Raw genomic sequence first — 69,706 nt, 5'->3', positions numbered from 1 at the left:
TGTTATGCTATGATTGAACATGAGTTTTTTACAGTATACAAATGTGGCCACAGATATCATTGAAAGAGTATTTGAATTCCGTTCTGCCTGATGTTTATGCTGCAGTACATTTCACAGTAGATGGAGGAAGGCCTGCGGGTTTGACAAAGGAGCCAAGGAATAAAAACCACTAAGTTACGAGCTCCTGTCCAGACTGAAGAGAGGTAATAATCATTGCGGCTGGGGTCAGCACCAGTTTATTGTACGCCATTAAGCAACATTACCCCCCTCTCCACCCTGTCGTCCCCCCAGTGTGTCTGTCTCTGGGGTCGGCATGTGTGTATTCTCACCCTTCTGGGCAGATATATCATGACATCATCACAAAGCACCCCACACTCGCTTGCACCCCTGCCCTCTGGCCTGTGAATCTGTATAGAACGTCTCTGTCAGTAATAATATTTGGGTTGGCCCTGGGAGCCTCGGCAGCGACACATGATAAGTGGATAAGAGGTTATTGAATTAGCAAAAGGACAGATTGATACCGCTCATCTCAAAAGAAAGAGGGAGAGTCGGGGGGGGGGGGGGGGTTAAGAAATAGTGGGAAAGGGAGAGGCGACTGGGAGTAAAAAAAAGAATGGGTGAGTGGGAGAGAAAGAAATTGAGGAGGAAAAGGGGGGAAGGGGAGGCAACAGTTTATCTATTCTGCACATTAATCGGAAATAACAATTTTACTAAGAGCATTGCTTCCCACTCTCCATCTCCCCCGCCTCCTCTCCTCCACTTCTCTCATCCTCCTCTTCTCCTCCTCTCCCTCCTGGCTCTTACATTTTATTACCGCCCAAGGGGATGGGTGGGGGGAGGGCAGACGGCTAGTGACTAGTTGCAAGGTGAGCGTGTGTGTGTGTGTGTGTGTGTGTGTGTGTGTGTGTGTGTGTGTGTGTGTGTGTGTGTGTGTATTGCGGGGGGTATCAAAAGCAATTTCTATCCTGTGAAGATGGAGGCACATAAAAACATTTCTCAATTTTTGTTTTCCTCAGAACATCCCTTGGCGTCCCTCTTTCTCTCTATATTTTTCTGTGTCTCTTCATTTTCCACACCTACTCCCTTCCCGTTATCATCTCTTGTCTCCGATATCTGCCCTCATGCAATAAATGCTTGGGCCTGACTGGAGTTCTTTTCTGCTTTGGAATTCCCCACAGCAGTGACATTTCTCTTCTTTATTCATGGTTGCCAGTGCTGTTGTAGTTTTATTAGGATGCGGTTTGCGTAGAGAGCAGAGAGATAAGTCGGGAACACAAAATTCCTCTCTGATGTATGGTGTCATGTTTTTAATAGCTTGCCTCCACTCTAAATTCGCATGCTGCCTGGGTGCCCAAGGCACACAACACTGGCCTGTGGAAGAGTGTGTGTGTGTGTGTGTGTGTGTGTGTGTGTGTGTGTGTGTGTGTGTGTGTGTGTGTGTGTGTGTGTGTGTGTGTGTGTGTGTGTGTGTGTGTGTGTGTGTGTGTGTGTGTGTGTGTGTGTGTGTGTGTGTTATGTACAGACCTTTGTCTGTACAGGTGTGAGATAGAGTGAAAGAAAATGAGTGTGAGAGTGTTTGAGGAAGATTGAAAGAGAACAGTATTACTGTACTGTATAATGTCTATGTCTTAGACTGTGCGGGGGGGGGGGGCGTATGTATCTATGTGTGTATCAATATAAAACGTATAAACTTATAAAACTTGTGTTTATGTTCCCTATTCTGCAACATGAGGGAGATGTGCTGAGTGAGGGGGTTGGAGGAGAAGTGTATTGTATGTGGAAGATTGGGCACTTTCTCAGGTGTGGAGGAGAAACAGTTTTCTCAGGTGTGGAGGAGAAACAGTTTTCTCAGCTGTGGAGGAGAAACAGTTTTATCAGGTGTGGAGGAGAAACAGGGTTCTCAGGTGTGGAGGAGAAACAGTTTTATCAGGTGTGGAGGAGAAACAGTTTTCTCAGGTGTGGAGGAGAAACAGTTTTCTCAGGTGTGGAGGAGAAACAGGGTTCTCAGGTGTGGAGGAGAAACAGTTTTCTCAGGTGTGGAGGAGAAACAGTTTTCTCAGGTGTGGAGGATAAACAGTTTTCTCAGGTGTGGAGGAGAAACAGGGTTCTCAGGTGTGGAGGAGAAACAGTTTTATCAGGTGTGGAGGAGAAACAGTTTTCTCAGGTGTGGAGGAGAAACAGGGTTCTCAGGTGTGGAGGAGAAACAGTTTTCTCAGGTGTGGAGGAGAAACAGTTTTCTCAGGTGTGGAGGAGACACAGTTTTCTCAGGTGTGGAGGAGAAACAGTTTTCTCAGGTGTGGAGGAGAAACAGTTTTCTCAGGTGTGGAGGAGAAACAGTTTTCTCAGGTGTGGAGGAGAAACAGTTTTATCAGGTGTGGAGGAGAAACAGTTTTATCAGGTGTGGAGGAGAAACAGGGTTCTCAGGTGTGGAGGAGAAACAGTTTTCTCAGGTGTGGAGGAGAAACAGTTTTCTCAGGTGTGGAGGAGAAACAGTTTTCTCAGGTGTGGAGGAGAAACAGGGTTCTCAGGTGTGGAGGAGAAACAGTTTTCTCAGGTGTGGAGGAGAAACAGTTTTATCAGGTGTGGAGGAGAAACAGTTTTATCAGGTGTGGAGGAGAAACAGGGTTCTCAGGTGTGGAGGATAAACAGTTTTCTCATGTGTGGAGGAGAAACAGTTTTATCAGGTGTGGAGGAGAAACCGTTTTCTCAGGTGTGGAGGAGAAACAGTTTTATCGGGTGTGGAGGGGAAACAGTTTTCTCAGGTGTGGAGGAGAAACAGTTTTCTCAGGTGTGGAGGAGAAACAGTTTTCTCAGGTGTGGAGGAGAAACAGTTTTCTCAGGTGTGGAGGAGAAACAGTTTTCGATGGAAAATCTAAAACTGCAGAGGAGAGGAGGAGGGTGGAGAGACGGGACTGGCAGAGACAGGTGTGTGTGTGTGTGTGTGTGTGTGTGTGTGTGTGTGTGTGTGTGTGTGTGTGTGTGTGTGTGTGTGTGTGTGTGTGTGTGTGTGTGTGTGTGTGTGTGTGTGTGTGTGTGTGTGTGATAGACAGATACATGATAGAGGAAGTGGGGCGAGATAGAGGGGAGGAGGGGGGCGAGTGCATTGAGCGGTCAAGCTATCTCCTGTTTACTGATTGGATCGACACGCTCACAATGAAGTTGCGATAGAGGAGGGGGAGATAGAGGGAGCTGGAGAGCGAGACGAGTGTGTGCACAGATTAACAGTGGTATTAATTCCGGCCCCTAATCTGCCTGTCTCTGTAATTGAGGTCGCACTCCAGGGGAGGCTGTGTTTGTAGCACAGAGGAGAGCAAACAGCCACACATATGAATGAAGCAGAGGAAGGAGGAGTCCTCCCCAGACATACAGTACAGAATGTATTTACAGGAAAACTGGAGGGAAAGTACTGCAATCCGTACTTACACTTTTGTTGCTTGGTCACATCAGATCAAATCAAATATATTTATATAGCCCTTCTTACATCAGCTGATATATCAAAGTGCTGTACAGAAACCCAGCCTAAAACCCCAAACAGCAAGCAATGCAGGTGTAGAAGCATGGTGGCTAGGAAAAACTCCCTAGAAAGGCCAAAACCTAGGAAGAAACCTAGAGAGGAACCAGGCTATGAGGGGTGGCCAGTCCTCTTCTGGCTGTGCCGGGTGGAGATTATAACAGAACATGGCCAAGATGTTCAAATGTTCATAAATGACCAGCATGGTCAAATAATAGTAATCACAGTGAACAGGTCAGGGTTCCATAGCCGCAGGCAGAACAGTTGAAACTGGAGCAGCAGCACGGCCAGGTGGACTGGGAACAGCAAGGAGTCATCATGCCAGGTAGTCCTGAGGCATGGTCCTAGGGCTCAGGTCCTCCGAGAGAGAGAAAGAAAGAGAGAATTAGAGAAAGCATACTTAAATTCACACAGGACATTGGATAAGACAGGAGAAATACTCCAGATATAACAGACTGACCCTAGATCCCCGACACATACTGTAAGCTACTGCAGCATAAATACTGGAGGCTGAGACAGGAGGGGTCAGAAGACACTGTGGCCCCATCCGATGATACCCCCGGACAGGGCCAAACAGGCAGGACATAACCCCATCCACTTTGCCAAAGCACAGCCCCCACACCACTAGACGGATATCTACAACCACCAACTTACCATCCTGAGACAAGGCCGAGTATAGCCCACAAAGATCTCCCCCACAGCACAACCCAAGGGGGGGCGCCAACCCAGACAGGAAGACCACGTCAGTGACTCAACCCACTCAAGTGACGCACCCCTCCTAGGGACGGCATGGAAGAGCACCAGTAAGCCAGTGACTCAGCCCCTGTAATGGAGAGTGGAGAGAGGGGAACCGGCCAGGCAGAGACAGCAAGGGCGGTTCGTTGCTCCAGTGCCTTTCCGTTCACCTTCACACTCCTGGGCCAGACTACACTCAATCGTAGGACCTACTGAAGAGATGAGTCTTCAATAAAGACTTACAGGTTGAGACCGAGTCTGTGTCTCTCACATGGGTAGGCAGATCATTCCATAAAGATGGAGCTCCATAGGAGAAAGCCCTGCCTCCAGCTGTTTGCTTAGAAATTCTAGGGACAATTAGGAGGCCTGCGTCTTGTGACCGTAGCGTACGTGTAGGTATGTACGGCAGGACCAAATCTGAAAGATAGGTAGGAGCAAGCCCATGCAATGCTTTGTAGGTTAGCAGTAAAACCTTGAAATCAGCCCTTGCCTTAACAGGAAGCCAGTGTAGAGAGGCTAGCACTGGAGTAATATGATCAAATGTTTTGGTTCTAGTCAGGATTCTAGCAGCCGTATTTAGCACCAACTGAAGTTTATGTAGTGCTTTATCCGGGTACCCGGAAAGTAGAGCATTGCAGTAGTCTAACCTAGAAGTAACAAAAGCATGGATACATTTTTCTGCATCATTTTTGGACAGAACATTTCTGATTTTTGCAATGTTACGTAGATGGAAAAAAGCTGTCCTTGAAACAGTCTTGATATGTTCGTCAAAAGAGAGATCAGGGTCCAGAGTAACGCCGAAATCCTTCACAGTTTTATTGGAGACGACTGTACAACCATCAAGATTAATTGTCAGATTCAACAGAAGATCTCTTTGTTTCTTGGGACCTAGAACAAGCATCTCTGTTTTGTCCGAGTTTAAAAGTAGAACGTTTGCAGCCAACCACTTCCTTACGTCTGAAACACAGGCTTCCAGCGAGGGCAATTTTGGGGCTTCACCATGTTTCTTCGAAATGTACAGCTGTGTGTCATCCAGATAACTCACCCTCACAGCCTACCCAAGCCTCACACACTGACTTGTTCCCTTTGTATTCTACCCCCCTTCGATTGTGTGCTTTACTCCCATACCATCTATCCCACTCCCGCTCAGTAATCCTGGCTCCTCCTACCCGCCCAGAACTTCTTCCCTCTCCAGTCACACTCCTCTACACCTCTCACCTTCATCTGCCTGAGATCAATATTTGAATAACTGGAGAGATGAAGGCCTCATCATAATCAATAAGAGCTGCGTATGGCAGGTTGGGGGCAGACAGAGAGAAATCATTCTGGACCACTCTGACACCTCATTTACTGCACTAATGAATAACCCATAAGACGAGCAGAAAGCACATCTCACAGACACCTATCCTCACACTGGACCACTGCTGGGGGGACTGAGGCCAGGCAGCCACTCTAACTGGACTGTTGCCCTGGCATAGAGGGCATTGAGGGCAAGGGCACTGGCTAACTGATTATGGAGACTTTGTGCAGGGACGGGAGACCCATACAAGTCAGGGGTACTTATGTACCAGGACAGGTGCACTCGCGTAGAGGGCACTGAGGTCAGGGGAACTGGTCCACTGGGTATGGAGTCTATGCAGCCAGGGAGCCCCATACAAGAAAGGGTTACTTATGTACCAGGCAGGTCAGATGGAGAGCCACTCTGTCAGTCATCCCCACCGGTCCATATATAGGGCTGACTGACTGTCAATATGACACACTAATGATGCATGGCTCTTGGAAGTCTGGTGCCTGCTAGTTGACTTTAATGCACTTTAACCGCTGGGCCAATTAGGATGTGATGTTTTGAATGTGTCTGCATGTCAGTTAATCAGGCAGGGAGGAGGCGTTGATTAGCGCCATGATCAATGCAAAGGCAATCAGAGCACAGAGACACACACACATGTTTGTTTTACTATCCTTGTGGGGACCAAACAACTGATTCTCTTACCCTAAACCTAACCCCAGTGGTGGAAAAAGTACCCAATTGTCATACTTGAGGAAAAGTAAAGATACCTTAATAGGGAAAGTCTTAATACACACCCCACTCAGAGAGAGAGAGACACAGCTGGATGTGAGCTCTCACATTTTTCAACATGTTTTTTCCAAAAGTATAGATTTGGAGTTAGATAAACTTGGATTCTTCAGCAGATACACATACAGGATGCTACCCTCCACTGCATGGCCTTCGCTCCAGATCAAAACTCCAAACCTGCAACCTAATTTTGACCAAAATTAAGAGGAGAGGTTACTGCTTCCAAGGCATTCTTTTCCCAAGTTATACGGAGGGTGCTCTAGCAAACAAACAGCAGAGACCTGAGGACACCATTCCAACCTGGAACTGAGTGAGTAGTGTTTGGTCTGATGCTATTTCGAAAGCCAAGAAGAAAAAGAAAATGAAAAATGAAAAAAATGAAAAATACAATGACATATTTTACTTTATGGGGACTGAATGCTGAGTTAAGGCTCCCAGGCTTGTAAGGACAGGCCAGATACAAATTCAATTAGCACTAATGTGTGAAGTAAAGACCTTTGGGCCCAATAAGTGGCAGGAGTCTTTGAAGCGTCCTCTGAAGCCCCCTCCTGCTGTTCAAAGACCAGTCACTGGCATTTCCTAAATCAAAATCAAATGTATTTATATAGCCCTTTTTACATCAGCTGATATATCAAAGTGCTGTACAGAAACCCAGCCTAAAACCCCAAACAGCAAGCAATGCAGGTGTAGAAGCACGGTGGCTAGGAAAAACTCCCTAGAAAGGCCAAAACCTAGGAAGACACCTAGAGAGGGACCAGGCTATGAGGGGTGGCCAGTCCTCTTCTGGCTGTGCCGGGTGGAGATTATAACAGAACATGGACAAGATGTTCAAATGTTCAAAAATGACCAGCATGGTCAAATCATAATAATCACAGTAGTTGTCGAGGGTGCAACAAGTCAGCACCTCAGGAGTAAATGTCAGTTGGCTTTTCATAGCCGATCAGCTTCTCCCAAGTAGGTGTGACGCCTACGCCCGTTGCCTGCTGCACTGCTGCTTGGATTCCACCTGGCAATCTGTTCACTGTCTGCCCTGTCCTGTCTCCCCCTGTCTGGTACAGGTACCTCCACCACACTCACCCCTCTCTCCTGAGATTTCGCTCGCCTCCAGCACACATGCATTGTGGGGCGAGTGACTCTGAACTTACAATGGCTAGTCCCAAGTTGTTATATATTTGATTTTTTCTTGTGCATTTTGCTATTTGCCTCATGACTCCTGCATACTTTGTTGATTACAAACTTTCTTTACCTGACCGTGGGACAGCCTATGTTTGTTCCCACACTCGGGACTCTGACTCTCTATTGGTTACACGGACTTTTGGCCTCCCATCCTATTCTAATCACCTCTCGCTGGCTTTGTATTCATGTTACCTGATGAAATTGCTGTTCAATATGATCTTGCTGCCATCTGACATTCAGATGTCATAAATCAGCACTGCAGAGCTCTCCCTGTCCTCTGCCGTGCCTTGATTGTATTACTGTTGATGATATCTGGAAATGTGCACCCTGGCCCATCTACTGTTGCTAGACCCAATTCTGACTTGTGCTCTTAAATCTGCTTCACTGATTTCTGCTCCCGTAAAAGCCTGGGTTTTCTGCACGTTAACACTAGAAGCTCATTACCTAAAATGGATCAATTGAAAGTGTGGGTTCACAGCTCCAATCCAGATGTGATGGTCATTACTGAGACGTGGTTAAGGAAGAGTGTTTTGAATACTGATGTTAACCTTTCTGGTTATAGTCTTTTTCGACAAGACAGATCTTCTTAAGTTGGGGGAGTGGCAATCTTTACCAAGGATCACCTTCAGTGCTCGGTTGTCTCCACCAAGTCTGTCCCCAAACAATTTGATTTGCTGGTTTTAAGCATTAAACTTTCAAATAGCTCTTTGTTGACTGTTGCTGGGTGCTATCGTCCTCCATCAGCACCGGCCTGTACCCTACCTGCCCTACGCTCTCTCCTGGCCCCTTACACTAAATCTGAATTTGTCCTGCTAGGTGACCTAAACTGGGACATGCTTAAATCACCTGACCAAGTCATAAAGCAACGGGACTCCCTAAATCTTTCTCAGATTATTACCAATCCCACAAGGAATGACTCCAAACACCCAGAAAAGGCTACTCTCCACGATGTTATCCTCACAAGTAATCCTGATAGGTATCAGTCTAGTGTTTTCTGTAATGACCTTGATCACTGTTTTACAGCCTGTGATCGTAATGGCTGCTCAGTGAAATTACCTGACCTGATTTGTCATATATGCTTGCTAAAAAACTTTAATGAGCAAGTCTTCATTCATGAACTGGCCTCTGTAAAATGGTAAAGAATCCGCTAGATCCCCTCTGTGTAACGTTCGTCGTATGGAAGAAGAGAGGAGGACCAAGGCGCAGCGTGAAAAGTATCCATTTTAATAGACAAACAAACAAACAAAATAACGATAAACGAGAATAACACGAAATGAAACAGTTCTGTCTGGTGCAGACACACAAAGACTGAAAATAACCACCCACAAACCCCAACACAAAACAGGCTACCTAAATATGGTTCCCAATCAGAGACATTGACTAATACCTGCCTCTGATTGAGAACCATATCAGGCCAAACACAGAAATAGAAAAACATAGATAAACAAACATAGACTGCCCACCCCAACTCACGCTCTGACCATACTAAATAAAGACAAAAACAAAGGAAATAAAGGTCAGAACGTGACACTCTGTCGAAGACGCTTGGACCTTCTTTTGATATTTCCAGTGGTATTGTTAACAAACACGCCCCCATAAAGAAAATGAGAATTAAAAACAGGTTCAGCCCCTGGTTCGACCAAGATCTTGCAGAGTTACTCCACCTCAAGAATTGCATTTGGCGAAAGGCTTGGCACACACATACTCAGGCTGACTGGCTATTGTTCAGGCAAATGAGAAATAAGTGCACTCAGGCTATCCGGAAGGCCAAAGTTAGTTACTTTAAGGAGCAGTTCTCTCTCTGTGGGTCTAACCCCAAGAATTTCTGGGAAATGGTTAAAGACCTGGAGAATAAACCCTCCTCCTCACAGCTGCTCATGTCCCTTAATGTTGATGATGCGGATGTTATTGACAAGAAGCACATGGCTGAGCTCTTAAATCACCACTTCATTAAGTCAGCATTCCTATTTGACTCAATCATGCCTCCTTACTCGTCCAACATTTCCTCATCTCCCACCCCTTCTAATGCGACTATCCCCGATGCTTCTCCCAGTTTTTCCCCTGCCTCGCTACAAAGTTTCTCCCTGCAGGCAGTCACTGAGTCCGAGGCGCTAAAGGAGCTCCTTAATCTTGACCCCAAAAAACAATCTGGGTCAGATGGTTTAAACCCTTTCTTCTTTAAGGTTGCTGCCCCTATCATCGCCAAGCCTATCTCCAACCTTTTTAACCTGTCTCTCCTTTCTGGGGAGGCCTCACATTGCTTGGAAGGCAGCCACAGTTCGTCCTTTATTTAAAGGGGGAGATCAAGCTGATCCTCTGTTATAGGCCTATTTCTATTTTGCCCTGTTTATCAAAAGTGTTGGAAAAAACGTACACTTAATAATCAACTGACTGGCTTTCTTGATGTCTATAGTAGTCTCTCGGGTATGCAATCTGGTTTCCACTCAGGTTATGGATGTGTCACTGCAACCTTAAAGGTCCTCAATGATGTCCCCATTTGTCACGAATCCCGCCGAAGATGGTGCCTCTTCCTGTTCGGGCGGCGCTCGGCGGTCGTCGTCGCCGGCCTACTAGCTGCCACCGATCCCTTTTTCTGTTTCATTTAGTTGTGTCTAATTTGTTGCACCTGTTTCGTGTTTAGGTTTGGTTGTGGGCTATTTAAACCCAGTTGGCCCGCCGTGTCACGCCCTGGCCTTAGTTATCTTTGTTTTCTTTATTATTTTAGTTAGGTCAGGGTGTGACATGGGGGATGTATGTGTTTTGTATTGTCTAGGTTTTTTTGTATGTTTATGGGGTAGTGTCTAGTCTAGGTGTATGTATGTCTATGGTTGCCTAGATTGGTTCTCAATTAGAGACAGCTGTCTCTGATTGGGAACCATATTTAGGAAGCCATATTCATTGGGTAGTTCGTGGGTTATTGTCTATGTCTATGTTGCATGTTAGCACATTGTTTATATAGCTTCACGTTCGTCGGTTTGTTGTTTTGTTTAGTTTGTAAAGTGTTCTTCGTTTCGTGTCATTAAACGAGAAGAATGTATTCTAACCACGCTGCGCTTTGGTCCTCCTCTCTTCCACCATACGACGATCATGACACGCCGGCTTTTGTGCGGGCTTGTTTTTCTGTTTGTGGTGTTCGTTTATTCTTGTGGTGTCTGTTCCTGCTCAGTTTCGTCCTGTTTGTTGGACTGGGACTTTACGCGCCCTTGTGTGTGTGGCGTGACCGTCTCTCTGGTTGTATTTGGAATATTAAAAATCCACATCTTTTGGAACTACCCTGCTCTCTGCGCCTGACTCCTGCACTCACCACTTATTGAAGCCTTGACACCATTTTCCTTGATTCTAAGCAATATTGTGCTGATATTTTTATTGACTTGGCCAAAGCTTTTGATACGGTAGACCATTCCATTCTTGTGGGCCAGCTAAGGAATATTGGCGTCTCTGAGGGGTCTTTGGCCTGGTTTGCTAACTACCTCTCTCAAAGAGTGCAGTGTATAAAGTCAGAAAATCTGCTGTCTCAACCACTGCCTGTCACCAAGGGAGTACCCCAAGGCTTGATCCTAGGCCCCACGCTCTTCTCAATTTACATCAACAACATAGCTCAGGCAGTAAGAAGCTCTCTCATCCATTTATATGCAGATCATACAGTCTTATACTCAGCTGGCCCCTCCCTGGATTTTGTGTTAAATGCTCTACCCTTAACCTTGTTCTGAACACCTCCAAAACAAAGGTCATGTGGTTTGGTAAGAAGAATGCCCCTCCTCCCACAGGTGTTATTACTACTTCCGAGGGTTTAGAGCTTGAGGTAGTCACCTCATACAAGTACTTGGGAGTATGGCTAGACGGTACACTGTCCTTCTCTCAGCACATATCAAAGTTGCAGGCTAAAGTTAAATCTAGATCTGGTTTACTATATTGTAATCGCTCCTCTTTCACCCCAGCTGCCAAACTAACCCTGATTCAAATGACCATCCTACCCATGCTAGATTACGGAGGCAGAATTTATAGATCAGAGGGTAAAGGTGCTCTCGAGCGGCTAGATGTTCTTTACCATTCGGCCATCGGATTTGCCACCAATGCTCCTTATAGGACACATCACATATACTCCTCTGTAAACTGGCCATCTCTGTATACTCGCCGCAAGACCCACTGGTTGACGCTTATTTATAAAACCCTCTTAGGCCTCACTCCTCCCTATCTCAGATATCTACCGCAGCCCTCATCCTCCACATACAACACCCGTTCTGCCAGTCACATTCTGTTAAAGGTCCCCAAAGCACACACATCCCAGGGTCGCTCATCTTTTCAGTTCGCTGCAGCCAGCGACTGGAACGAGCTGCAACAAACACTCAAACTGGACAGTTTTATCTCAATCTCTTCATTCAAAGACTCAATCATGGACACTCTTACTGACAGGTGTGGCTGCTTTGCGTGATGTATTGTTGTCTCTACCTTCGTGCCCTTTGTGCTGTTGTCTGTGCCCAATAATGTTTGTACCATGTTTTGGTCTGCTATCATGTTGTGTTGCTACCATGTTGTTGTCATGTTGTGTTGCTACCATGCTGTGTTGGCATGTGTTGCTGCCTTGCTATGTTGTTGTCTTACGTCTCTCTTTATGTAGTGTTGTGTTGTCTCTCTTGTTGTGATGTGTGTTTTGTCCTATCTTGTATTTTTTATTTTATTTTTAATCCCAGGGCCGCCGTCCTCGCAGGAGGTCTTTTGCCTTTTGGTGGGCCGTCATTGTAAATAAGAATTTGTTCTTAACTGACTTGCCTAGTTAAATAAAGGTTAAATGCATAAAAATAATAGGGAAAGTCTTAATTTTACCTTTATTTAACTAGGCAAGTCAGTTAAGAACAAATTCTTATTTACAATGAGGGCCTAGGAACAGTGGGTTAACTACCTTGTTCAGAGGCAGAGCTACAGATTTTTACTTTTTCAGCTCGGGGATTCAATCTAGCTGTAACGGATTTCCTCCTCCTCTTCATCCGAAGAGGAGGAGCAGGGATTCGACCAAAACGCAGCGTTGTGAAATGACATATTATATTTATTAAAGTAAGACGGAAAAACACGAAAACACTTTAACAAACTACAAAACAACAAACAACGTAGACTGACCTGAACATAAGAACTTACATGACACGAAGAACGCATGAAACAGGAACAGACGACATAAACCGAACGAACAAACGAAACAGTCCCGTGTGGTGCAAACAAACACAGACACAGGAGACAACCACCCACAACCAACAATGTGAAACCACCTACCTTAATATGGCTCTCAATCAGAGGAAACGTAAACCACCTGCCTCTAATTGAGAACCATATCAGGTCACCCATTAACCAACATAGAAACACATAACATAGACTGCCCATCCAAACTCACGCCCTGACCGACTAACACATACAAAATAACAGAAAACAGGTCAGGAACGTGACACTAGCAACTTTTCGGTTATTGGCCCAACGCTCTAACCACTAGGCTACCTGCCACCCGGGGAAAGTCACCCAGTAATAGGGAAAGTAGGGAAAGTCACCCAGTAAAATACTACTTGAGTCTAAAAGTATTTGGTTTTAAATGTGCTTAAGTATCAAAAGTTATTGTAATTGCAAACATTTACTTAAGTATCAAAAGTGAAAGAATAAATCTTTTCAAATTCCTTAAGCAAACCAGATGGTACAATAGTTTTTTTTTATTTTTTATTTTATTTACGGATAGCCAGGGGCACACTCCAACACTCAGACATCATTCTGAAACACAGCATTTGTGTTTAGTGAGTCTGCCAGATCAGAGTCAGTAAGGATGACAATCTTCCTGTCTTGCTAAGCATTCAAAATGTAATGAGCACTTGTGGGTGTCAGGGAAAATGTATGGAGTAAAAAGTACATTATCTTCTTTAGGAATGTAGTGAAGTAAAAGTAAAAGTTGTCAGAAATATACATAGTAAAGTACAGATACCCCCCCAAATGACTTTAGTACTTTAAAGTACTTCACACCACTGCTTAACCCTAACACTAACCCTTAACCTAACCTAAAAAAAAAATGTGCAAACACATTAATGAGCATACTCTCGTAAGCACAAAACTACACACACACAAACATACTAAAGTGCACACAAATTATTTCAATAATGACAGCCAATAACTTTACTTCCCTCATGTATATGGTGTTTGTGACCTCCCCTTCGTCAGAGGTACAGTATATTGCCATGACCAGTTGATCTTTTGCCAAAATAATTGTCACACATTTACCAATTGTGCTGTTCAGGCGAATGAGTGAATGAATACAAAACAACATCCCACGACAATAGCACTCATGCATGACATTTTCATCACCTTCTACCTGCCAACATCAAGGTCTTTCTTCTATGATAAACTGAACTACCACCACTCTCTCTCTCTCTCTCTCTCTCTCTCACACTCAACCTCCATACTTCCTTTCAATATAATAATAAGGAGAACTGCACCAAACTTTTACATGCAGTTTTACAAAAAAAGTTAAAAAAATGAATTAAGTGTACATTATATGCATGCACGCCAGCATCATTCAGGAGGTACAGTAAGAGAGAACAAGTGACAAGATGACGAAGGAGGAGAGGGAGAGAGATTTCTCCTGGCAGTTCAGTATTACTCATTGTGCTTGTAACGCATTATGATTCGGCTGTTGTTAACTCTCTCCATAGTCTCCACTGCATGCAGCCGGTGAGTCTGTTATCAAACCTCTAAGTGAGTGGTTTGTGTCGCAACAAGGAGAGAGAGAGAGAGAGAGAGAGAGAGAGAGAGAGAGAGAGAGAGAGAGAGAGAGAGAGAGAGAGAGAGAGAGAGAGAGAGAGAGAGAGAGAGAGAGAGAGAGAGAGAGAGAGAGAGAGAGAGAGAGAGAGAGAGAGAGAGAGAGAGAGAGAGAGAGAGAGAGAGAGAGAGAGAGAGAGAGAGAGAGAGAGAGAGAGAGAGAGAGAGAGAGAGAGAGAGAGAGAGAAAATTGCAGACAAATAGGGAGGGTGTCAGGCCAGGAGGAGAGATGGGAAGAAGATGTACAAATAATAGAAAGGGGATAGAGCAGACTGATGGGACCATCTCAAGGCAGAGCCAAATGAGAATAAGAAAAAAGAGGGCAAGTAGGTGAGTGAGAGGTGATGAAATAAGAGAGGGATGGAGAGAGGAAAAAAGCTGGGATCGACAGAAAAGAGGGAAAGTGGAAAAAGATTGTTAAAAAAAAAGAGTACCCGGACGCTCCAAGAGATGGAGGGGCAAGATGAGAGAGAGAGACTGAGAGGTTGAGCCAGAGAGAGACAGAGGGAGAGAGGGAAAAAAGAGAGGAATGAGAGAGTGAGCAAGCCCTCAGCAATGAGAACATTACAGTGGGATAATGAAGAGGTTCCGCTCTGTCACACTCGACATTAGCCCAGCGTCAGCCTGACCCCAAAGTGTCAACAAGTTAATAGGCTGGATATCACCCGGCACTGCTTGTCACCGTGAGTCGCCACGGACACCCTGATCACTTACACGGCCTCTGTGAATAAATAAACACTGATACTGGGAATAAATAACGCGGAGAGGTCAAGGCGGACGGCATCAGTACGCACGACGAGGGGGTGAGCAAGATTACAATGGCTTCGTGTTATGGAATGAGAGTATTTGCTTTTGTCAGGAGAGATTTCTAAGGGATTGTGCATGTGTGCATCTGTGTCTGTGTGTTTCAGTGTGTGTTGTAAGGAGACATGTCAGACTGTGTGTGTGTGTGTGTGTGTGTGTGTGTGTGTGTGTGTGTGTGTGTGTGTGTGTGTGTGTGTGTGTGTGTGTGTGTGTGTGTGTGTGTGTGTGTGTGTGTGTGCGTGCGTGCGTGCGTGCGTGCGTGCGGATGATGTCATGTGGGTTGGTACCTCAGTGTTATGTTGCCAGGGCTGAGACAGAAACAACGCTCTCCCTGCTCTGCTCTGTTTAACCTCAACACACTGCAGGCACACTGTACTGTATGCTGTTAGGTTCTAAATGAACCCTATAAAATTCCACGGACGATTAGTGAAGCTCAAACCAAGTTTATTCACCCATTGGGTCATACAGCTGCACAGACAAAGAACATAGTCACACAAGCATTGGTATTTAACCCTTTCTCCTATGCTGAGCCCCTCCTTACACATCTGAACAGCCAATACAATTCTGTTGCTAACCAGAAGATTAGTGACATATGTTCTTCCTCACTTCATCTAACCTGACCTCTGCCCCAAATTGCTCACTGCTCCCCAGCACACGGCTGTCATGGTGACTGGTACCAGACTGTGTCTCTTCTCCTCCCATAGGATCCCTGATGGCTAACATTAACATATCCTGACATAATTGATTGACGTTATACATTCCTCTCTCCCCTCAGTGACACGAACAAGTATAATTAATATCTAAAAGTCAGAACCCATCAAGGCTGACCTGTATACAATGCCAGAGAGGTTAGCTGGACCTTTCAGTTCACGATGGAATAGCAAGGGGGTCAGGGTAGAGGAAAGAGAGATTGAAAAGGTGCTCGGAGTTCTTATCAAAAGTCTATCTTTCTGACCTCTGCTCCACTTCACATTTCTAGATGTGGTATGGCACTGGTTTCTGCAACCTTTCAGAGCGGCGACGAATCGACACCGGATTTCTCTCCCACTCCAGCCCCACCGTCCCAATCGCCCTTTTTACACGCAAACACATGCACACAACCTGCCAACCTTATACCACGCAGTCATAAGCTGTTGCCTCCGCCTACAAGAATTGCCATCTCAAGTCACGACTCGTCATCTCAACACTTGCATTGAACCTGAGAGTCGAGATGAATGAAAGGTACACGCGCGCAGAGAATGCTTTCTGGGTAAATTTAGTGCACTCATGTTGTTACAGGTGTAGGGGAGCAGAGAGGCTGTTGCTGAGATCTGCTTTTAGCCTTCCAATTATGGTCCCTATATCAGGGTGCTAAAATAAATGGAGGGGGCTGCAAGTTTTCTCTTCTACCAGCAGCAGCAATCTCCTATCTACGGCAATTAGGAGGAGACGAGGCTGACAGTAATGGATCATATCAGCTGGAACTGGGGGAGGGGGCCAGATTTAGAGATGGGACAGGGAGGCAGGTAGCAGCAGCACACGCTCCAGTGCAGCAGAGTTAATGCTCCTAATGCACTGTCCGGGAGATAGCGTTCCAGATTAGCCAGGGGACGGTATCTCCGCTAATTCAATCAGCCAGCTCCGCCTGGCCAGTCTTTTATTAGTGCTCTCTTCTTACTAATTCACTCCACTGAGGCAGAAGGGACCCACTGGGCAAAAGCTGATTGAGTCAATGTTGTTTGCACGTCATTTCAACCAAGTTATTCGATGTGATGACGTTGAATCGACGTGGGAAACTGATTGGATTTGCAAAAAAGTCCTCAACGGAAGGGAATTTTGTCTTTTTTTTCAGCCAACTATCACCTCAATCCAATTGCAGGGTGATTGGATTCACGTGAGTTGACAACTCAACCATCAAAACTAGACGTTGAACTGACATTTGAGCCCAGTGGGGGAGGATCCCAGGAAAAGACAAGAGAGGGAGGAGAGTGACACAGACGGAAAAGGCATTTGGCAATCTCCTTAATAACTGCCTGTGGTCGTCCTGAAATATTTTTAAGGATGAAAAATGGATCCTCATATCCATTTGATCAAGGATCGACTCTTTCATGCCGCTTAGGCTGCAGACAAGAGCCACATAAAAAATGGGCCACTGAATTTTACTGGAGCATTTTGACATATTGCACCCTATTCATTTGTCACGTCAGGAGTCTCATAGCTTCATTTGTCACACCAGAAGGTCTCCCAGGATTCTATCACTTCCCATCTCTCCTTCTCCTTTCCGTTTCACCAGCTTGGTTTAAATAGAGGCTTCCACGGCCTTGTGCATTGACCAGGCACAAACACATCCTCTTCAATATCAAACCGACAACTAAAGAGCTTTTGATTTGTGTCCATTGTTGCGCTACATTAGAGACTGTTAATTTGAAAAGCTACTGTTTTCATCTTGATTCCATTTCTCTTGATTTATAATCTCTGATTTAATCTCAACTGAGCTCAATTCTTCTTGCCTCTGTCTCGTTGACAGCAATTGCCAGAATGTATCATTGTCTTCTCTGACGTGTCTGCTGTTATATGACCTGTTTTCATCACTCAGGAACATTTACTTGCTTCTTGATGTTTTTTGCAATCAGCTCCCATTGTGCTCTGTCATAAATGTTTTTGTGGCTATTATGTTGTATGAGGCCACAGTAAATGTGTAGTTATTTATTTTCTCTTTTACAGAAAAACAGCCAACACTTTCAAAAGAGATAATGATGTTTACTTGCAAAGCAAAAACCTCAAAGCTGTCAGAGGATTGTATATAGGCAGTCATCTTTTGAAAGCTTTTCACATGCCTTTGTTTCCCACATTGATCTTAGGACTTTTGTAAATTCGTTTTCCACCGTTACAAACAGCTTGGAAATGTCAGCATTAGTTCATGCTTGTGTAAGATGTGAAGAAAATAGCAGTTGGTTCACTTGATTGAAGCATGACGTTGAAGGGAAATCATATTCCTAAAGGAGGAGCAGTTGAATATCATGTTTATAGGTTTTTATTCAAAATTAAATGTATTTCAAATACATGTAGAATATTTTTCATCATGTAATGCCTGACAATATTCCAGAAAAATCCATGGCTGTGACATCAAGTCTACAGAGTGGCCAAAGTGGTTACTTATTCGGCTTCTTAAATTAATCTTTACATATTGATCAATTGAGATATTTCTTTGGGCCAACAAGCCAAACATTTGGCAGTGATATAATTTCAATTGTGACGGTGGGTAAAAAAAAATCTGTTTGATTTCACCTGATTTTAACATTCGGTCATAAAGAGCACATGTTCAACTTTTTGTAGTTATACTTGTTTATTTTCCATTTACAAAGACAACAACATCAACACAGTGACAACTTTCAAACTTGACAATAAACAATAGAAAAGGGGTGGCCTGGGTCCTAACAGGACACAGGATGCCCAGCGAGCCCTGCCACAGCAAGACAGGCATCCTGTGTGACCTGCCATATGTTCCACTTCATAAAAAAAATATTTCCCCATATCAACAGGTTAAAACAAAAATGACTAGAGTAAGTGCCTCTCTTCAAGTAGTAAATAGTAAATAATGAAGGAAAAAAACAGGCACTAGATCGGGCACTAAGCTGTTTAAAAAATATATATGTTTTTTGTTTTTATCGATTGAATCAATACATTGTATACATCTAGGGAGTTTTTCCTAGCCACCGTGCTTCTACACCTGCATTGCTTGCTGTTTGGGGTTTTAGGCTGGGTTTCTGTACAGCACTTTGAGAAATCCGCTGATGTACGAAGGGCTATATAAATACATTTGATTTGATTTGATTGTACAACACCCCACAATATGTTAAAGTTTAGGTCTAGGTGTTGTGCTTCCAATGATTGGTATGATACGGATCTACAGTGGATGGTTAGCGGTGCAATTAATGGTGCGTTCATTACCAAGTGGGAAGGGGGAATTTACCACATCTAGGAAAAATCCACTTGAACACCCTGCCAACTGGTAATAACTAGTTAATTTAAGGATCGGACCCTTTTTTTCAATTTCAGCCTAAAATGACATACCCAAATCTAACTGTCTGTAGCTCAGGACCTGAAGCAAGGATATGCGTATTCTTGATACCATTTAAAAGGAAACACTTTGAAGTTTGTGGAAATGTAAAATGTATGTAGGAGAATATAACACATTAGACCTGGTAAAAGATAATACAATTGTTAATAATAATATAATTGTTACATCATCTTTGAAATGCAAGAGAAAGGCCATACAATCAGATAGGAGTTTAGCTGTAATACAGATTTTGGCCATCAGATGGCAGCAGTGTGTGTGCAACGTTTCAGACTGATCCAGTGAAGCATTACATTACTACACTATATTTTGTATCAAGTCTGCCAGGAGTTTGCCCAAAAGTGCCGAATTGGTCAATTGATACATTTTCAAGTACATAACTATAGAGAACTTACAAAAATGCTATGGTAATAAAAAATTCACGTTTACACTCATCCAGGAATGTCATACATGATTGATAATTAGCTTCCCTACAGAAAAAACACAGGGTGCGTGTGGGTCCAGAGATAGCAGGGATTCAAACTGTAGAACCCAGTTCCTACATTTGAATAAAAAATGGATTTTATCAAACAAAACTATGCTACATTTAGTCTTTGGGAACCTCAGGATGACAAATCAGAGCAAGATTCCTACATTCAGAGGTGAATGTATCAAACCAGTTGCCGTGATAAAAGTGTTTTGTTGTTGTGCACTCTCCTCAAACAATAGCATGGTATGTTTTCACTGTAACAGCTACTGTAAATTGGACATTGCAGTTAGATTAAGAAGAATTTCAGCTTTCTGCCCATATAAGACATGCCTATGTCCTGGAAAGTTGGCTGTTACTTACAATGTCATTCTAGTCACATTAGCGCACGTTAGCAACAACCGTCCCGGTTTAGGGACACCAAACCCATAGAGGTACACAATGAAATTAAACACAGACTACACTCTGCTAATCAGGAAAGTATTTTGTGGTGGACTGTCATTACAATTGCTTCACAGGAACCTGGTAAAATGAGCTATGTTTGTAGTATCACACTTGCTAAGCCACTGAATGGCTCTGAATTCACTGTGAGCATGCAGTCAAAGCTACCACACCTTTTGGAGCACACAGGGGCTCTCAAATCATATCCTGATGTCAACAGCAAATAGGAGTTTGGCTAATTTAGCTAACTAACATACATTTTCAGAAAACAAGATATATTAAGTAGCTAGCTATTTAGCTAGCATTAGCGATGTTTGGTGGTCAATGAAACTGAGAGCTAGCTAACCACCTGAGCTAGCGAACAACGTAACAAAAGTATATTAAAAATACTCCATCAACAGGTTCTGCATTTCAGGAATCACAGTAGCAAGTACCCTGGTACACTGTTAAATTATTTAGCCAAACAATAAAAACATTTGAGAAAACTCTCAGTTTTTCCCAATGGTCTCATTAGCTTTCTTGTATTTAAAATGTGAGCTTGTTGTTAGTGCAGACTGACATAAATGTTAGTGAGACTGACATAAATGCATGTCATACCAAAGAGCCCACTAAAGTTGAATTGTCAAGACAGTCACTATTTTGTTACAATATGATTTAGCATGTTTTATATTTGCCATACATTTTTATTTAAAAAAAATATTTCTTACAAATACAGTACCAGTAAAAGTTTGGACACACCTACTCATTCAAGGGTTTTTCTTAATTTGTACTATTTTCTACATTGTAGAATAATAGTCATGGAGTGTTGCATCAAATGACCTGGCCTCCACAATCACCTGACCTCAAACCAATTGAGATGGTTTGGGATGAGTTGGACCGCAGAGTTTAATTTTTAAAATGTATTTCACCTTTATTTAACCGGGTAGGCAAGTTGAGAACAAGTTCTCATTTACAATTGCGACCTGGCCAAGATAAAGCAAAGCAGTTCGACACATACAACAACACGGAGTTACACATGGAGTAAAACAAACATACAGTCAATAATACAGTAGAAAAATAAGTCTATATACAATGTGAGCAAATGAGGTGAGATAAGGGAGGTAAAGGCAAAAAAAGGCCATGGTGGCGAAGTAAATACAATGTAGCAAGTAAAACACTGGAATGGTAGATTTGCAGTGGAAGAATGTGCAAAGTAGAAATTTAAATAATGGGGTGCAAAGGAGCAAAATAAATAAATAAATAAATACAGTAGGGGAAGAGGTAGTTGTTTGGGCTAAATTATAGATGGGCTATGTACAGGTGCAGTAATCTGTGAGCTGCTCTGACAGCTGGTGCTTAAAGTTAGTGAGGGAGATAAGTGTTTCCAGTTTCAGAGATTTTTGTAGTTCGTTCCAGTCATTGGCAGCAGAGAACTGGAAGGAGTGGCGGCCAAAGGAGGAATTGGTTTTGGGGGTGACCAGAGAGATAGCGCGTGCTACAGGTGGGTGCTGCTATGGTGACCAGTGAGCTGAGATAAGGGGGGACTTTACCTAGCAGGGTCTGTAGATGACCTGGAGCCAGTGGGTTTGGCGACGAGTATGAAGCGAGGGCCAGCCAACGAGAGCGTACAGGTCACAGTGGTGGGTAGAATATGGGGCTTTGGTGACAAAACGGATGGCACTGTGATAGACTGCATCCAATTTATTGAGTAGGGTATTGGAGGCTATTTTGTAAATGACATCCCCGAAGTCGAGGATCGGTAGGATGGTCAGTTTTACGAGGGTATGTTTGGCAGCATGAGTGAAGGATGCTTTGTTTGCGAAATAGGAAGCCAGGGCAAGCTATGAGGAGGTGTTCTTATTCTCCATGGACTTTACAGTGTCCCAGAACTTTTTTGAGTTTGTGTTGCAGGAAGCAAATTTCTGCTTGAAAAAGCTAGCCTTGGCTTTTCTAACTGCCTGTGTATATTGGTTTCTAACTTCCCTGAAAAGTTGCATATCACGGGGGCTGTTCGATGCTAATGCAGAACACCATAGGATGTTTTTGTGTTGGTTAAGGGCAGTCAGGTCTGGAGAGAACCAAGGGCTACATCTGTTCCTGGTTCTAAATTTCTTGAATGGGGCATGCTTATTTAAGATGGTGAGGAAGGCATTTGAAAAAAATAACCAGGCATACTGACGGGATGAGCAGCACGAGCTCTGAAGATAGATGGGGGGCAATCAGTTCACATATGGTGTCCAGAGCACAGCTGGGGGCAGAGGGTGGTCTATAGCAGGCGGCAACGGTGAGATAATTGTTTTTAGAGAGGTGGATTTTTAAAAGTAGAAGTTCAAATTGTTTGGGTACAGACCTGGAAGAGTGAAGAAAAAGCAGCCAACAAGCATACGTGGGAACTCCTTCAAGACTGTTGGAAAAGCATTCCAGGTGAAGCTGGTTGAGAGAATGCCAAGAGTGTGAAAAGCTGTCATCAAGGCAAAGGGTGGCTACTTCGAAGAATCTCAAATATAAAATATATTTTGATTTGTTTAACACTTTTTTGATTACTACATGATTCCGTATGTGTTATTTCATAGTTTTGATGTCTTCACTACAAATACATTTAAAAAATATGTACCAAATATATTGATGAATATATGTTATATATATTATAAAATATGTCTGAATGTATTTTGAAATACATTTTGCAATGCATTTAACATATATTCTGATGTGCATTATACATATATTTACATCTACATTTTAAATACATTCTGTAATATATGTTGGAATGTATTTAAAATCTATTAAATCGATTGTTTTTAAATACATTATTTTGCAAATGTTTTATATTTCACATGCATCCACATTTTTTTAAACAAAAAATATACAGTGCATTCGGAAAGTATTCAGACCCCTTGATTTTTTCCACATTTTGTTACATTGCAGCCTTATTCTAAAATGTATTACATGATTTTTTCCCCTCATCTGTCTACACACAATACCCCATAATGACAAAGCGACAACAGGTTTTTAGAAATGTTAAAACATTTATTAAAAAGAAAAACAGAAATACCTTATTTACATAAGTATTCAGACCCTTTGCTATGAGACACGAAATTGAGCAGGTGCATCCTGTTTCCATTGATCATTCTTGAGATGTTTCTACAACTTGATTGGAGTCGACATGGGGTAAATTCAACTGATTAGACATGATTTGGAAAGGCACACTGTCTATATAAGGCCCCACAGTTGACAGTGGATGTCAGAGCAAAAACCAAGCCATGAGGTCGAATTAATAGTAGGTAGAACTCAGAGACAGGATTGTGTCGAGGCACATATCTGTGGAAGGGTACTAAAACATTTCTGCAGCATTGAAGGTCCCCAAGAACACACTGCCTCATTCCTAAATGGAAGAAGTTTGGAACCACCAAGACCCTTCCTAGAGCTGGCCGCCCGGGCCAGACTGAGCAATCGGTGGAGAAGGGCCTTGGTCAAGGATGTGACCAAGAACCTGATGGTCACTGACAGAGCTCCAGACTTCCTCTATGGAGATGGAGAACCTTCCAGAAAGACAACCATTTCTGCAGCACTCCACCACTCAGGCCTTTATTGTAGAGTGGCCAGACGGAAGCCATTCCTCAGTAAAAGGCACGTAAAGGACTCTCAGACCATGAAAAACAAGATTCTCTGTTCTGATGAAAGCAAGACTGAACTCTTTGGCCTGAATACCAAGCGTCACGTCTGGAGGAAACCTGGCACCATCCCTACGGTGAAGCATGGTGGTGGCAGCATCATGCTGTGGGGATGTTTATCTGCGGCAGGGACTGAGAGACTAGTCAGGATCAAGGGAAAGATGAAAAAAAAATGAACGTAGAAAAGTACAGAGAGATCCTTGATGAAAACCTGCTCCAGAGCGGTCAGGTTCACCTTCCAACAGGACAACGACCCTAAGCACACAGCTTAGACAACACAGGAGTGGCTTCGGGACAAGTCTCTGAATGTCCTTGAGGGGCCCAGCCAGAGCCCGGACTTGAACCCGATCTAACATCTCTGGAGAGACCTGAAAATAGCTGTGCAGCAACACTCCCCATCCAACCTGACAGAGCTTGAGAGGATCTGCATAGAAGAATGGGAGAAACTCCCCAAATACAGGTGTGCCAAGCTTGTCATACCAAATAAGAGTTGAGGATGTAATCGCTGCCAAAGGTTCTTTAACAAAGTACTCAGTAAAGGGTCTGAATACTTATGTAAATGTAATATTTTAATAAATGTGTAAAAATGTCTAAAAACCTGTTTTTGCTTTGTCATTATGCGATATTGTGTATAGATTGATGAGGATTTTTTTTTGTTTTAATCAATTTTAAAATAAGGCTGTAACATAACAAAATGTGAAAAAAGTAAAGGGGGCTGAATAATTCCGAATGCACCGTATTTTAAATGTATTTTTTCCCGTACGGGCTGTAACTCTTTCTACTGAGCTGTGAATAAGCGGCTCTGCTGGATTTTGGTAATGCTAGGTCAGGGTTCTGTAAATGAGGAGAAATCCCAAGACTTGATTTGCTCCGGAAAACTATTAGTATACATTATGAAAGTTTACACAGCCTTTAGTGTCCTGGATGATTCAACAATCGTTGTGATTCGATAACATGAGCATTGTGTGCCAAACCTCCACCTGTTTCAGTGGAACATACAGACAAGCCTTCCAATAATCTCTTTCTCGCTCTCTTTTTCTCTCTCTCCCCTCAATTTATTTCCTTCTCGCCCCCCCCCCCCCAGATCTATGTTTATGCTGACATTATGGAGGAGGGAACAGATCTAAAGAACGGCAGGACGGGGGGACAGAAGTTCAAGGATGATGACTCCTCTCTCACCCTGCTCTGCTGTGTCTCTCTCTCTCTCTCTCTGCGTTCTCTCTCGCGCTCTCTCTCTCTCTTTCTCTCGCTCGCTCTCTCTCTCTCTTTCTCTCGCTGTGCGGCTTGCCTCCTTGGACTCCTCGGTACACCCGATGAGTTACATCTGTCGGGGAATTAAGTTAAAGTGGGCTGTCCGCACTGCTAGCCTTACACACACTCATACACACAGGACCCAGTGAGTTACGTACAATATGAAATAACCAAAGACTGGGTTTTAATCAAATCTGAGGGGAAAAGTTGGCCTTCTTTCACGTAAATTGTGACGAGCTGACTGATTTAATGTGATGTATAGCCAGGAATGTATTCCTTGGTTCCCTATTTTCACCGCCAGACAACTTCTAAGCTGCACGTCCATCTGGGAGCAGCATTTCCTAACTCCGTACCCAAAACCCACAGTCCTCAACAAGGGACCAAAACAAGGGAGTGTATCACATTACAATAAATAATAACCTTGGGGTCAAACAGGGTGTTGACTGAGCTATTGCGTATGAATGAGATGCAGCTCTTCATATTTACAGGAATGTCAGTGACATACTTCATCGATAGCTAACCCCCATCAGATGCTCATGTTAGGCTTGCCGTTATGATTTCCCCGTTAACTCAGGTTAGCACTCAAACACACTTCTCCTCCAACTCCACCCCCAACTGTCCCAGGGGGCATATTAATCACATGCCCTAAATACAGCCCCCTTCCCTCCCTGGCTGCCTCGATGCCCAGACATTAGACTTCTGTCTCAATCATTATCCACAGCCTGACACCTCTCTGGAAGACATCATACAGCACCTTGTTATAAAGGATCTGTCCACTACCTCTCACCGTGTGTGTGTATGCGTGCGTGCGTGCGCATTTTACTGTACTTGTGAATACCAAAAGTCCTCACAATGATAGTAAACCAACAAATATTCAGAGAAGTTAGGACATTTTGCCATTCCTCACTTGTAAAAAAGGCTATTTTTAGGCATAGGTTTTAGGTTTAGAATTAGGGTGAGGGTTAGAATTAGGGTTAGGAGTTAAGGTTAGGGCTAGGGTAAGGATTAGAGTTGTGTTAGGGATTAGGGAGTAGTATAGTAAGACATGTTTCAGTTGATATCTTAAATGTATGTCGTTCACATTTTTTGTATGCTGAATATAAAATACGATCATAAGTACAGTAGGACCCATCTCTGGGCTGCACTCAGGCAGTCAGTATGCTGGCCAGACTCTGGCTGTGTCTGTGGTGCAGCCAGGGGCTCAGGTGGTGGCTGCTGCCCTAATGAGGCCAAGCTGCTGGTTGCTGTCCTCAATCCAATGTGACGGCATCATCACAACCTCATCACAGAGTCCTGCACTTGGCCTCCAAGTACTGAGGTCTGGCTTAGACGGACATTCACAACGCTCAGAGATGAGGTGGCATGGAATATACTGCATACTTTGTGCCCTCAGCCCACACACACAACCAGAAGAGAAGAAGGGGTGAGGATACAGAGCTGCATTAGATGAAGACAAATTTGATCTGACGTGAAAGAGAATAGGGACGTGTAATGAAAGAGAGTGTGACTGAGAGAGGTGGAGGTGGCAGGGGAGGCTATCTCTGTGTACACAGCTTTGGGTCCCATGGTGTAGTGCTCTGTGGAGCACAGAAATAGAGCCAGGCACACTAGTGGGATATTGTCCCTTTTAATTACGCAGCATTCTCAAAAGTCTCAGAGCAACTTCCTCACGCAGTTCACTGCTCTACCTGCAGGGCACGACTGTGTGTGTGTGTGTGTGTGTGTGTGTGTGTGTGTGTGTGTGTGTGTGTGTGTGTGTGTGTGTGTGTGTGTGTGTGTGTGTGTGTGTGTGTGTGTGTGAGAGATAGAAGCAGAGATAGAGATAGAAATAGAGAAAGAAAGAAAGAGGAGGATGGGGAGCGGGTGTATAACCTGTCTTATTGTGAATCTTTCAACCTGTTCAGTGAGCCATGTGGTTGCACTTGTAAACTCTCTGACAATACTTTATTACCTTGTCAGTCTATTAAAGCGGCTTTTACACTGGAGGAGATATAGGGAAATAGAGAGAGAGAGAGAGAGAGAGAGAGAGAGAGAGAGAGAGAGAGAGAGAGAGAGAGAGAGAGAGAGAGAGAGAGAGAGAGAGAGAGAGAGAGAGAGAGAGAGAGAGAGAGAGAGAGAGAGAGAGAGAGAGAGAGAGGCAACTGAGGGGAGGTGGACTTAGGGGATGCAGGGAAAATAAATTGCCCACGCTGAGGTCTATATAGGTCCGCTAATACAGGACTAGTAAAGGCCCAGTGCACTACTTTTGTGAAAAATATTTAACTAAATGTATTAGAGTGTTTACCGGCATTTGTAAATTGAGTCTGATAATTATCTGTACAAAACAGTTAATCTGATAATACTTGTGGAATATAAAAATGCTTGATACGTTTTCCAGTTTCTTGAAATGCAACGTATCTCTATGTGAAAACTGAAATGGTCTATTCATTCCTTTTTAGTAGACACTTTTATCCAGAACAACTTACTGAGTGAGTGCACACATTTTCATACTGGTCCACAGTGGGAATCAATCCCCCAACTCTAGCATTGCAAGCTCCATGCTCTACCAACTGAGCCACATCATCACATCACATCATCACAAACCACTTGATGTCTCAATGTACTCAGTTACTGTATTAGTCATTGTTTTTCTTCATGGTGATAAAGTCTACAGGTACAAACCTAGATGACCAGCCTATGTACAATACAGTAATGTACATTTACATTAAGTGGTTTTTAAGGATGGTAAATGAATAATGCACAACAAAATGTGGTTGTTTTCCTTGTTATTTGATCAAGAAAAATATTTAATTTGATGTGGATGTTTGTGACTTTTCCCATAACTTTGCACCTTTTGATGTAAATGTTTGAGGACAGGATTTTGTTATTTCTGGATTCCATTCTAATGACAGTCACAGAGAAAGGGACAGGGGCAACAGCTCTTACAATTCCAACTATTGAAACCTGCAAGATTCTGTTCTTAATGATACCAACTACCTTTTTTGCCAAAGTGGAGAGGCGTTGTTGCCTGTGCTACAGAGGTCTATATTGGTCCGCTAATACTAGTAAAGGCCCAGCGCACTATTTTTGTCAAAACATACATTTTTTTAAATAATATATATTATATATATTTTTCTTCTTTTCAGCGCCCCTACTTCCCTCGGCTATGGTTGCAGATATAAATGTTACAAATAGAGCTTACATTCCTTATTCTACATGTCAGAGACGCATGAGAAGCAACATTCTGTTCAGAAAGCAACAAAGGGAAAGATGTTTTGCGCCATGTTTAAACCTAAAATGCATTATGATCTTGCTCTCAACCTGTCAGCCATGTTTGTGAAGGGCCAATTCATGTGTAAAGTTCAGAGGGCACAGCATGAGCAGACACAACAGGGGTGCATTCAGTAAGACAAAACGGTGTGTTCAACATTTCATTCAACGGAAACGGTACTGTACTGAACGACCAGTTGATGAATGCTGTGATTATGGTGGCCCAGAGGGACTTGTGTGCTGCACGAGTTTTGCAATTTCAAAAGGTCACACCCATATTGATGAGGCCACATCTTACCAAACCCATCAAACAGGAGTAAACGGACCTCAATGGTTGTGGAAGAACTGTGCGCACCGTTTTGGGGAAACGTGTCGTTGAAATCGTCACGCAACGTAGCAAACGTTGAATCAAACTGAACGCACCAAAAATTGACCTTGATTGGATTTGAAGCTCACTGTCCTCAATGCAAAAGCCAATCAATGTGCCAGGTACGGGCAAATTGATTGTACCTTGAATTGAGGACAGTAAGTATTAGAGGGGGAATTGGGATTTTGTGATTGCTTGCTTTCTCTCATTTTATCACACGACAGCTAGACACAGTCTAGCTGTCTTTCAAAGCAGCATTCTGTAAAGTTAACTGTGTTCTGTGGTATATGCTCCCACCCCCTGGATAAATTCTGAACTGCATTGTAGTTGATTTATTTACATCTTATTATTTAGGTAGCCTATTCTTAAAATACTTCCACAGATTTCGAAAACTGTTTTAAATTGTTAAAAATAAAAACGATGTAATGAATCACTTCAGATAATAAGCAGAAAAGCTAGAGCTAAAATGTGATTGGTCAAGAACGCTGTCCAATCACAATTTGTGTTTTCATGACGTACCAATCATGGTATGAAAAATGGCGGCCTTGTGTAGTGAGTTTGGTGATTTAGTTCAAATAAAAAAACAACTGATATCTGTAATATCGCTTTGTAAAGAAAGAGGACTTGTACATAGCGTGAAATGGTAAGTAGCGCTCTTCTTGATGTAATTATGATCACTGTTCCTTTCAGTATAGAATAGCTAGATTTGGTGATCTCACAGTTGTTAGCCAGCTAGCCAAAAAGATCCAACATTTTCGTTAATTTATAGCTTGTCTTGTCTTAATTCATCGGAACGGTGCTGTCTGAATGTGGACAGCCAGAGCTGTAAATTATATGGCTGTGAAAACGTACCTCAATCCAGGGAAGGAATGTGTTGTTGTACTCCTAATAATCTTCAAATGATGAAAGGTGAATCGAGAATAACGTTATTGAAATGCTGGTAGATTTGAATTAAATCGCCGTTTTCGTAAGCATATTAGGCTAGTTAATGCTAAGCAACCCAGTGGATTTAACAACACTTCTTCTGGTAGCTACTCACTCCCAACACTACGCGTTGCATTCTCATAGAATCCAATGGGCTGCTCTAGCATTAGCTACCCTAGCATGCTGGTGAAAACGGCAATTTAATTAAAAACGAACAGTATTTCAGTCTTCTCAATTAACTTTTAATAATTTCGGGATGATTATGAGTATAACGACATTCCATCCCTGGATTGAGTTACGTTTTCGCAGCCATATACCACTCCGGGCTCTGTCTGTCCACATTCCGGCATAGCACCATTCCGACAAAAAAAAAGAGAAGGGGAAATAGTCGGATCCTTTTGGCTGACGAGCTAGCTAATGATAGCTTGCAAGTTTAGTCGAATCTATTTTGTTCAGAGTCAGACATGAAGCCTTCATATTTTCTGAATACAGGGGTCACATTGAAGTAGATAACACACAGAATTAACCACGTCAGTGATATCACCGATGTTTGTGTGACATTATTTCAGGGCATCAGAGTTGGCATTTGCCCTGGACCCCCTGCCCAAGAATGAACTACCCCCACCCACATTTTTTACTGAGGTTTGTGTCCAGTAATGGCTAGTTCACGATAATATTGTCCTCACAAATGCATGAACAAGCTGCTGATCACTTTTGAATTGATCGCCATTGAATTGGAGATCATTTGAATGTTTGTTACTGTCTCTCTTTACTCTGTCTGGCTTCCTGGTTGTAGGAGGATGCTCAGGACCTGGATGCTCTCGGCCTGGCCAAGTCCTACTTTGACCTGAAAGAGTATGACCGAGCTGCCTACTTCCTTCGGGGCTGCTGCAGCCAGAAAGCATACTTCCTGTACATGTACTCCCGCTATCTGGTGAGATGAGGTTTCAGCATTCACAGTAACATCGCCTCTAGAAATCTACTTTAAAAAAAAAATGAGAATAGAGATTTTTGCCTGAATCCTTGCAACTCCTCCACGATGGCCATCCTGTGTCAGGCTCTTATTTTTCCTTTGTTTTCCAGTCTGGGGAAAAGAAAAAAGATGATGAGACAGTGGACAGCCTGGGTGAGGAGCTAAGCTTTCTCTGCTGCCTCAATCAAAACTTTGTCTCTAGACAGAGTTCAATGTCTTGATTGGTTCTATTTGTTTTGGTCTGTGATTGACGGCAGGGCCTCTGGAAAAAGGTCAGGTGCGGAACGAGGCTCTGCGGGAGCTGAGGGTGGAGCTGAGTAAGAAACACAGTGCTGGAGAGCTGGACGGATTCGCTCTGTACCTGTAAGCCCCTCCCACAATATCACACACACCCACTCAGTGGACTTGAACATGCCTGACACACATGTCTAGTCAGTCTTTAACCTCTTAAAGCTGTAATGTCTTTGCGCGTGTTTGTGTTTACAGGTATGGGGTGGTGCTGCGGAAGCTGGATCTGCTGAAGGAGGCGGTGGATGTGTTTGTGGAGGCGACCCATGCCTTACCTCTACACTGGGGAGCATGGTTGGAGCTCTGTAACCTCATCACCAACATTGAAATGGTAATGCACACATACTCACAACTTAAACAGATTCTCTTTTGTACCCACTACAATAGTTCCCAGATCTACTAGACTACAAAACATGTCCATGAGCTTCTATGGCATATTCCACTGATATACTTGTGTCTCCTCTCCATTTCGTCAGCTGAAGTCCCTGTCTCTGCCAGACTGTTGGATCAGAGACTTCTTCATGGCCCACATGTACACAGAGCTGCAGATGATCAAAGAGGCGCTGCAGAAATACCAGAGCCTGATAGAGGCAGGTTTCTCCAAGAGCACGTATATCATGTCACAGATCGCTGTGGCCTACCACAACATCAGAGGTGGGTTTATTTCATGCTTTGCTGTATCAATTTAAATGAGCAATATGAAAAAATATATTATTAGCCTTCTCAACCAGGTCTGAAGTATTTTATCCATTTTCCAGTCTGTGCTTTTCTTTGTGATTTAGATATTGACCAGGCTCTGGCTCTGTTCAATGAGTTGCGGAAGCAGGATCCCTTTCGCATTGAGAACATGGACACATTCTCCAACCTGCTCTATGTCAGGGTGAGACCCCACTGCTGCGCCACAGTAATGCCTGTCTCCATCTGGAAGTCTCTCCGTCGTTATTGACCTGTGTCTGTTGTTTCCACAGAGCATGAAGCCAGAGCTCAGCTACCTGGCCCACAACCTGGTGGAGATAGACAAGTATAGGGTAGAGACCTGCTGTGTCATCGGTAAGGGTCCCGCCACCACACAGCGGACCCGAAAGCCACACCTCAACTCCAGACATAAACCCATATCAAAACTCTTACTACGTTCAGTGCAAAACCCAGACCACACAATGAGACTGAAACTAGACCTTCCAACAGTCTTAAGAAGTGTTGTCTCTGACCAGCTCTCAAGTGCTGTCTGTCCTGTGTGTAGGGAACTACTACAGCCTGCGGTCGCAGCACGAAAAGGCAGCACTGTACTTCCAGAGGGCTCTGAAGCTGAACCCTCGCTGCCTGGGGGCCTGGACTCTGATGGGCCACGAGTATATGGAGATGAAGAACACCTCCGCTGCCATCCAGGCCTACAGGTCAGACTGACACTCCACTATGGCATGGCTCATCCTATGGGTCCCGGGGGAGTTGATACTCTTGTTTTTTTTAATAGTTCTGTGTATGTTTTCTTTGTTCAGGCACGCTATAGAAGTGAACAAGCGAGACTACCGTGCCTGGTATGGCCTGGGACAGACTTATGAGATCCTCAAGATGCCCTTCTACTGCCTGTACTACTATCGAAAGGCCCACCAGCTCAGGTGTGCATTTGTGTAAAAAAAACAAAAACAAGGGAGAGGGTTTTTCTTGTTGGTGCTTCTTATCGTGTAGTTAAGTGTATTACCAAACGGTCACATACTGTAGTGTGAATGACGTGTCACTGTGGCCCTCCTCAGGCCCAATGACTCTCGTATGCTGGTTGCTCTGGGAGAGAGCTACGAGAAACTCTCACAGCACGTCGAGGCCAAGAAGGTTAGCAACAGCACCATTGTATTCCCGTCACTAGTTTTCCTTTTCCTGTATATTTCAATGTCATATTTTTGTCACTCCTGTAAGTTGTCATTTAAGTTCTATTCTTCCTTTTTGGCCAGTGTTACTGGAGGGCGTACTCTGTGGGGGACGTGGAGAGGATGGCCCTACTGAAGCTGGCAAAGTAAGGAGATCTTAGCGAGTACTTGTGTGTACCCGCTTAATGATGTGTTTTTGAGACTTGGTGCCGGGATTCAATCCAGTTGCGCTTGGTCTTTTTTTTTTTTTACGGTAATGATTCTGTGTTTGCGGCGACAGCGTTCACTTTGAACGCTGCAGATGTTGGCTCAATCAGATATGATTTTTTAAATGTCAAGCGGACTATAACGTGGATCTACCGCTGATCGGGTTGAATCCCGACCTAACATCCCCTAACATGTTTTTTTTGTTGACAGACTTCACGAGCAGCTTAACGAATCTGACGACGCGGCCCAGTGTTATATCATCTACATCCAAGACATCTTCTCCTGTGGGGTGAGCAACCTAACTGTCCTCTCTGTGTGTGTGTGTGTGTGTGTGTACATATACAGTCAGGTCCATAATTGTTGACACCCTTGATAAAGATGAGAAAAAAAGACTGTATGAAATAAATACAAATACTGAGCAACATTTTATGAATGTTTTTTCCCCTGAAATTATATACTTTTATAGTAATACAATTGCTCATAGAAAGAGATTTTGTTTAACAAGTAACAAAACAAATCTCAAAGATGGGGGGGGGTCAAAATTATTGGCACCCTGTTTTCAGTATAGGGATGGGCAACTTTAATGGGGGTGGGGGCCATAGAAAATCTGAACTCATGAGGGGCTGCAGTTGCTCGTGGGTCTGTGTACCCACATCCACGTTGCGAGCGAAACATTTTAGTGGTCCCCTCTCGACAGCAAAGATAACGTTTTGGAGTTTATTTTGTGAAGCTCTACACATTTTTGCCATGGTTGTAGAGAATATGTTGCAGTTTTAAAGCAAGTATATTCTACTTTGCCAACTCACAACAGTAAATTGAGACCCAGACTTGATTTCCTTTCGAGTTTACCATCCCTGCTATAGCACACTCTCTTTGCGAGGATAACGACACTGCGCCTTTTTCTAAAATGGAAAGAAGGTATACGCAGCCCAGCTTAAACGTAAAGACAGGCTGTTGTAGTACAATACATGCTCAAATGCCCATGTGGGCCTGTTTACATTGGTCAGCCGAAACACGCGCACAAATTAGCAATAGCTGAAGACCACCTCTATCCGCACAAAAATATGGACCATTTGATCGCGTGGCATTACCTTAATGCTAATCATGCCTCTACTTTGAAATTCTGGTGAATTGAGAAAGTTGTTTCAGGGGCACTTTGGATCGACTGCTTAGATTGTGTCGCGCCAAAGTGTCTGTCTGAACAGCTCTCTCATCTTTTTTGTAATTACTTTGTTTATTTCTGTCTTTTTTTGCTATTCAAGTGGAATGTATGTGTAGGAATCTTGAATGATGGTCATACTCTTGCTTGAATAACCTGTGCAGTTGCTACTATTGACATGAGTGGGACAGTCCCCTGCGAGGGTATGTACTCTAGGTGCTTCCTACTTAAAGCTCTGATGAAGGCGATTTCATGCCGAAACGTAAGCCGACTTTTGTTTACATGTCCCGTCAATAAATCTGTCAAATTTACGCTGCAACTGAGTGCATCTTTTTTTCTTTGTTCTCCCGGATAGTCACCAGTTTAAATGTTCTTGTGTAAGGAATATTTTTGGGGATTTCCTTTTTCTAAAATGTTTTGAGATTTGGAGAACACTTTGGGAGGGATCTTGGATTATTCCTCCATACAGAATCTTTCCAGATCCTTGATATCCTTCATCTGATGTTATGGACTGCCCTCTTCAATTCAAACCGCAGGGGTTCAAGTCCGGAGACTGAGATGGCCATTGCAAAATGTAGGTTTTGAGTAGTGCTTGGTGTTGTCTTGCTGGAAGTTCCACTTCCGGACAAGTGTCAGCCTCCTGGCAGAGGCAACCAAGTTTTTGTCTAAAATGTCCTGATACTTGGTAGAGTTCATGATGCCATTGACTTTAACAAGTGCCACCCTATCTTGTAGAGATTACTTGTTTTAATAAAATCTTTCTGAGCAATTGTATTAGTGTAAAATCAATCATGGTTTGCTCATCTTTATCAAGGGTGCCAATAATTGTGGACCTGACTGTATATAGGTATGTTTTGACCATCGAGTCAGTCTCTATGGCAAGGCCCCCCCCCCCCCCTGTGTTTGCACAGTTGGAGTTGGTGTGAAAGAAGTTTGTGCCAACAGGAGCAGCTGGAGCATGCGGAGGTGAGCACGGCCCTGCGTTACCTGGGCCAGTACTACTTCAAAAACAAGCTCTATGACGAGGCGTCACTCTGTGCACAACGCTGCTGTGACTACAACGACGTAAGTGCTCCCTGTACAACCTCACATTGAACCGGTAGTGTTCATTTTTGATTTAGATACACGCATACTGCTTGTCCTGTATAGGTAATGTGTCAGTCTTGTCTGAGGTACGGTGCGTTCTTCCACCAGGCTCGTGAGGAAGGCAAGGCTCTGCTCCGACAGCTCTCCCAGGTCAGAGACCAGACGGAGTCCTCAACCACAGACCTGTTTGGACCGCTCTCCTCCAACAACACTCCCATCAGGAGGGTGTCCCCCCTCGACTTGTCCTCCTTCACCCCCTGACACGATACCTTCTCTACCCCACTGGCTAGCAAAAAGCCCTGCTTCACTTTGACTCCATAAATGGGACAACCTCATCTGTGGATTGTCATAGAGATTGTTTGGAAATGACTACCCCTTTTTGTCTCTAAATGAATGTAAATATTATCTGTGTAAGTTTACGTAGTGAGGTGCAGGAGTTGCCACTTTTGAATATGAGATGAACGGTCTGAAGTGGAAATGGCATGGAGAATAAATTCATTTCTTTCCAAGATTGAGGAACAATCTAGTTAATAATACTGCATCAGTCAACTAATTATTTTGTTGGGGATATAATACAGTTCATCTTTAAGACATTTTAAAAATGGACAAAATGAGATTAACAGTCATACAACTAGAATCTCAAGTTATCCTGCATTGACAAACATTACTCATTTATTCAGATCATAAGTGTTTAATAATCAAACAAGATATTTGAAGACCTCTCCTCGGGGACCCCCAGCTGTTCCATGTATATTAACTATTCTGCGGTTAGCACACCTGCTTCCACTTGTCAACCAATCATTAAGACACTTGAATCAGGTGTGCTAGTTCAGGATTACAATTTTCTTTTTTTACTGTCTAGGGGCCCACAAGAGTTGAAGCATTGCTCTACAAAAACACATTCTATAGGAAGACATCTTCGTGTATTTACAGTAACATTTGGTATAAAATAAAGTGACATATTTGAAACGTGCCATTACAAGTAAACAGTACACATTTACAATTTGGTTTGCATAATGGAATAAGAATATAAATACAGACTCCTGATTTTCAGCTCTCAAGTTAACACTTTGTGACCCTGTACCTGCCAGAGGGGCAGGGACTAGAGGAAGGAGTCAGGTGGGAGTGCAGAATCCGTGAGTGGCGTGTGGTTTGATCCTCACGGCGTCCCTGTTTGTTTCGTGACGGGGTGCGTTGTGGGAAAAAGGAGAGGAAGAAGGGTCTTTTCTCTGGGGGATGGTTCTCAGTGTTGCCTGCTGCTGCCCCACAGCCCCTCTTCTTACAGGAGCCGGGCGTAGCAGAGGTAGAGGGGGGCATCTGCATCTGGGCCAGGCACTCTGCCTTCCTCCTCAGGTCAGCCTTGACCAGCAGCAGGCCGTTCTGCAGCTCCACCAAGGTCTGGTCCTGAGGGAGGGACAGGAGGAGACGGACAGGAGTGGACAGGGTTAGAGAGGATGGCGGGGCGGGTGAGTGGAAGGAGAAACGCCACCTGGTGCAGTTGTGTTAAGTCTTTTTTAGTTTAGTGTTAAACCTGACAGTGGGTTGAGTAAGAGGAAAGAAGAAGATGGGGAGAAACAATGAAAAGGTATTGGTCTAGGGCAGTGTCTACAGATTGAAACATCTCTTCACACTGTGGGAAATCATAGAAATGGTAGGGGAAACTAATGCTGACTCCCACCTGAATAAATAAGTTACTTTTCAGAGTAACAGAAACGTCCGATGCAAAGACACACAAACTAGCAGCAGCCCCGCCCAACCCTAGTTCCCTACCTCAACAAAGTCCAACCCTGGCTCGAGGGAGAATTCTATGCTAGAATAGACGTGTACCTGTTTGGCCAGTGTGCCGTCTGCAGCTGCGAGCGCATGGCGCAGCCTCTCCCCGTCTGTGTTGCGGCAGCATGCCCTCTCGCCAGACTGCAGGTTCAAACCCAGCTTCTGCAGGTCCAGACGCAACTGACGCAGGTTCTGCAGGAGAGGCACAAACATGTTCCAACCCCAGTAACCATACCCGGTTATAGTGTTTCATACAGAATGTGTGAGAGAAGACTAGGCCTCTGGGTACTGACCTTTTGGCCCTCCACCAGCTTGCGGTTGGCAGTGTTGGTCAGGGCGTCTGAGGGCTCTGGTGGTGTGCGCTGCCCCTGGAAACACCTCAGCTCTGGGAGACAAAAAGAGAATACTAGTTAGAAAGACCCAGCTCCAATCAACACGTCAACAGTTTAGACTTCCCTCTTGTTCCCACTCATCATCCTGTCCCTCCCTTTCTTCTAACCTTGTTTTTTCTCCAGCAGCTCAGCCCGCACTCTGCTCAGCTCTCCTGTGGTTGTGGAGGCCAGGCGCTGGGAGCGACGGGGGGCGGGCCCCTCCGAGACTCCTCCCAGGGCCATGGGTGGGAAGAGGGGAAGGGGGGCTGGCTCTGCTAGGGCTACCCCTCCCTTCTCCAAGGCAGCATTCAGAGCCACTATCTGTTCATCACGCTCCTAGGATGGGTGGGAATGTGGGAAATAATCAACCTTCCGTAGCATGAGAACGTCACCATTTTAAAACCAACCGAAGTAGCTGATAACTCATCACCGAAAGACTGTCCTATCCCTCTCACCTCGATTTCCTGGTTGTAGTATCTCTTGAGACTTTTCTGAAGGTTGTTGATCTTGCCCTCAAACCTCTCCTCCAACAGAGCCCTCTCTGTCTCTAGGGTCTGGCTGAAGTCCTTCTCCATACCAGAGATCACCTCCATCATCTCAGAGAACACCTGCTCCCTGATGTTGGCCTCCAGCACCTCCTTCTCCTCCCGCTGCCGCTGCACCTCCCTCTTCAGCACCTCGATGGCCCGCAGCAGAGCCTGAACACAGCACAGACGTGACTCAGTCATGCACACTGGTTGAGCTTACAGGTCTCCACATGCAAACCGGTTGATCATTTCTTCACGGGGGGGGGACGACATACATCTGAATCGAACATGGTGATGTCCCCCTCTTCACCATCACTGTCCTCGTCGTCTTCCATCAGAGTGATGTCATTGGAGTGAGGCTGGGGCTCCCGCAGCAGGGACAGGATGTAGGCCACCCGGGTCTTAGTGGGCGGCCCATGGACCAGCTGAGAGAGGAGACAGACCACACCGACGCAGGGGCCGCATTAGCTTTCAGAAATCGTCACTTTCAAAACGCAGATCTTCAAAACAGCGCACCTATAGTTTTTCCTTCAAACAAAATACATTAGTGCAACACATTTGGCAGGAAATCGTTTTCATCAGATGAAAGAAGTGCAACGCTATTTGACTAGCAGCCACACAAGTAAATTAGATTAAAATGAAAATGCAGGGTACTTTTTTTTGCAAAAAACATGCATGGCCATCATTTCTAATGCTTATCAGAGTAAGAATTTAGCCGGCTACATTTCAAAATGTTTGATTGAAGTTAATCTTGCATTTTAACTTGCTACTGTAGAAAAACTACACTGGAGGGAGGTACCGGAGAAAAGTAGCCTATACATCAGTCAGAGCGCTGTCTGGTGATACAAGAACAAAGATATTTTTATCCAAGAGGAGGCGCAACTGAAGCACAAAACTCAGTCCTTTTCCATTCATGATTTGGAGCCGACCCGACTGAAGCCGAGCCGAATTTACAATAAGAAGCATTTTAGATCTGCGTTTACAAAAACACAGCAAGATATTTTTTTTGCCGTTTTACCTTCCCTTTTCTGCGCGAAAAACGCAAAATCCTGCATTAAACACGACCCCGGCAAACGTCACAACTACACCCACTGGCCGGCTCTCTCTGATGCCAGGGCTGTGTAACTGCAAAGTAAGGCATGGTGAGATGGGTTTGTACCTGTGTGGCGATGGCAGAGAACTTGAGGGCCTGGAGGGTCTCGTCGTAGGTGGAAGCACAGGGGTTGATGTTGACCACCATACTGGAGCGCCCGCGGCCGCAGAAGAAGCCCTGGAGCACTCGGGTCAGTTTACAGTCCCTGAACGGCACCACCTGAGGGGGTCGCGACCTGTAGGGACAGGAGAATGGGTTCATCAAGAGACCATCTGGACAGCACATTTTATACCCCCCCCCCCCCCCCCCCCCTCCGTCTCAGCCTCCAGTATCTATGAAGCAACAGTCGATGTGCCGGGGGGCTAGGCTCAGTCTGTTATATCTGGTGTAATTCTCCTTTCTTGTCCTGTGTGAATGCAAATATGCTCCCTCTAATCTAATTCTCTCCAGGGGGCTGTCGGGCCCTAGGGTCATGCCTCAGGACGACCTGGCCTGATGACTCCTTGCTGTTCCGAGCCGACTTGGTCGTGCTGCTGCTCCAGTTTCAACTGTTCTGCCTGCGGCTATGGAACCCTGACCGGTTCACCAGACGTGCTACCTTGTCCCAGACCTGCTGTTTTCAACCAACTCTCTACCGCACCTGCTGTTGTTTCGACATCTGAATGCCCGGCTATAAAAAGCCAAGTGACATTTACTCCTGATGTACTGACCTGTTGCACCCTCTACAACCACTGTGATTATTATTTGATCCTGCTGGTCATCTATGAACGTTTGAACATCTTGGAGAACAACCTGGCCTTAATGGCCATGCACTGTTATAATCTCCACCCGGCACAGCCAGAAGAGGACTGGCCACTCCTCAGAGCCTGGTTCCTCTCTGGGTTTCTTCCTAGGTTCCTGCCTTTTCTAGGGAGTTTTTCCTAGCCACCGTGCTTCTACATCTGCATTGCTTGCCGTTTGGGGTTTTAGGCTGGGTTTCTGTACAAGCACTTAGTGACATCTGCTGATGTAAAAAAGGCTTTCTAAATTTCATTTGATTGATGTATTTGATGAATTCCTGTTGTTCTGGAATAGAGTGTGTAGCCTACTTGTTGTTCTGGTTGTGCCTCAGAGCAGCGATACAGCGGCCCAGGGTGTGGAGGGAGGTGTTGATATTGTTGGCCTCCTTCATCCGCTCCCCATTGCGCTGGTCTTTACAACGCTCTGAGCCAGCCAGGTCGCAGACAGACAGCCTAGTGGGACAGAATCACTATTACTAAATGCCAGGCCACGGATACTCAGGATAAGACAGTGGGCCGGAGAATGAGAAGCGTGGATGGGACGTACTCGCTGACGAGTGTGGCCTGGCCCTGGTCAGCCTCTGGGTGGACGTGCAGGATCCGGGTGGAGAAGATGCTGTGGCTGCGGCTGGAGTTGTGGTTGAGGTGAGTGCTGGCAAAGCTCTGGTTCCTCCGGCCAGCCCTGAGCACTCTCCAAGCCTCCTCTGCACTGCGGACCTGCACCCAGGTGAGGTCTGCACAACACAAACAGCAGCAAAACTGTCAGTAATGTGAACAAACTACAACAAAAAGCTCTCCAAGATGATCTGCATAATATAATCACGTTTAGAAACCATTCTCTTTGTGAATATAAGTGTGTGTGTTACCTTTCACGTAAGGGTTCCCCTGCTTGTCGTCACTCAGCCGCAGAGTGGCCCTCTTCTTGGGCTGCAGGGAGGGCGGAGCATCCAGCAGGTCGTACAGGAATTCGTTGTAGATCTCATAGAAGGCCACCCACACAGAGAACTGCACTCCCTCCTCCAGGTCCTCCCCTCCACTGTGGGACAGGCTGTCGGGCTCCAGAAACACACTGTTGTCTGAGTCTGCCGGGAGCGAGACAAGGGCATGTTGAGCAGTGGATAGGCAACCACCAGGATTATACAAAAAGGAAAACACTACATATTTCCAATGCCTATATTATAATAATAATAAGCAGCTTTGTAAAGCTGTGTACATATGCCTAACTCTAGACTCTGCTTTAGGGCCCACTGGGCGTCAGAGACCCGAGCAATGTTACATTCAGAACATTACCTTCTAGCTGGGTGGCGATGTGGCTGGTTATGGAGAGTCCACCGATGCCGCTGTCCCAGGTACTGGTGCCGTCACGCATCCGAGAAGTCATGCCACCCTCCTGTGATAGAGGGGGGGGGGGGGGGGGGTAATGCACGTGTCACAACGTGACTTACAGCAACCTGGCCGTAAAATACTTCCACACTTCACTTCCTGACCCGTTCTCCCAGTCTCCCTCACCTCTTTTAGCAGAGAGTCTCTGCGGCTCTCCTCAGCCCGGACCTCACTGGCGTTCAGCTGGCGTACCTCCTGGTAGAGGACAGGCTTGAGGTCCACGGCCCCGTAGAGGCGGCCCTGCAGCTTCCTGAACACAGACACCAGGGCTCTGGGAAGGAGGCCTGCCTCTCGACCCACTCCTACAGGGGGAAAGGTCACGTCAGCGCTCGGTGAGATCTCCACTGTTAATATGGTAATATACTTACCAAACAGATAACCACACTGCAGTAGAAACGTTTGCCTTTCTGTGGTTACATCAACAATCCAATCTCACCCTGAACGGTGTAGGTCTTGCCAGAGTTGGTGACGCCGTATGTGTAGAGGAGACGGCTCTCTCCACGAAGCACGTCTCTCACCATCTCCTTCATTGTGCTCTCGTAGAAATCCTGTTGTGTGGTCTCCGGGCCAAAGATCTGCAGAGGTACATATGAAAAGACGCCAGTGAGCATCGCGAACGTGTATGTTACAACGTATTATGTGCGTCATAGTAAAGTCTTTCGTCTCGCAGGTTGTTTACGAACGGGAATCTGTTACCCGTGAGTAGCTGAATTTGTGCACGCTCTGGGCGACACCCCTCTCTGCACACTTCATGTTCTGGGAGTCTTTGGGGGCTTTGAGCATCAGGCTCTCTTCGTCTTGCACACACACACAGCCCTGAAATGAGAGGGAGGAAAATGACACGCCTTGACGCGGGGAATGTCATAATGAGCGAGACGCAATGATTAAGTGCAGATCGTACCTGTTCCTCTCCTCTTTCCTTCTCTCCCTCGGTCAGAGGGCGGATACGCAGAAACACCCTCACTCTGTCAGTGCTCCCCTCGTCACCGTTGCCTTTTCTGGCCACTCCAGGCTTCACCAACGTTTTCTAAATAATCGGACAGATATGTGCGACAGTACTGTATTTCTGTGATGAGCAATGGAGTTGTATGTATCGTTGAACATTTTCATACTTATAGGCCTATCCCCGATCCCCTTTTGTGTAAATCAGCTACACACTTAGAAAGTATCAATGGAAAGCGGTGTTCGAGGTGCAAAATGCGAATTAATAAATGACAAGAAGAAAAAAAAAAGACAGACAGGATTGATAGGTCAGAATGGCTCTGAGCATTTCTGAGAAAATGGTCACTAAGCAAATGGTTTGACCAAATGGTCTCTCGTTGCTGTGTGACAAGTTGTTGGAGGGCATCACGCCCAATAAATAACTGTCCAGCGTCTACCCTAAAGCCCTTTGCAAAGAAAAGGGACACAGTCTGGGAAAACTCAAACGCTCACAAATAGTCTCCAACTTCACTGACTGATAAACAGCTGTATCAACTGTAGCAGAAGAGTCATTGATAAAAGCGGTCACCGGAAACAGGAAGTCATCACAATGTCATGTTACTTTCGCTGATGTACCAGTAGGCCTGTAATAAAGGAACCGTGGATATCTTTTGAGCGCAGTGTTATTACTTCAGAGTTAAGGCCTTTCACCTCTCTGATGGATGGCCGATGTTCTAGCCCCGGGGAGATGATGGAAAGCTCAGGCAGAGTGACCCCGTTCAGTCGGCCTCCGATGTCAGCTGCCGTGGATTCAAACACAGCCATGCCATCTTCCTCGTTAGACAGGACTCCACACGGAGACGCCATAGATAATGCCATAACAACCTGTTGGATGACTGAATTAAGATTCTGGGATCACAGAGCTGTCACGGGTAAGTGAAATCTACATCAACATGTTTTCCAGGTTTACTTAGTTAGTTGGTGCAAAGGGTCCACTTTCATATATACACACACACACACACAAGGCAATCTGTTAGAAGGGGACCTTACATAAATTGAGGGCCAAAAGTCAAGTTTGCAGGTCTGCAAAAGAACAGACTGGTGTTTATTCTAGAGGGTTGTTATCCCCGTTTGTTTTCCTCTCTCAAAAGTGGTTTAATGTCCAACTAAGTCCCACCTCATCTGTTGTGTAGAGCCAGTTAACGTTATTTTTATGCCTCAATCCAAAATGGAACGACGGCATTATTACTTTTAGACATAAAAGTAGCCACAGGACTGTTGCCGCAGAGCTGAAAACGCAGCCAAGATTTTTGAACCCACATAAAGCAATCCATTGGCTGTCTGTTATTGGCAGGTAACGTCACACGCAAGCAGACTAACTGGTTTGTTTAGCTAGCTAACATTTTAATAGTTAACGGCAGGTAGTTCATCGTTTCTTAATAATAATAAAACTAATTAGCTATGTGTTGAAGATTCTTTTTTTTCTTCATGTCTAGCTAGCGGATTAGCAAAAACAAGATCTCCTAGTAGTTGCTACCGTAGACAGTTACTGTTAACGTATGTTAGCAAAGCTAAGGTCCTTCCCTTCAGGCTTCTTTATCAAGTCAATGCTGAATTATTTACCTCGTCAGTCAAGGGGAAGAGCGGCGTCTGTAAGTTATCCTCGTAAATGCCAAAAATCGAACTTTTGAAACCGAAACAACTTACTCGATCTAGCCATGAAACTCCACCTGGCAAATGTCCCCTTGTTAGCCTTCGCGCACAGCCACTTCCCCCAACGCGACTACTGATTCAACCAATTCAAACATCGCGCTTCATGTGCACAACCAATCACAGGAAAAAGGTTACACAAATGCTGACCAATACGAAGTTCGTGGCTACAGACATAGTATTCTATTGGTCAACTAAAATGACTAAAGAATGCGAATTTAGAAAGTGTTTCTTTTATCATTTGAATGTTTTTGTTATTTGTGGGTTATCTTATATATACAAATGTTCTAATACTGTCTGTTATCTAGGAAAATGCCATTGCATGGACCCTTGTCCTGGATAAAAGATCATCCGGACCGGTTGTAGTCCAAGACTATGACTAGGTTTAGTCTATCAAATCTAAGGGGAACTGCTGAATGAGGGAAAGGGTGATTTTGTGGTTAGAGAGCAAAAACACTATATGCTGTGAGTACAGGGATGGGATTTATGTCACCAATGTAGCAATGAGGGTTTGAAAAGAAAACTTGAACCAGGCAGCATCGCCGACCTCTTCCATACGGAGAGGAATAACCATTTTAAAAATTAACTGTACACAGGCCAGGGTATCTATCTTATTAAGATGCGACATCAATACAAGGTGGGCATTTTTTAATTCACAAAAAAATTGGAGGATGCGGGCATCGATCCCGCTACCTCTCGCATGCTAAGCGAGCGCTCTACCATTTGAGCTAATCCCCCGATGTGTCAGTACGGGACCACATGAGTTTATAAACGAATAGTTATCAAACACATCACTATGGTGCTGTAAATTGTTCAGTTAATGTACTTATTACTTCTACACAGCGGCAGCCACAGTGAGTCTGCGCAAAATTAACATTTCCCTTTTTCATATGAACGATCTAATTTGGCTTATACTGTACTGAGTCATATTGGGTGGGTGGAGTAATTGTATGACCAGAAGATGGCGAGCGGGGTTGGAAGTGAGTAAACGAGACTGCTGTCAAATTAGATACTGTATATGCTTTTTTAATGCATGGCATCCAAGTGTTCATGAACCGTTTGCACACGATAGTCATGTAATTGATCTAAAGTTAGACGGCATTGCAGATCGGTCAATTCTTACTAGCCTACCCCTGCTAGCACGAGCTTTGAATGAATGGCTCACTCTTCTCTTCGTTAGCTGACCAGTTAGCAGAAGCTCGCTAGTTAGCTATAGTAAGTCACCAGCAAAACATTGCTAGTATGTGCTTGTGCGTATTTGTGCGGAAGTTAGTAGTTTCATATGTCCGCTTAGAAAGGTGTTGATATGGGTGCTTCATGACTTTTGAAATATTCGTAGGGCATTTCGTAACACTGCTCTCAAGGTGGTAGCTAGCTCTAGCTAGCGCAACATTTATTTTCACCAGTCCGTACATATTCAGTGTGGCCTAACCTTCTTAGTTATTTATCTGAGGTCTTCTTTCATAATTGTTAGTTAACACAATGGGATTTGTTTTGCAGGATCTTGGGACATCCTGAGCTGTAAAATATAATGTGATTACCATAAATGTGTCAACAACAAAAAATATATTACCTGTATTACCTGTCCTGACTAATAAGTGGGCGTCCCTCCCTATCCTTATCTGCAGAACACAAGTTGCTTGCCATGGGGCCAACGGAGCCATGGTCGGTGAGGGAGAAGCTGTGCTTGGCCACCTCTGTCATGAAGAGTGGGGACCAGAACTGGTAATGCAGCACGCTTGTCGACCTACATCATGTTACTGTAATTATTTTTTTGGACAGACCAGTCGAATCTTAGCCAGCCACCAACTTTCACTGAGTAAGACTTCCATTAATGGAAACAAGCAATAGGGTAATTGTCAGGCAATTGATTATGTGAGGAAAGATTTTCGAATAGAACTGGTCAGTCGAATAGGAATTGTGATGATGCAATTATAGGATATCCATACCCACAGGGTGTCTGTCAGTCGAGCCATCAAACCATTTGCAGAGCCAGGACGACCCCCTGACTGGTTCTCACAAAAGGTAGGCTATGCTTCAATAGATGAACACCATGAACAAACAAGAACCTGATGATAGCATCTAAAATATATTAGCCTTGGTGACCACAATGCAGTAACCTTATGGACTCTTGCCGAAATGGTTGATTGAGTGAGATAGGTGGCATGCGTCCTTCAACGTTTCGCCTATATGCATTTAACAACAGCACACCGCTGTATTCATAAAAAAAAAAAAAAAACTTGATAATAATTTTTGGGATGGTTACATGTTTTTAGTGTAAAGTTGAACAACTAATACCAGATATAAAGTATGTAGAAAATGTAATTGACCAATATGTTTTTAAACAAGATCATCTTTGAGAACTAACAATTATCAAAATAAAAACGAGACAGTTGAGGAGAATCTAAAATGAAAGAGATGCCATGGCATGGGACCCCCATTGATTTAATTATAATGTTTGAGTCACTCAGATAGCATAAGAACATGGCATAAGCCATGGAAGAATATGTAGAATTGCAGGAAATGAGCTTTAAAACAGCAACATTTTGTCTCTGCTGCCAAGAGGAGGGCCTCTAAAACGGTGCTGATGGTCACACCCACAGCCCCGCCCCCCTCACACTAACTTTGCCACTGCTGCTGAAAAAAATCCTTGGGAAAACACTGGTACTTTGCATGAACTACTTTCCCGAGCCCTGTTCATTTTCCTCTTCCACTGCCCTGGACTGTCAATAAACTGAGTGTACAAAACATTATGAACACCTGTTCTTTTCATGACATAGACTGACCAGGTGAAAGCTATGATCCCTTATTAATGTCACTTGTTAAATCCACTTCAATCAGTGTAGATAAAGGAGCGGAGACAGGTTAAAGAAGGATTTTTAAGCCCAAAGGCAATTGAGACATGGATTGTGTATGTGTGCCTTTCAGAGGGTGAATGGGCAAGACAAAATATTTAAGTGCCTTTGAACGGGGTATGGTAGTAGGTGCCAGGCGCACCAGTTTGTGTCAAGAACTGCAACGCTGCTGGGTGTTTCACTCTCAACAGTTTCCCGTGTGCATCAAGAATGGTCCACCACCCAAAGGACATCTAGCCAACTTGACACAACTGTGGGAAGCATTGTCAATATGGGCCAGCATCCCTGTGGAACGCTTTCGACACCTTGTATAGTCCATGCCCCGACAAATTAAGTCTGTTCTGAGGGCAAAAGGGGATGGTGCAACTCAATATTAGGAAGGTGTTCTTAATGTTTTGTACACTCAGTGTATATGCAGCCTGTTGAATTCAAGGAAATAACTGCCTTATTCTTCTCTCTCCCTATCGCTCTCTTTTTCATCTAGCACTGTGCCTCCCAGTACTCAGAACTCCTGGAGACGACAGAGACCCCAAAGTGAGCACAGCAGTAACTCTTATGTTGATGTCTTTTCCTGTGTGCGACTGGATCTGTGATGGTCCTGCCGGTGCATTTCCTATGACCAGAGGCGGTTGGAGAACATGGATAGTGTGGCTAGCGTGTTAGTCTGAAGGAGGCAGGCAATGGTTTATGGATGACATGATCTTGTCTGGATGGGTTCATGTTCATGACACGGGTATCTCTCGCCAGACGGAAGCGTGGCGAGAAAGGTGAGGTGGTGGGGACGGTGGAGGACGTGATCGTCCGCAGGCTCACGGCAGAGAGGATTGAGGAGCTGAAGCGCTTGATCAAAGACACACAGGAGAAGCACAGGTACACAGGCTTTGTGCTATCTCTGATAGAGGTGGGACTATCTATTCAAGAGATCTTTGCTGCTACTTTATTGACCCAACACTGATGTCAACTGTTGGTCTGCTGCATTCACAGGAAGCTGAAGAAAGAGGCAGAGCTGATCCAAGCCGGACACCTGGACTCCAAACTTGAGGAGCTATCGGGAGAGATTGTGCAGTATGAGACTTTCTGTTACTATTTCTGTATCTAATTACCTGTATCTATTTGTGTTTTTCTGGGGGGAAAAACGACTTTCTGTTCCTGTCAGGAAGAAGAAACAGGAAGAGGAGGAGGCAGACGTGAAAAGAAAGGCCATAGATACAGCCTATCTAGGTAAAAGATAACCCACTTCATGCACACCACCAGCTGCTTTTGCCTGTAGCTTTTCTTTATCTGCTCAGTAAATATAACAGTATTTCCTGCTATTGCTCCTTGGTCACCCCTTTATATCAGTCTTATTCCAGACCTTGTAGAACTCAATATACCAGGCAGTATACAGGTTGATTCAGATGCGTTTTATGTTTCTTGAATGATTCAATAAACTCACAGGGGATGTTGAAATAAAAATCATGCCACGGGGTTTGGATGAGGAGCTCTATCAGAAAGTATGTCTCGGGCTGAGATAGATGTGTACACAGCCACAAACGCTGGTCAAAGTAATTAGTGGATCAACTGTAGTGTGATTGGTCAAACTAAGAACAGTCTCACCCCGACGCCCCACCCCCCTTCCAGCCAGACAGGCGGTGAAGAACACCCCTAAAAGAGTGCCCAGTGTGACCGTGCGCTCTCCCCCGGGGTGCGGCTCGCCAAGCCTCGAGTTCTGCCAAGGGGACACACCCCAGAGCACACCCGAGGACCCCAGCACCTCAGTGACTGTGAGTCCCTGTCAGCTACAGGGGAACGGGGCAGGGGCAGGGGCAGGTAGAGAGATGAATGATTGGAGTTCAGTAAAAACATTCTGTCATTGTCAATTTGATGTGCTGCCACATGCTACACAAAATGCCTTTTCTTCGGTCTGCCTGCCCTACTCCCTTGCATGTTATATCCCTCCTTTTCCCGTTTCCCAACTTAATTTCCCCCCTCCTCTCCGTAGGCCCCAGAAGCAGCAGGGTTCATGCACCTGACTGAGGCCTGTGGGCTGGTTGGTGCAGAGTCAGGCCTGGGCACTCTTCTGGATGACTCCCCACAAAAGAAGCTCTTGGGCCAGAAAGCCACGCCACCACCATCCCCTCTCCTCTCTGAGCTACTGAAGAAAGGCAGTTTCATACCTACAAGCCCCAGACTGGTATGTCCGAGAGGAAACACTATATTATGCCATAGGGATTGTTCACTTCCATTCTATTTAAAAACATCCACATGTAACGACCCATAGCCGTTTCAACATCTCAGACTCGTCGTCAGATGATTCCTGTTGCAGTTACAGAGTGATGTGTTTGTCTTATAGGTTGGAGATGGTGACCTGCCTGGTAATATGACAATAGCACATGACCTACAGCTCACAGGCTCCATTCTCCCTGGCTGTCTAGCAACAGGTACACACACACACACACACACACACACACACACACACACATACACATACACACACACACACACACACACACACACACACACACACACACACACACACACACACACACACACACACACACACACACACACACACACACACACACACACACACACACACACACACACTCACACTTGTGCTTTTGCATAAACACCCAGCAGAAAGCTTGCTTCTAGAATGTTTGCAGATGTGTACCTGTCCATGTATGCGTTTGCTAAACTTAGGTAGTCAAATAGTAAAAATGTTGTATTGCTTAGCGTGGCATTTGTGATTATAGATCAAGGATCTGTGCGCTGTGCGTGTGTGTGTGTGTGTCCGTGTGAGCTAGGTGCCCCTACACTCTCTCGTCTGCTGGAGGCTGGGCCTCAGTTCTCAGCTCCGCTGGGCTCCTTGGCCAGCAGCACAGACTCCTCCAGTGCCCTTCTCGCTGCTGCTGCACCCCCCACTATGGACTCCCCCGCCTCACTACACACAGGTCTCTCCCGTTCCCTCCCTCCCTCCCTCTGCTTTTACAGATCCTCTTCCTTCTTTTCTCGTCACTTCCTCCCCAGCATCTTTTCTGTGTCTTTTCATCTGACCGTCACACTACTGTACATGGCATCTCATTCCATCTCATCTCCTCCGACATGAACGTGAAGCCTGTCACCATGATCATGTCCTCCATCTGTTGTCTTTACGCAGAGATTGAATATGAATCATATTATAAGGCTGTTAATACTACCTATATATATATATGTGTGTGTCTGTATATAGGCAGGGATGAGGTGGAGGCCTCGCAGCCTGGCCCAGGGGAGGGGACAGAAGAGGGCCTAGTGACGGTGCCCTACATGGGAGATGAATTGGACCTGGAGACAGTTGGGGACATCATCGCCATCATTGAGGATAAGGTGCTCGTCCTCCGCCTCACGCACCTAAAAACGTTGATGGATACCTGTTCTGCCTATAAAGCCATAGTTATATCAGCCTTCTCTCTAATAATAACTACATAATAGGTCTTTCTGAGGTGTTCTGAAGTTGTGCTGGTAGCCTAGCGTTTTAAGTGCATTGGGTCAGAAACCGAAAGGTCGCCGGTTCGAATCCCAGAGCAGACTTGGTGAAAAATCTGTTTATGTTCCCTTGAGCAAAGCACTTAAACCGAATTGCTCCTGCTAAATGACAAAAAAATGTCAAAATGAAGTGACAGGCTCTAACCTCTCACCCTATAGGGTGATGAGAATGCAGAGGCTCTGGATGCGGCTGCAGTGGAGGCCGCTCTGTCCCTGTGTGAGGAGACTGGCCACGCCCTGTCTGGCCCCCCCTGGGAGCCCGGGCCCTTCAAGCCCCCTGAGTCTAACCCTGCCGCCCCCACACGGGCCCCACAAGCCTCCTCCTACTCCTCCTCCCTCCACGGCTGTCTGGAGGTGAAGAGGGAGAGCCTGGAGATACGGGGTGGGGCCTCTGCATGTGACAGCCAGGACATCTGTACCTCAGGGTACACACACCCCCTGGGCGTCAGTGGCCTTCCTCCCTCCTGCTCGTCTATGATGCTGGAGCACAGCCAGCCTATTGGCACTCGTCTGCAGCATGGGGTCATGGGCGGGGCCGATGGGGAGGGAAGCCCTGTCTCTCCCCATGCCACCATCAAGTGTGAGAGTGAAGAGTGGACACAGCAAGGAGCTGACACACCACACGCAGGTATACACACACTCATAGCCCCGGAACATCAAACTGACAGCCATACAAGATGCCAAAATCAACCTGTTACGTTCTTAGCATGACTGCCTGTTTCTCTCTCTCTCTCTTTTCACTTTTCCCCTCAGACTCTGAGGGTGGCCCCATGACAAGAGGACACTCCAAGGTACACGTCCCACTGAAGAGAGAACAGACTTGTGCTGAGACCTGTTTTCCATTTTGTTAGAACAGGGCTCTTCAACCTTTTCTTGCCAAGGGACCCCCGCCCAGGCGACCCAGGGAACCCCATCATAAGTTAACAAAAAAAAGTCCTGTCTTATTATCAGTCACATTCATTTATAAAGCCCTTTTTACATCAGCAGATGCCACTAAGTGCTTATACAGAAACCCAGCCTAAAACCCCAAACAGCAAGCAATGCAGATGTAGAAGCATGGTGGCTAGGAAAATCTCCCTAGAAAGGCAGGAACCTAGGAAGAAATCTAGAGCGGAACCAGGCTCTGAGGGGTGGTCAGTCCTCTTCTGGCTGTGCCAGGTGGAGATTATAACAGTACATGGCCATTAAGGCTAGATTGTTCTTCAAGATGTTCAAACGTTCATAGATGACCAGCAGGGTCAAATAATAATCACAGTGGTTGTAGAGGGTGCAACAGGTCAGTACATCAGGAGTAAAAGGTGAATTATCAGGTGAATGGTAATGACAAGAAGAAGTAATCAACATTTTCAAATGAATTGATTTGGTAGATAGTTTTTCGTTAATTTGACCTCCCACACATTATAATTGGAAGAGGAAGTATGAACTCGTAAGACTAGCAGGTCCTTTTTCAAAGCCTGTGTGAGATACTCCGATGAGTGGAATTTGCTCAATATTAGGAGGACAAAGAATCCTCCTCTTTTCTACTGTAGGTATCTAACACAGTCCCTCTCCCCATCTCTCTGTACCCGTGTTGCGTGTGAAGGAGGAAGAGGAGGGGGTGAGCGACGGAGAGGAGAGGAGTGCCTCAGAGACTAAAGAGGGCCTGGATGGGGGCGATGAGGAGGCCTACCTGTCTGAGGCAGAAGGGGAGACGGAGCTGGAGCCCCCAGCCAGTGAGAGTGAGGACAGCTATAGTCTGCACACAGCCTCCTCCTCTCTGCAGCTGCACACCACCGCAGACTCTATCCCCAGCAGCCCTGCCTCCTCCCAGTTGTGAGTCTCAGACACACACACACACACACACACACACACACACACACACACACACACACCACCAAGCATGTCTATATCATGTCAAAACGCCTTCTTCCTTTTCTTGGTCTATGCAGTTCGATGTGCAGTGAGGACCAGGAGGCCATGCAGGCTCAGAAGATCTGGAGGAAAGCCATCATGCTGGTATGGCGAGCAGCCGCCAATCACAGGTAACAAGCTCGCTCATGGAACCCAGGTCTACAGCAGGACCATGCACCATGCAGCCTGCCTCTCATTTTAGCTTTTGAAAGTGATGCCCTTGCTGTTTTCCTGGCGCAGGTATGCTAATGTGTTCCTGCAGCCTGTGACTGATGACATTGCCCCGGGGTATCACAGTATTGTGCACAGGTAAGCACTGACCACTGACACAGGGGACAGGCGCTTTCTCTGCTGGCTTGGTCGCCCCACTTAGTGGATCTGTTGGACACTCTGACCCCCTCCGTTCTCCTCCGCCCCAGGCCCATGGACCTGTCCACCATTAAGAAGAACATTGAGACCGGTCTGATCCGCACCACGGCAGAGTTCCAGCGGGACATCATGCTGATGTTCCAGAACGCGGTGATGTACAACAGCTGTGACCACGACGTGTTCCACATGGCTCTGGAGATGCAGAGGGACGTCCTGGAACAGATCCAGCAGTTCCTGGCCACACAGCTCATCATGCAGACCTCCGAGTCGGGCGTCAGCGCCAAGAGCCTGAGGGGCCGAGAGAGCACTCGCAAGCAGGACCCCTCGGACAAGGTGCTCCTCTGTGGGACCACACGGGATGGAGGGTCTTTAGATGGGAATAGGAGGAGAGAGTATTGGGAATGGAGAGTCGAGGAGAGGAAAGGAAAGTGAGGATTTGGGGATGCAAGAAGAGCCAGGTTAGGGATCTGTTTAACTGCAGAGGAAAGGAGAGGACACAAGTCTCTTACCTTTTGGAAGGCAGCTGAACACATTCCTAGATTTTATAGGAGGGCGCCATGTATGTCAGTCATGGTGTTTTCCTAATGCATGATCATGTGCTTCGGTGTTCATTTTATCCATTTGCCCACTGACATCCTTCTCTCGTCTCCATTCTGAGTTGCCATCGATGGTGCCCATACTGTGGGTGTGCTTCATGGGCTTAGATGGTGATAAACTCATGAAAGTAGATAGGAACCTGACTCCCTCTGATAATACTGCTAATGCTGTTGAATTGCATTACAGACAAGAACACAAAATAGTCCGACGCATGCACTGCACCCATACCTGTGCAGATATAGGGACAACGCGAGACAGAGATCCCTGCGAGTCCACGCAGTTGAAATCAAATCAAAGTTGATTTGTCACGTGCACAGGATACAGCAGGTGTTAACAGGGGAGTGAAATGCTTGTTTTGCAAGCTCTTCCTCAACATGCAGTTGAGAGTCATATAAGTCATATAAAATAAATACACACCAGAAAATACACTGTATACAAGATCAGAACCAGTACATTACCAATCAATGTCAGGGATACTGGTGAAAGTTTAGGTAAGGCTATATATATGTAATCTGGTTAAATTTCTCTCAACTCTCTCAACTGTCAATCTGATACACACACACACACACTGATATTTTCTTTCTCATCCTTCATCCTTCATCTTTTCACTGCCTCTGTGTCTACGCTTGTGTGTGTGTTAGCTTTTTGTTAGCTTCATTGATCTGTGTTTGTATCTGTGTCGTGTGTGTGTGTGTGTTTTTCATGCGTGTGTGTGTCTGTCGTGTGTGTGCGGTGTGTGTGTACCCCACTTCAGTGCATCAATGTGTGTAAAGACATAGCCATGGCAGCGCTCCGACCTTGTGTTCCTCTCCAGTGTCTCTGGCTGGTAGATAGTCTCAAAGCAGGAGAGAGGGTCAAGGTTTAGGGAGGTGGGGGGTTAGAATTAGTTATTTTGGATTTAGTGGGGCAAATCCAATTTTGTATTATAGTATTTTTTTAAATATATTTTTTAGGGGTGGATCAGCTTTAATATTGTGGCTTCTATCAGTGTAATTGTCTGCATCATTTCCAATCCCCTTTATGTTAAAAAAAAAATACAGTACCAGTCAAAAGTTTGGACACACCTACTCATTCAAAGGTTTTTCTTTATTTTCAATAAAGAATAATAGTGAAGACATCAAAACTATGAAATGAGACATATGGAATCATGTAGTAACCGAAAAAGTGTTAAACTATTTTTTTAAATTTATATTCGAGATTCTTCGAAGTAGACACCCTTTGCCTTGATGACAGCTTTGCACACTATTGGCATTCTCTCAACCAGCTTCACCTGGAATGCTTTTCCAACAGTCTTGAAGGAGTTCCCACATATGCTGAGCACTTGTTGGCTGCCTTTCCTTCACTCTGCGGTCCAACTCATCCCAAACCATCTCAATTGGGTTGAGGTCAGGTGGTTGTGGAGGCCAGGTAATCTGATGCAGCACTCCATCACTCTCCTTGGTCAAATAGCCCTTTCACAGCCTGGAGGTGTGTTTTGGGTCATTGTCCTGTTGAGAAACAAATTATAGTTCCACTAAGCGCAAACCAGATGGGATGGCGTATCGCTGCAGAATGCTGTGGTAGCCATGCTGGTTAAGTGTGCCTTGAATTCTAAATAAATCACAGACAGTGTCACCAGCAAAGCGCCCCCACACCATAACACCTCCTCATCCATGCTTCACGGTGGGAACCACACATGCGGAGATCATCCGTTCACCTACTCGGCGTCTCACAAAGACACGGCGGTTGGAACCAAGAATCTCAAATTTGGTAACTCAAATGAACGTATCCTCTGCAGCAGAGGTAACTCGGGGTCTTCCTTTCCTGTGGCTGTCCTCATGAGAGCCAGTTTCATCATAGAGCTTGATGGTTTTTACAAATACACTTGAAGAAACTTTCAAAGTTCTTGAAATGTTCCACATTGACTGGCCTTCATGTCTTAAAATAATGATGGACTGTTGTTTCTCTTTGCTTATTAGAGCTGTTCTTGGTCTTAGTCTTAGTCTTATGGACTTGGTCTTAGACCTATTTGGTAAATCTTCTATATGCCAACCCTACCTTGTCACAACACAACTGATTGGTTCAAACGCATAAAGAAGGAAAGAAATTCCCCAAATAAACTTTTAACAAGGCACACCTGTTAATTGAAATGCATTCCAGGTGACTACCTCATGAATCTGGTTGGTTGAGAGAATGCCAAGAGTGTACAAAGTTGTCATCAAGGCAAAGGTTGGCTACTTTGGAGAATCGCAAATATAACATATATTTAGATTTGTTTAACACTTTTTTGGTTACATGATTCCATATGTGTTATATATTGATTTTTTTTCTATATACCACCCCTCCCCTAATTGGAGTAAACTAATGGATAACAATACTTAGGCTTCTACTTCCAGTTCATACAGACAGTAGATTTTACAATAGTTATCTTTTGTTTGTTTTTAGGCCCATCCTTCAGCTACCCCCAACCCCTCCCATCTATCTCTGTCTCATCCAGTTTTGAATTCTAGCTGCCACATATTTTTCCACTGATGTTTCACAAAAGTCCTGAACCTTTCTATTCTCGTAGTTTCTACAGATTGTAAATGAAAGATACATATTTTTGCTAAGAGTATTATAGTATTTGAAACTATAACTATATAAGTATCTGCAATGCTACAGAATTTCATATTCGGCCAAAAGTCACATGGTACATGTTGTTGCATTTTGGAGCTCAAGTTTTAAGATGGAACGCTTATATTTAGTTAATCACAAAAAAGGCTCCAACGATATGGTCACAATCCAAGTGTTTGGTTACCCACCTGCGTTTAAGTAAAGGAGTTGGGTCAGTTCTTGGACCACTCCTGTGAGAAGATGGGTCCTGCTTCAGTATGCGTTCCCACAGGTTTATATTCGATACAGTATTTATAATGTCCATGAGTAGTGGTGTTCACTTATTTTATACCCTCCATGTTTTTCTGTATATGATGCACCTCATTTCTCCATCTTTTTGGAGGGGGGTCTATCTTCTTTTTTTTAATGCAGTTCTCTTTTCTTTTGGAGTGTGTCGTCAGCGTGTCGTCAGCGTGTCGTCACTGTGTGTGCTCCACTACTCCTCTTCTTTCCTTGTTCTGTGTGTCTTTGTTCCCTCTCTCTGACTATCCTCTGTCCTCTCACAGGACAGTGTCCCCATGGCCTCTCCTGCCTTCCTTCTCTCTCTCTTTGTAAGTACCCAGTCTGCAGGTTATGAGCTGCAAGACTACAGCTGGGGTATTTGCATTCTGGCCCCAAGTCAGATTGAATACTTGCCTGACGACTCATCCTGAATTTGATTCCGTTGCTCTATCGATCGCTCCATGCGGAACCTGCTATCCTGGAAGTTGTTTGTGCTGTCGTCAAAAATGACGTGATTCGTGTAGGCCAGCTCTGGCCCAGCCCCATCGGTTTCTGGGGACCAATCAGAGCGGTCAGAATGTGTTTGCATTCGAGAAGCAAATCCAGACTCATCATGGAGAAGAAACGTTAGTGGGAGTGGCGTTTGGCCGGAGCGATGCGGATGGGTAGACAGGCAAATTGAATACCCCTGCTCTATAGTATTCTCTTAAATGTCCTCTCTTTCTCTCCCTCTTTCTCTCTCTCACACACATACGCTCCTAAAAACACATGCAGGCAAAGAAACACAAATTGGATCGCTAACTTTCATGCACACAAGCTAATTGACACATGCGTTTGCAAGTTGCATTGAATCAAAATGTTGAGCCATGTTTCCTATCATGTTCAAACAAACACTAAATATGAGGGCCAGTCTGTCCGGTGTTGTCTAGGTTGATGGCTTTGGACCAGAGTTAACCCGTCTCCTCTCTGTGCTTCTACAGGATGGGGGCACCAGGGGGCGCCGTTGTGCCATAGAAGCTGACCTGAAGATGAAGAAATGAGTCGCAGGGAGCACCTGCAGATGACTCTGGATGGAGTACAACTGATTGGTATCCTCTATCCATGGTCATGTCCCAGTTGATGAAGGTAACGAAGGACACCACAGTCTGCGTCAATGTCGTTTCATGTCCTCTCACTTCAACTGGACATGGTATGTCTGGCTGAGAGAGCAATGCAGTTCCTGAATTGCAGCTTAGAGTAAATGCAACCCCAACACTGAGAAAAACATACTCCAACTCCTGAATCGAGTCCCCTCTTAAACTGAGCAAGGCATTGTGACGTAGATAAACAGAGTGAGGAACAGTTGACTGAATGAGATGACTAGGGTCGTACTGTATGTGTCGGTCAACACAACTGAAATACCTTGCATTGTGTATGTGTTTCATGAGTTTAAGTCCTTTGTATAGTATTGTACAGGCATGTCCCTTTGTGTACATATGGTGCCTTTTTTAAAGGCAATGAATGTTTCAAAATAATAAATATTTGTTGCAAGATTGTGGTCCCCCAATTTAGCAAACCAGGTAATGTGTGATTTTTTGTTTTAAAGAAAACCAACAAAAGGGACTAAGGCTTGGACTCTAAGGCAATCCGTCTGAGCATTGTCGACAATGCGCTGTTTAAAGGCAATGTTCCCAAGTTCGTGGAGACGGCATTTATGGTAAATGCTGCATGTCGGCTCAATCGAAAATGGGCACATTGTCGACAGCGTGTGATTTTAACCAAATCCCGCCATAAGCTCGGGTGTAACACCAGTATATACAGTGCATTCGTAAACTATTCAGACCCCAGAGTCGCTGCACAGCTATTTTCAGGTCTCCAGAGATGTTCGATCGAGTTTAAGTCCGGGCTCTGGCTGGGCCACTCAAGGTCATTCAGAGACTTGTCCTAATGCCACTCGAGCATTATCTTGGCTGTGTGCTTAGGGTCGTTATCCTGTTGGAATGTGAACCTTCGCCTCAGTCTGAGGTCCTAAGCGCTCTGGAGCAGGTTTTCATCAAGACTCTCTCTGTACTTTTCTTCGTTCATCTTTCCCTCGATCCTGACTAGCCTCCCAGTCCCTGCCGCTGAAAAACACCCCAACAGCATGATGCTGCCACCACCATGCTTCACCGTAGGGATGGTGCCTGGTTTCCTCCATACGTGACGCTTGACATTCAGGCCAAAGAGTTCAATCTTGGTTTCATCAGACCAGAGAATCTTGTTCTCATGGTCTGAGAGTCCTTTAGGTGCCTTTTGGCAAACTCCAACTGGGCTGTCATGTGCCTTTTAATGAGGAGTAGCTTCCATCTGGCCACTCTCATCATAAAGGCCTGGTTGGTGGAGTGCTGCATAGATGGTTGTCCTTCTGGAAGGTTCTCCCATCTCCCCAGAGGAACTCTGGAGCTCTGTCGGAGTGACCATTGGGTTCTTGGTCACCTCCCTGACCAACGCCCTTCTTCCCCGATTGCTCAGTTTGGCCAGGCTGGCCAGCTCTAGGAAGAGGCTTGGTGGTTCCAAACTTCTTCCATTTAAGAATGATGGAGGCCTCTGTGTTCTTGGGGACCTTCAATGCTGCAGACATGTGTTGGTACCCTTCCCCAGATCTGTGTCTTGACACAATCCTCTCTTGGAGCTCTATGGACAATTTCTTCGACCTCATGGCTTGGTTGTTGCTCTGACTTGCACTGTCAACTGTGGGACATTTTATATAGTCTAATCAATTGAATTTACCACAGGTGGACTCCAAGTTGTAGAAACATCTTAAGGATGATCAATGGAAACAGGATGCACCTGAGCTCAATTTTGAGTCTCATAGGAAAGGGTAAGTAAGGTATTTGTTTTTTATTTTTAATACATTTGCCAACATTTCTAAAAACCTGTTTTCGCTTTGTCATTATGGGGTATTGTGGCTAGTTTAATACATTTTAGAATAAGTTTGTAACGTAACATTTGTTTAAAGGCAAGGGGGTCTGAATATTTTCCAAATGGACTGTGTGTATGTATGTGTGTATATATATATATATATATATATATAACTCAGCAAAACCAGAAACGTCCCTTTTTCAGGACCCTGTCAAAGATAATTAGTAAAAATCCAAATAACTTCACAGATCTTCATTGCAAAGGGTTTAAACACTGTTTCCCATGCTTGTTCAATGAACCATAAACAATTAATGAACATGCACCTGTGCAACGGTCGTTAAGACACGAACAACTTACAGACGGTAGGCAATTAAGGTCACAGTTATGAAAACTTAGGACACTAAAGAGGCCTTTAAACTGACTCTGAAAAACACCAAAAGAAAGATGCCCAGGGTCCCTGTGTGAACGTGCCTTATGCATGATGCAAGGAGGCAATGTCCGTACTGCTGTCATTAAGGCAAAGGGTGGCTACTTTGATGAATCTCGAATATAAATATATTTTGATTTGTTTAATACTTTTTTGGTTACTACATGATTCCATATGTGTTATTTCATAGTGTTGATGCCTTCACTATTATTCTACAATGTAGAAAATATTAAAAATAAAGAAAAACCCTTGAACGAGTAGGCGTGTCTGTACTTTTGACTGGTACTAACTCAAAAAAAGAAATGTCCTCTCACTGTCAACTGTGTTTATTTTCACAGTAGTAAAAATATTAAAAAATAAAGAAAAACCATAGAATGAGTAGGTGGCCAAACTTTTGACTGTTACACTAATATATATTAGTGGGCGGCAGGTAGCCGAGTGGTTAGAGCGTTGGGCCAGTAACCGAAAGGTTGCTAGATCGAATCCCCGAGCTGACAAGGTAAAAATCTGTCGTTTTGCCCCTGAGTAAGGGAGTTAACCCACTGTTCCTAGACTGTTGTTGTAAATAAGAATTTGTTCTTAACTGACTTGCCTAATCAAAAATAAAGGTAAATATATATATAATTAAGAGACCACTGCAAACACATACTATTTATAGGTATGTGTTTGGGTAAAATGAACATTTTTGTTTTATTCTATAAACTGACATTTCTCTCATTCCAAATAAAATATTGTAATTTAGAGCATTTATTTGCATAAAATAACTGGTCAAAATAACAAAAAAGATGGTGTTGTCAGACCTCGAATAATGCAAAGAAAATAAGTTCATATTCATTTTTAAACAACACAATATTTATACTTAGGAAGAGTTCAGAAATCATTATTTGGTGGAATAACCCTGATTTTCAATCACAGCTTTCATGCGTCTTAGCATGCTCTCCACCAGTCTTTCACATTGATGTTGTGTGACTTTATGCCACTCCTGGCGCAAAAAGCAGCTTGGCTTTGTTTGATGGCTTGTGACAATCCATCTTCCTCTTGAAAACCTCTGGAATGTGATCAATGGGGTTCCGGTCTGGAGATCGGACTGGCCATGACAGGGTCTTGATCTGGTGGTCCTCCATTCACACCTTGTGACCTTAATTGCCTACCGTCTGTAAGCTGTTAGTGTCTTAACGACCGTTCCACAGGTGCATGTTCATTTAATTGTTTATGGTTCATTGAACATGCATGGGAAACAGTGTTTGAACCCTTTACAATGAAGATCTGTGAAGTTATTTGGATTTTTACGAATTATCTTTGAAAGACAGGGTCCTTAAAAAGGGATGTTTCTTTTTTTGCTGAGTGTGTGTGTGTGTGTGTATATAAGATCTTACTTTTTGGAGAAATGTCCTCTGGTCTGATGAAACAAAAATAACGATGGCCATAATGACCATCGTTATGTTTGGAGGAAAAAGGGGGAGGCTTGCAAGCCGAAGAACACCATCCCAACCATGAAGCACGGGGGTGGCAGTGTCATGTTGTGGGGGTGCTTTGCTGCAGGAGGGACTGGTGCACTTCACAAAATAGATGGGAGTCGGACTTGAGGAAGCTTAATTATGTGGATATATTGAAGCAACATCGCAAGACATCAGTCAGGAAGTTAAAGCTTGGTCGCAAATGAGTCTTCCAAATGGACAATGACCCAAAGCATACTTCCAAAGTTGTGGCAAAATGGCTTAAGGACAACAAAGTCAAGGTATTGGAGTGGCCATCACAAAGCCCTGACCTCAATCCTATAGAAAATTTGTGGGCAGAACTGAAAAAGCGTGTGCGAGCAAGGAGGTCTACAAACCTGGGGGCCAAAATTCACCCAACTTATTGTGCTAAGCTTGTGGAAGGCTACCCAAAACGTTTGACCCAAGTTAAACAATTTAAAGGCAATGCTACCAAATACTAATTGAGTGTATGTAAACTTCTGACCCACTGGGAATGTGATGAAAGAAATAAAAGCTGAAATAAATCACTCAACTATTATTCTGACATTTCACATTCTTAAAATAAAGTGGTGATCCCAACTGACCTAAAACAGGGAATTTTTACTAGGATTAAATGTCAGGAATTGTGAAAAACTGAGTTTAAATGTATTTGGCTAAGGTGTATGTAAACTTCCGACTTCAACTGTATATGAGAGAGAGAGAGTTGTATTTCTATTTTATTTCACTAGTTTCACTATTTCACTGCATGTTGAAGCTCAAAGCCAAAGATTTTCACTGTACCCTGCAATCACACCTGTAACCCTGTACATGTGACTATTAAACATTCTGAATCTGAATCAGTTGGGGAAAATGGGAGTATAGCATCAGGAAACAAAACAAAAGCTCCCCAGAGACACCAATAGATTGTTTAAGATTTTATTCAACCAGCTTGAAAACCTGCTCTGGCATCACAAATCAACAGGACACCAGAGTTTAGCCAAGAGGCCAATGGGTCTCCAGTTAGCATCAGGTCTAATCTGTAATCCATTACCGCCCCCAACCCCATCCTGTCGGTCTGCCACTAGTGTGGCCGTTAACCCTCCGTCTGCTGGATTTATGATCTGACTAAAAGGAAAGGTCAAGCATTAGAAGATTGAAACTATCACTGAAACAACTGTTCCTTTGGAGAAACCAAACCTAAAGCATGTTTAAAAGCTCTTTAGTAAAGTAAGTCGATTACATGAAATGGGCGGATTGATGTGGATTGCTCTTAATAGTCCTTCACAGAGAGTTGCGGTGTAGTGGCTGACTGAGCACCTGATGTGTAACACAAAGACCTGGATCAACTATGCATGCATCAGGGAATAGGGACGTAGGGCTCAGAATAAAACGGCATCAAAAATGTGCTCGAAGGAACCAAAATGACCAAATAATGGACAATAAATACAACTACAGCAACGCTGTCTGGCAAAGTCTTAATGCACGGCAAATCAAAAGGAGAAAAAAAAATGGGATCAATGCATCTGTCTTCACATAAAACAGAGATCCGCAGTTAAATTGTAAGTGGATCTAATATGCTAGAGATATATATAGCTCTTGCCTTGCTTTGTTTCTCTAACGAGCAGGCGTGACAAATCTACACATTTTCCTTCACAGTTTAAGACCATATAGATCTGTCTTTTCAAATAGAATCTCTCACGTCGTTTGCCTCTGTATCTGAACCTTTTCTAGAACTTACTGGCTTTCAGGTCCTTGCCTTTCGTCGCAATTAAAACGTTCTTCCCAATTCAAAACTAAACTCACGACTCTAGCTATGCTCTTTCCCAATACCTACTCAATATACTCCAATGTAACCCACGCCATAGAAACCAAGATAAAAATGAGTAACCCACCAGTACTAAACATGCTTCAAACAGGTGACTAACAGAAAGTGTACGTATGAACAGAACCATATTCTCAAACCTTGTAAGCAAGCCCATATTCCTTAATGTAAGGAAGAAGAAACAAGGCTCCTGTACATCAATACAACAATCCCAGAGCCAGCCAGGCAGGGCTTCATGTTATCTACAAAGAGCCAGGCTTGGCAGCTTACAGTACATGCTCCTCCACTTTCTTCCACCCGAGAGGAGAGAAGGCACAATGTTTCAATTCAAAATGGCTTTGGCTGCCACGGTGCTCTAACCAGAGAGAAGAGACGATTCTTCTTCTTAAAAAAAAAAAAAAAAAAAGTGACCCGATTTGAATAAATAAAATAAAATAAATTAAACGAGTAGTGTCGAATTCCCAGCTGCAAAGAGATGCCTCCCTCTCCTCCTGTCTAAGCCCCTCATTCTCCTCTCTGTCGGCCCACAAAGCGGTACAGCTTGTCACAGTTGTCCAGCTTCAGAGACTCAGCCTTCGCCTTCAGCCTGTCATCACGATACAGTTGGGCAAGGTTCGCCAAGTCCGACTCTGAACGAGGATGGAGAGAAAAACATATCAGCTTATATATGGATAAAATTCATACTCTGCAACATGAATAAACCATGCGTGGCTGCCTCAGTCAACATGTCTCCAAATGGGGACAGCGCCAAGCTGCCAGGATCTGACTGCAGCTGGACTTACTCTGCTGTTTCTCCTTCCAGCAGCTGCTCTGCAGGTGTTCAATGTAGTCACTCTCTATGGTCTTCTCCAGCTCCTCCAGGGACTCCCCACTGTACTCCTTCTGGAAGCCCTTGTCCACGTAGTAGGGCACACCCATATTCTGGGTCTCCCGGGAGACCACCAGGCCCATGGCCCTGAAAGACAAATATACAGTCAGTCCCACTACAGGCAGACTTAGAGGGTAATACACGTCACACCTCACCCGCTTACGCAGGGGTGGGCAATTCCAGTCCTCGAGGTCCTGATTGGTGTCACAGTTTTGCCCCAGCTCCAGCTAACACACTTGACTCCAATCACCTAATCATGATCTTCAGTTTAGAATGCAATTTGATTAAATCAGCTGTGTTTGCGAGGGATGGAGAAAAAGTGTGACATCAATCAGGCCCTCGAGGACTAGAGTTGCCCACCCCTGCTCTTAAAAGGGTCCTCGTGCACTCTGCACCCAGCCGTTACCATGGAACTAGTCTGAATGAGGTTCATACGCAGTCTACTTTAGAGACAAACGTGTCATTAAGAAGCTTGGTTGATGTGGTTGACTCACGGTTTGTAGAAGAGACTGTAGGGAGGGTTGTTGGCCATCAGTTGGGTCACAACAGATATGAGGATCAGCACCAGCACAGGAAGAAGCTGCAGGAAGGCCGTGAAAGTGTTCTGCTGAGGAAAGGCAAAGCCAGAAAGAAATGCTAAAGCAAAAGTTTATAACAAACCATATACCTGTAAATATATTTAAAAATCAAATCTGCAGTAATGTTTCTAGGACTCTATTGCAAAAAAAAAGAGCTTGTTTACTCATTTTCACAGCGGGTCCATTTCATTGGTCAACCTTTAACCCCTACTGTAACTGACCCTCCTGGAGCAGCATACGGTTCTCATTTTTATTGTCTATTGTAGCACTGTATAAAGGGAAATAATATCTAAAATGGCAGAGACAGGATCAAAAACCAAACCTTAAAGAGTGGTGGCTCTAAATGTAAGGCCCAGCATTAATTGTGAACACATAGGAAATACATACGCTGTAGCCATGTGAGTTCAACTGTACGCCCATAGAACAATCCGCTGTAGCTCTGTTGGTTAATCACACAGCTACAGAACATCTATGATGTGAACTGGTGGGAGTTTCTAGGAGATTCCTCCTCATGTGGGCACTGACTGACCGGACTGCGGTTCTCCTCCACTTCCTCATCGCGCCTCTCATATGCACGTCGCCGACGAGGCTGGTAGAAGTTAGAGTAGGTGGCGCCTCTGTTTGTGTACACATGGATGTTGCCTGAGGGAGCAGAACATACTCGTAACTACTACGCAACAACCGGCAAGGTGACTAATCCAAAATGAAAGGAACAAGAGAAAACGCACACGCCATCTCTTTCAGACACATACATGCACACAGGTTATCGTTTTTATTTCTATTCATTTTTTCAATGTTTATTTAAAATGTGTGTTTAAGTTTGTTTTCCGACTTGATTTACTAGTTTTAGTTTTCATATTATTTAGTTTCAGTTCTAATGTTAAGGACAAAGTAGAGTAGGCGTGGGAGGCTAAGAGACATTTCAGTTTTGTAGGCCTATAATTTTGGGGGATGTGACTTCTTGCCACAGAGCAGTAATACATAAATTGATAGGTTTAAGTTGTAAAGTCAACTTCATTGTGACTTGGATTTAAAACAATTAGTGCCTAGACTGGTTGCAGAAATATGGGAGAAAACGTGCCCATTTTTACACTAATATTTTTAAAGCTTTTTCAGCTTTTGTAGTACATGTAAGAAACAAGTACCTATATCTGAAAAAGAGGGAAAAAAACAACAAATTAAGTCATGGCACATTTGTTAGCTAGTGATAGTGATGCACTAGTCTCGGAAATCCCAGACCTAGGCAACAGCAGCGCTAGGTCGGTCTTCTTAAGACACACAACTCTCTACAATTCATGAGTTTGGATAGTTGGGCCAGAACATCACGATTAGAAACTAAAGTTTGCAGGCAAAGCCTTTGCACTGGTTTTAGTGAAGGTAGATGCAAACTAGCCACTGGCGAAAAGCACTCATTACAAATAACCATTCTCCATCTTGCTAACTAGATACTACGTTGTGTCCGGCGGGAATGTTTTACACTTGGGCAACAAGCAGAGACGGCGGTGACACGCATCCCATTTCTGACTCCTCTCTGTCCCAACGGACGCAGACACTTCTACAGACGTGTATGCAGGAACAGCGGTACATTGTGGGAGGCAACCTGTCAAGTCTTGAGAGACTAGTGATGCACAAGCTAGGCTTATTTGAAACATGGTCATCTCCATTTACCTGCCAGATTCAGCAAGCTTGAAAACCCCATGGGGGAAAAAAGCCTGAAAACCCCATGGGGGAAAAAAAAAAAACTTGAAAACCCCATTTAATTTTTGCCCAAAGTTTAGAAGAAAACAAACTAAAACAGAACATAATTTGATGTTTTTCATATTTGAGTTAGTTTCAGTTTTTCAAATGGGTTTCTTCATTTTATTTCAGTTTACAAAAGTCTTCATGATTTGTTTTAGGGCTCCATTCAATCTACCGCTGAAGCGTTACAGATTACGGAATAGAAATGTAAAGGTCATTTCTGATTGAGCCAAACATATGCAGCGTTTCCCGCGAATGTTTCCTTTCAATTTCAATCACGCTGTAGCCTTTTCAGTTTCCTCTAATAACCCCGACTTCCCCACACGCGCAAATCTTACCTGTGGGAAATCTTCCTCCGAAGAAGATATTGAAAAGCTCTTCAGGGGAGATGTCGGCCTCAAAGTCCCTGTTGAAGTTGCGGTAGTGTCCGTGGCGAGCTTGGGCTGAGGGGTGGGTGGTGCTCTCAGAGGGAGCCTGCTCTCCGTACTGGTCATACTTCTGACGCTGCTCAGCATTGCTCAGCACTGCATACGCATTGCCTATGGCTGTAGATGGAAAAAAAACACTTATCAGGCCTATGATTGATGCTCTTAGTGTGACGTTGTCTGACTCGATGCACATACAGGGCCACAATAGCTAAGGAGCTAATTATCTGCACCAGCGGTCCCACAAAATACAGAGGCTCTATTTATTCATCTATTTTGTTGTTAGAAATTTTTTTTTAGCTCACAGAGAAAGATGTGAATCAGATGAGTCCTGGATCAGGTTACCTTTAAATGCATCGGTGGCTCCCGGGGCACAGTTCTTGTCAGGGTGGAACTTCAGTGCCAGCTTCCTGTATGCCTTCTTCAGATCTTCATCGCTAGAGTCTTTAGGAACGCCCAGGATCTCATAGAAGTCCTTGCATTTCTTTATCCTGCAATGGATCAAACCCCACAAAGATTAGTGCAAAATCTGATACCACAACAGGGCAACGTGCATTTGCCCTTTCACTGGGCGGATATCTTGACAAATGTAGCGATGGTCTGTAAGTGCTCAAAATGAACGTAGGCCTATCCATCAGGTACCTGAGAACACCCTGACGCTGATCCTCTGTGTAGGTCTTCTTCTCCTCGTTGGCCCCTTTGCGCGCTTCCTCTCGATCCCCGTCCTCTTCATTGGATCGAAAGCCACGCGGTGGGGGTATGTGGGGCTCCTCTGGAGCTGCAGAGCTCCCATTCCTCACTATGGCATCAATCAGCACTGATGGAGAGATCAGGAATGGGGACAAATATTAATAGAAGAAACAGCCAGTCTGGCCAGGGCTAACTTTTGGTGTGTAAGTAACATTATGTACCTGAAACATGTATTCCCCTAACCTAGTCCCTTCTTGTCTTCAGAAGATTAGTTACTTACACTGTGTGTACAAAACATTAGGAACACCTTCCTAATATTGAGTTGCACCCACTTTTGCCCTTAGAACAGCATCAATTTGTCGGGGCATGGACTCTACAAGGTGTCAAAAGCGTTCCACTGGGATGCTAGCCCATGTTGACTCTCGCAGTTGTGTCAAGTTAGCTGAATGTCCTTTGGGTGGTGGAACAGTCTTGATACACACGGGAAGCAGTTGAGCATGAAAAACCCTGCAGCGTTGTAGTTTTTGACACACTCACACCGGTGTACCTACTACCATACCCCATTCAAAGGCCATTCGTCTTGCCCATTCACCCTCTGAATGGCACACATACACCATCATTGTCTCAAGGCTTAAAAATATTTATTTAACCCGTCTCCTCCCCTTCATCTACACCAGTGGTCACCAACTGGTCGATCTCTAAGGGATTCCTAGTCGATCACCAAACATTTCTGTAAAAACCCAACGATAAAGCCTTGCGCTCCTATTTTTTTTTTTTTTTCGCGCTGTTGGCGGTAGGTGTACTTGATTCAGCAGCCCTAGCGCCGGGAAGGCAAAGTGTTAATGTTAACTAGGCAAGACAGTTAAGAACAAATTCTTATTTTACAATGACGGCCTACCGGGGAACAGTGGGTTAACTGCCTTGTTCAGGGGCAGAAAAACAGATGTTTTACCTTGTCAGCTCGGGGATTTGATCCTGCAACCTTTCGGTTACTGGCCCAACTAGGCTACCTGCCGCCCCGGTGTTCCAAATGTCTTGTACACTCCGTGTATATTAACAATAACAAACAATTTGGCTGGCTGAAAGCTGCACCTCCAGGTTGACTAATAACACGGCAAGTAAGTCAAATAAAAATTACTAGTTACAGTAGCTATACATTGTAGTGTGGCCTACAGGTTAGAAAAAGTAAATCCACTTAAAAGGCACAAACATGCTATCAAAAAATATTGTTTATTATAAGCCTGACCATGTAAATATTCAGATGACATGCATAACACATTCGCTGATTCGAGCATACATTATGCAATTCACAAGATACAGACGTTGCACTTTCTATTTTAACATTCAAGTTGGCAAGCAAGGCTAACAAGACGGCCATTACGGGACACTTACCTCTGGCCCGAGTACTGGGAAATATTTTCTGGGCTTCATACAACAGTTGAACGGCCTTTTCTCTCCGCCCTGACCGCAAGCACAGCTTTGCTTTCTCTACCAACCGATCTGATTCCGCTTTATCCATTTTGACAGCTGTTCGATAGCTAACTACAGTAGCTAGCTTGTTACCGTTAGCTTATTCTCACAGAGGCTGCAAACCAAATTAGCTACAGTACGCTCGCTACACAAATGCGGTTGACTGCCTGAAATTTTAATATTTTAGCTAAGCTAGCTATCTTATGTTCAGAAGTACCTGGACGTTGTATGTCAACTCAATTAACGGTAACTAACTAGCTTTGTTTACATCCAGATAACAAGCTAACGTTAGCTAAGCTAGCCAGCAATCGGTTAGCTACGAGATTTCGCCGTAACTATCAGGTATCATAGCGATGATGGCGACTGCCACAAGTCAGACACGAACACGGGTGCTATTGCGCCTATTCAAGTCAACATACAAAACTGAAGCAGTAAAAATACATGCATGACTGAGAGAAATGTAATACCGACATTATTGAACTGGTGTGGTTTGTTTCAGGTTACCACAGCCCTAACCAATCACTTCCGGGGTACGGATTTTTTTACCGTTCTAAATAAACCCCCCAAGGTAATAGTAAAAAAGTACCAATAACCTGTATTTAATAATTGTCTAAACAGTCATTCATATTTGTTCATATGTAAGTGAAATTTACTGGGGGAGGGGGAGACTGGTCCAACTCAACATATCATTAAAAAAATGCATCCCCCCCAACGTAAAACCTACTGTATAAACACAAATAATTTAAAAAGTGGTCGGGATTCCGCAATAAAGCTGGGTACTTATTTCCATTGTGGTCCCTACATTTGCTGCAGCATATGCTACAGTAATATAAGGACTGAATGCACGTTTAACTTACACATCTCCACCTGGCCTTCCAGGGTCGTCTTGTTTTTTTAACATAGCTACATCTTTGGGGTTTTCTGTCGTACGAAATGTGCGGTAGCCTATAACATAGGCTATGTTTTGGATAAGGGCACAATCATTATTTTTTTGGGACTTGGGCTCATAAAATGTATTTAATGTATAGCTCGTCAGGCTCAGGTAGCATCAGACTTGAATTGTCATGCCGATCAAAGCTAATCAAATGAAGACATATGCTTTAGAATTACACTTCCGGTTTGAGCGGGGGAAACATGGTTACCGTGGAGAAAAGTGATTATTCTCCAAATGAAAATACTGTTAAAACATTCAAACCTAGTCTGTAGTTTATTCTTTAGATGTTTGGGGCTGCTGGTGAACCATGATTTGCAGGCATAATCAAAGTGACACTGGACTAGCGCATTTATAGTCTTTAGTGTGTCTATAGGTTTCCATGCAATTGTCGACCGATTTTCATGCGAATATTCTAAAATATGCATAAAAACAATAGACACATACATTTAAGGGTTTCCTTCAGGAAGATTTGACGCTGGACAACGTGACCGGGAATATTTTAATTTACCAGACATTTGGTAAACGAGGGATATTGGCCAAATGAACCACATTTACGTGTCCTTAAAAACGGACTATAACACATAAAAAAACACTATTCCTTGTGTTTCGATGTGTAGCATATGCAAAACTTTATAGCCTATTTTTTGGTTCAGCTGTCGGATATTTGAGCGCTAAATGCATGAGTGAATTGCATGCATAGGCATATAGGCTTAGATGTCCACTG

The 69,706-nt window shown here is 44.4% G+C and overlaps 4 protein-coding genes and 1 non-coding gene across 16 annotated transcripts; 2 read left to right on the top strand and 3 right to left on the bottom strand.

The window, feature by feature from the left end:
• The first annotated feature begins 29,062 nt into the window (after positions 1-29,062).
• LOC139536946 (cell division cycle protein 23 homolog) lies at positions 29,063-36,039 on the top strand. The gene is made up of 16 exons (XM_071337703.1): positions 29,063-29,210; positions 30,061-30,133; positions 30,288-30,425; positions 30,575-30,617; positions 30,722-30,827; positions 30,951-31,083; positions 31,229-31,406; positions 31,535-31,632; positions 31,721-31,802; positions 31,993-32,146; positions 32,249-32,368; positions 32,504-32,579; positions 32,699-32,760; positions 33,032-33,110; positions 34,926-35,045; positions 35,175-36,039. The coding sequence occupies exons 1-16, from the start codon at positions 29,104-29,106 to the stop codon at positions 35,325-35,327; spliced, it is 1,722 nt and encodes a 573-aa protein (XP_071193804.1). The 5' UTR covers positions 29,063-29,103; the 3' UTR covers positions 35,328-36,039.
• On the bottom strand, positions 35,738-43,704 carry LOC139536945 (kinesin-like protein KIF20A). Of its 7 annotated transcripts, none has more exons than XM_071337698.1 (17): positions 43,621-43,704; positions 42,625-42,809; positions 41,894-42,019; positions 41,689-41,808; positions 41,429-41,567; positions 41,119-41,294; positions 40,900-40,999; positions 40,476-40,691; positions 40,157-40,343; positions 39,919-40,062; positions 38,897-39,065; positions 38,013-38,162; positions 37,666-37,908; positions 37,339-37,546; positions 37,133-37,224; positions 36,894-37,031; positions 35,738-36,597 (listed from the first exon to the last, which is right to left on the bottom strand). In XM_071337698.1, exons 1-17 carry the CDS (start codon positions 43,631-43,633, stop codon positions 36,592-36,594), a joined length of 2,412 nt encoding a protein of 803 aa, XP_071193799.1. In that variant the 5' UTR covers positions 43,634-43,704; the 3' UTR covers positions 35,738-36,591. The 7 variants fall into 7 exon arrangements, with proteins under 7 accessions (XP_071193799.1, XP_071193796.1, XP_071193798.1 ...); XM_071337695.1 differs by having other exon boundaries at positions 35,738-36,470; positions 43,621-43,703; XM_071337697.1 differs by having other exon boundaries at positions 35,738-36,470; positions 42,625-42,798; positions 43,621-43,697.
• Positions 43,705-44,288: 584 nt separating this feature from the next.
• trnaa-agc (transfer RNA alanine (anticodon AGC)) lies at positions 44,289-44,361 on the bottom strand. The gene has a single exon. It is a non-coding gene; the product is annotated as a tRNA-Ala (tRNA).
• On the top strand, positions 44,362-59,255 carry LOC139536959 (bromodomain-containing protein 8-like). Of its 5 annotated transcripts, XM_071337726.1 has the most exons (20): positions 44,363-44,603; positions 45,252-45,348; positions 45,579-45,648; positions 46,963-47,012; positions 47,226-47,348; positions 47,463-47,543; positions 47,635-47,699; positions 48,099-48,241; positions 48,460-48,651; positions 48,811-48,898; positions 49,265-49,411; positions 49,690-49,823; positions 50,142-50,610; positions 50,736-50,773; positions 51,565-51,794; positions 51,911-52,003; positions 52,113-52,181; positions 52,292-52,574; positions 55,976-56,020; positions 56,672-59,255. In XM_071337726.1, exons 1-20 carry the CDS (start codon positions 44,585-44,587, stop codon positions 56,729-56,731), a joined length of 2,496 nt encoding a protein of 831 aa, XP_071193827.1. In that variant the 5' UTR covers positions 44,363-44,584; the 3' UTR covers positions 56,732-59,255. The 5 variants fall into 5 exon arrangements, with proteins under 5 accessions (XP_071193829.1, XP_071193831.1, XP_071193827.1 ...); XM_071337728.1 differs by lacking the exon at positions 52,113-52,181 and having other exon boundaries at positions 44,362-44,603; XM_071337729.1 differs by lacking the exon at positions 49,265-49,411.
• Positions 59,256-61,377: 2,122 nt separating this feature from the next.
• On the bottom strand, positions 61,378-68,579 carry LOC139536961 (dnaJ homolog subfamily C member 18-like). 2 transcript variants are annotated; one of them, XM_071337731.1, is made up of 8 exons: positions 67,971-68,579; positions 66,531-66,705; positions 66,234-66,379; positions 65,802-66,008; positions 64,253-64,365; positions 63,640-63,752; positions 63,060-63,232; positions 61,378-62,906 (listed from the first exon to the last, which is right to left on the bottom strand). In XM_071337731.1, exons 1-8 carry the CDS (start codon positions 68,095-68,097, stop codon positions 62,782-62,784), a joined length of 1,179 nt encoding a protein of 392 aa, XP_071193832.1. In that variant the 5' UTR covers positions 68,098-68,579; the 3' UTR covers positions 61,378-62,781. The 2 variants fall into 2 exon arrangements, with proteins under 2 accessions (XP_071193832.1, XP_071193833.1); XM_071337732.1 differs by having other exon boundaries at positions 63,640-63,749.
• Positions 68,580-69,706: the final 1,127 nt, after the last annotated feature.

The sequence above is a fragment of the Salvelinus alpinus genome, chromosome 13, assembly GCF_045679555.1.
Source record: "Salvelinus alpinus chromosome 13, SLU_Salpinus.1, whole genome shotgun sequence".
Classification (NCBI taxonomy): Eukaryota; Metazoa; Chordata; class Actinopteri; order Salmoniformes; family Salmonidae; genus Salvelinus; species Salvelinus alpinus.
Note: the sequence above shows the minus strand (reverse complement) of the source record. Positions and strands in the feature narration are given on the sequence as shown.

Excerpts from the sequence above, each read along its gene's own strand:
- LOC139536946 (XM_071337703.1), top strand. The coding sequence starts at position 29,104 with ATGGCGGCCTTGTGTAGTGAGTTTGGTGATTTAGTTCAAATAAAAAAA. Across the intron at positions 30,426-30,574 it reads ACATGTACTCCCGCTATCTG|TCTGGGGAAAAGAAAAAAGA; the intron begins GTGAGATGAGGT and ends TTTGTTTTCCAG. Across the intron at positions 32,761-33,031 it reads GCCCTACTGAAGCTGGCAAA|ACTTCACGAGCAGCTTAACG; the intron begins GTAAGGAGATCT and ends TTTTGTTGACAG.
- LOC139536945 (XM_071337695.1), bottom strand. Across the intron at positions 41,295-41,428 it reads CAAGACCTACACCGTTCAGG|GAGTGGGTCGAGAGGCAGGC; the intron begins GTGAGATTGGAT and ends TTCCCCCTGTAG. Across the intron at positions 38,163-38,896 it reads TCTCTGCCATCGCCACACAG|CTGGTCCATGGGCCGCCCAC; the intron begins GTACAAACCCAT and ends CTCCTCTCTCAG.
- LOC139536959 (XM_071337726.1), top strand. Across the intron at positions 45,349-45,578 it reads AAGAGTGGGGACCAGAACTG|GGTGTCTGTCAGTCGAGCCA; the intron begins GTAATGCAGCAC and ends CCATACCCACAG. Across the intron at positions 50,774-51,564 it reads TGACAAGAGGACACTCCAAG|GAGGAAGAGGAGGGGGTGAG; the intron begins GTACACGTCCCA and ends TTGCGTGTGAAG.
- LOC139536961 (XM_071337731.1), bottom strand. The coding sequence starts at position 68,097 with ATGGATAAAGCGGAATCAGATCGGTTGGTAGAGAAAGCAAAGCTGTGC. Across the intron at positions 66,706-67,970 it reads TCCCAGTACTCGGGCCAGAG|TGCTGATTGATGCCATAGTG; the intron begins GTAAGTGTCCCG and ends TCTCTCCATCAG. Across the intron at positions 66,380-66,530 it reads CAGCGTCAGGGTGTTCTCAG|GATAAAGAAATGCAAGGACT; the intron begins GTACCTGATGGA and ends GATCCATTGCAG.